General features: G+C 45.5%; 1 protein-coding gene across 1 annotated transcript; it reads left to right on the top strand.

The window, feature by feature from the left end:
• The first annotated feature begins 31,362 nt into the window (after positions 1–31,362).
• Positions 31,363–52,677, top strand: LOC144764030 (uncharacterized). The gene is given in 3 exon segments (XM_078650169.1): positions 31,363–32,190; positions 47,723–47,773; positions 47,776–52,677. Coding segments are annotated over 3 exon segments (1,962 nt in total). The 3' UTR covers positions 48,859–52,677.
• The last annotated feature ends 19,412 nt before the right edge of the window (positions 52,678–72,089 follow it).

Below are 72,089 nucleotides of genomic sequence, written 5' to 3'. Positions count from 1 at the left end.
CGGTACCTTCGTTTGTACCTGGGGGTGGCGCGTGCTGCGCCAAGGGTTGAGAAGGGGCATATGGAGGGGGGCATGTAGATGATAGGGGGACCTAACAGCAGGTCCTCATTGGCTTGTCGTTTCGAGGGTAAATCAGGGTAGAGCATGGAGGGGGTTCTAACCGGACACTGGCTTGGCGTTTCCCTTTCTAGTTTCTGTTTAGCTTTCTCTCTTTCCTCTATCTCCTTTTTTAGTTTCTGAGCAGCTAGGTGGGCTGCTTTTTGCAGCTCTTTTTCCAACCTACTCTCAGTTTTCTTTTTACGCTGTTCAGTTTCTTTTCGCCACATGCCGAAGCTATCAAGCATAGTAGGTGTTGTCTTGTTTTTACCTAGGGCAGTTTCTAGCGTTTTTATTTTATCATCATCGAAGGATCCTATCAGGGGCCATTGACTTTCTTGACCCTGTTTTGTATATTTATGCCATAGTTTACTATAGGCAATAGCGGTCAATCCATGCTTCATGAACATGTCCTTATTAGGGGTGCCTTCCAGTGGGGCTGGATGGTCCATCTCTAATAAGCGGTCCGGGCTAAACAGGCTACTAATCAGTGGGGAGAAGACAGACATGACGGCTCGTAACGAGGGACTAAAAAGTCAGCACTGCCTATCTTATCACTAGGTGCAAAGACTAGACAGAATATTTCTATTCTACGTTGTTTGCAGGCAGTGAATACCTCATGGATCACAATAACCAAAGACCAATAAATAACAATGGGGAGAATGAGTAGGTCCGCAAAGATCTGCGTTACCTACCTTTTTCACTATCTGCAAAAAGGGTGGTCTCTTCCCTGTTTGCAGACAGGGAATCTCCAGGAAACAATAATTTTGCGAACAACAGTTCAGTTTCAAGCAATTATAGGGTGGGGGAGAAAAAAATAAGCACGGCTGCTACCCTACCTATCCTCCACTGCTTGCAAAGAGAGAGACCTTTGTTTCTCCGTTTGCAGACAGTGAATCCCTCATAGATCAAGATAACAAAAGACCGATAAATAACAATGGGGAGAATGAGTAGGTCCGCAAAGATCTGCGTTACCTACCCTTTTCACTATCTGCAAAAAGGGTGGTCTCTTCCCTGTTTGCAGACAGGGAATCTCCAGGAAACAATAGTTTGTGAACAACAGCTCAGTTTCAGGTGATTATTGAGTGGGGGAGAAAAATAAGCACGGTTGTCTGCCCTACCTATCCTCCACTGCTTGCAAAGAGAGAGCCTGTTGTTTCTCCGTTTGCAGACAGTGAATCTCCAAATAAACAAAAAGAGCAATACTAGTATTTAACAAACAAGCAATCAAGCAATTTTTTCGCAATTTGTCGTGGTAACACGACCTTACCCGGACCGCATGGACAGTTTCCTGACTTCCGAATCCAGCGCCCGATCGTCCTCTCTTCTTCGTTATCCTCGCGGCACTCCTGATGGTTCCCAGTCAGGACCGTAGATCACTCGAGAGAGGTCTGTTCGGAACCAGTGAAGTTCGGATGATCGGCTGTCAGACGAGGGTCTATCGGACAGACGCGTTCCCGATCGTTGCAGTCGTTCACTTTGTCGTCAGGACCTCTCCCACTGGATCCATGGGTCGCTGATGGGCCCCACGCTTGGGACGCCAATTGTGGAAAAATACAAACTGGGGGGCACTACCAACCAGAATATAAGATCCTTAATTATTGCCCGGCGATGTCGCCTCTTGAACCCACAAAGAAGTTAAACTATTGAAGAGGCAGGCGCTGGAGACTGGAAGGCAGGAAACAAGGTTTTTATTCGCTCCGGAGGAGAACACAACGAAAACGGACAGAAGGTATCGTTCTGAGGTGCTCTAACTGCATCCCTGAGGCCTGGCCTCTTATACACAAGTTTATCTCTTTATTAAATGTAACACATTCTCGTTGATACTTTGATGTACGGAAAGACATCCTCAGAATCCCCCCTTCCCAGGCCGTTCCCATGCAAGGCTACAGTGGAAGTCCCCGCCCCGTTCACAACAGGTGATGATCATCGCGCAGCTGGGTATTCCGCCGATTCACGGAGTGTGCGGGTTTCGATCGGATCTCGTGGGATGGGGGGGCTTTGATCATCTCGGGGGTCCTTTGAGGAGGGAAGCTTCCTATTGTATGGGGAGGGGCAAGAGATTGGTATCGGCAGAGCTAGGTGTCGGCCTGGGAACGGGGAAGACAAACGGGCACACGGGGAAAAGGGGTTTGCATCAAAAGGGCCGGAGGTCATGACGGGGAAGCAGGGAGGTGTCGCGCTGGGAACAGGATGAGGGCCTGGGGCAGAGCAGCGCCGAAGAGGGGTTTATGACTCAAGGCAGGTGCAAGCGGGGGGGTTGCCAGCGAAGTTAGGAGAGAGAGAGAGAGACGCGCTGGCTCTCGGCGAGAGCAGAGAAGCCATGGTGTCCAAAATGGCGGCTGTTTTACGCGCACAAAAGGTTTAAGGAGAGCAAGAGGGCGCCGATAATGTTGACGGTTTTCAGCCTAACTTTTAACAACTCCAGTCCCTAACCCAGTATCCAACCAAACATTTTGATCTTCCAACCTCAAATGCAAGATCTGCCACCTTGGACCTACTGGCTACCTACTAACATGGGCTCAGTGTTTGTCAGATCACTCCATGTGCATTGATGTACTTATGGAATGTCACCTCGCTTCTCACCCGGCCCCCTCCCCCGCAGGTCACATCCCCTGTACACTCCCCCTTCCTCCCCTCCCACTGGAGGTCAATTCTAACTGCTCCTGAAAAACAGCTATTTCCCCAAGCCTCGCTATCACTACCTGAGGTTTAGGAATAACTTGTTGTGGGAGGCGGCACACATCATACTTTGCTTGCCCAGGCTGACCCATTGTCATTCTGTACATGACAATGAGACGGCTGGCTTGGCGAGCACAGTTAGACTGACTCTGTACATGTACACGTCAATCTTAAGGCTGCAGCAGCCTTTTCAGTTGTGCAGCCAAGCCAGCACATGCAAAGAGGCCAGTTTATCCACGGTAAGAAAAATAATCATCACCAAGTGGCCTGGCCATAGACCCATCGGTTAACTGTGGATTTTCCACCTTTCTTACCAGAGTCTACCCCTTTCCCTGGGCCGCGTGGCACTTAAGTCTTGCAGGGTGGACAACTGTCCGTTATCACTTTGCAGGACACTTTGCACACACAGAGTTATCTCTGTTGGATAATAGGGGGTATTAGTTATAGAACACATTTTTGGGTGTTTCATTCCATAATCCTCTGCTTTAAATCTGTCCATTTTAAAAGATATAGTTATGCTGGTTGGATAAGGTGCTAATTGGCTATGATTAATATGATATAGTTCCAGTACCTTTATCACCTCCTAGAGTAAGCTTTGACTGCTTGCTATTGCCGCCTTTGGAGAGACCAGTTTCTAAAAGGAATAACTCTTATCCCAATTAATTGCAACAGTAAGTTCTGAAAACGGCGGTCATAAACAACAGTTTCCTCCACAGATGCTGCCAATGAATCACCTGTTGCCCTGATCCAAATAAAAGGTCTCATGATATACTTCTACGGTTTTCCTTTTACAGAAAATTTTGGACATTTGAGAAAAAGTTGAAAAGAGATGTCAGAAGATGTGCAGAGGTTTTGTGCTTGCTGAAGGTTTTTTTGAGCAGAGAAACAAACAACCACAGCTTTTTTTGTTTTTACATTGGTAGGAACTTATGACGAGGCAAGCAAGATACTGCAAAGGCAGTTCAGGGCAGGAACTTTGATCTCTAACATCCGGTCAGGACAAGTGCAAGAAATGGTTCCAGTGGGAGTGAGATTTAACAGAAAGGCCAAGAGGAGTAACAGAGTACACAGCAGACACATTGAGGATGGTTCAGGATAATAGCCCTTTGCGAAGAATGGCACATGCCTCTCAAAACGAAGACCTTGTTTTTACATTTTGCCCATGAAAAAATAAAGAGCTAGACAATTGCAAACTTCAGGAGAAGGCTTAAAAGACATAGCAGCACACACTGGTTCAACAACGTTTTTACCTCCTCTCCTGCCTTTTATGTTTTTGCTGATTCTGCCCACGTACATCAACCTCCCCTTTCCATACTCTACATTTCCCATCATCTCTTGCCCAACCTATTACGTGCGCTTGCTGGGTCAGCCCCTTGTCATATCCACTTAACCCCTGAATTATCTCTTCACTTCTCATCTCTCCCCAACGATCTTACCTTCTCTTTCTGCCACTCTCACATCCATGTTGTTTTGTTGTGTGTATTTGTAAAGCACACTATCGCCCACAGGGGTGTCCTGTCACTAGGCTGGTGTGTGTGCAGAGCCCTTCCAATTTAAAGTTGGTTAATTGAAAAGCCAGATCTTCAGCTTCTAGAAGAAAAGAAGAAGAGAGGAGGAGGCTATAATGGGGTGTGAGAGGCCTTTCCACGCTTTAGGGGCGATATAAGAGCACACCTGTCCTCCTGATCTTTTTTCTGTGTACGCGTGGGATTTGTGCGAGAAGGTGTCATGCAGAAGGGAGGTGTCTGGGTGGTTGTCTGAAGGAGATGCAACTGTTCAGGTAGGTGGGGTCTCAGTTGTGGAGTGCCGTGAATGTGTGTGAGGTGTTTTCATTGAGAACATTTGTGTATCAGGAGCCAGTGGCGATCCCTGAGGTGTGATGTGTGTTCAGTGTGGAGGTTGACAATGAGTGTGGCTGCTGGGTTCCGGATGGTTTGTAGTCTTCTAGCGAGGTGCTTGGTGATCCCGCCATAGCGGGTATTCCCATATACCCACTTCTTGGTGACTAAGGCATGAGTGACAGTTTTTCTAGTGTTGCTTGTGAGTCATGTGAAGGTCTTCCTCAGCATCTTTGGGGTGTGAAAGCAGTGACAGCGTTGACTTGTGCAGACATGTCCAGTTTGCTGTCAATGGTTATTCTGAGGTTCCTGGCGTGGGTTCTTGGTATGAGTCAGTTCGGCCGGCCACCAGCTGAAGTCCCATAGTGAGGTGTTGTCATCTTTCCCCTCAATGCTCGACTGCTTTCCTCTCATCTTCAGACCCAACCTCTGAGGTTCTCTTGTCTCAACTTTGTATTGCTGGCTCTGCGCCTAGCCTCAACTTCTCCCTTTCGCTTCTCTGCTCTCCGGTCAGCTCAAGTTCCTCTTGAAGCCACAAGCACAAAATTAGCAGAGGTTTCACAGGAGGTGTTCTGTCACAGTGGTTACAGCTGCCCACAATGCACTATGGGGAGCCAGACTTGAATCCCGGACTCGGATCAGCACCCTGTGAATCAAGGCAAATCTCTGTGATGGAAAACAAAATAAACTAGTCTGTGTCTGTTGTGAAGCGCTGTTATGTCCATGGCCAAGATTTGTGCCTTGTAAAACTAACAGAAATACAATGTGGACCCTACCTGTCAGCCAGGAATTAGTCTCAGCCTCCAAGATTTAAAGACGAAACATAAAGCCTTAATGTCATAAACAAATACCGATGATAGGGCTAATTGTACAGTGCGTACTGGAAAATCTGGGATCAATCCCAGCTTCTTGATTAAATTGTGTGATCCTAGGCAATTCTATAGTATATATTTTACTCGTTATCACACACTTGAGAGCACTTTCAAATACCTGCATTCAGGGTGTGCACTATACAGAAACCTCTTGTGTTTGATGTAATAGGCTATAGTTTTGCTCGTTATTGACTAAGAATCTGGCCCTTATATTGGATACACTTAAACCCTAATGTGCCCCTCTCAGTCAAGGCCAATGGAATTATTCAGTTTTACTGTTGCTGCTCTTTTCGCATAATTATGGATTTATCGCATTTGCCACGTAACCCATCTTCTACATAATCTTCAGCTTTGAATAAAAGAAAGATTTTTCTAGCTCAGACGTTACTCAAACAGCAGCAACAAATGTTGCTGCACAGTGGAAAGCCCTTCGCAAAGGTTGACTGGTCATCCTTTTGTTGATTATTGTTGTATTTGGGAGTCAGAGCGGTACTTATGGGACGAAACCTTTGCTCAGATAGTAAAAACATGTGAAAATGACAAAATAATGAGGGGATACTATCACAAAATATGTTGCATTATGCCACAGAATTTGCTTTTTCTTTCTGCATAAATTAGTAAACCCTGCCACCTGACTTGTTTTTTTAGGCCACATAATTCCAGTGTCCCTGCCTGTTTTTATTTAGCTAATACAATTACCATGAGGACAATGGCAAGAATCTTTCTCGATTCATGCTTAGAAACTCCCTTTTGATAATACATTTCGATTGAGTGATATAATCCAATGTACTAAGGTAAAAAGCTTGTGTGTTAAAGAAATATGCATTCTTTAAAGTTTGACGACACGTCGCCCTTTGTTCCATCCTAAGTGAGTAATGCCCATTGGCGATGAGACATGATTCTTTCTTTTGTTGTGAGCCCTGCAGGGCACCCTGCTTTTCATTCATGTGTGGGCAGGGCGCACTACACACCTAAGGGCACTGCAGGCACCCATCTAATCGCCGTGATACTGATGCAGTAATTAGATGTCTGAAGCCCTTCCAGCCCATGGCTACGAGGCCCTGGGGAGGGGGCTCATTTCCTGCCTCGAAGCGCTGTATTTCTTCTGCTCCCTGGGTCTCGTAATATTGGAGACTTTATGAAGACGGTGTAATGGTGGGGCCCCGTGGTTGTGAGCAGGAGCGGTGCCATGGGCAGCTGCCCATGCCTAGCGCCGGCCCTGGGTCACAATTATTACTAACAGGTACTTGTTAGTCGTGGAATTTTGGGACTTGATAATGAACATCAACTTTATCACGTTACAAAAATATTTTGGTAATATACACTGCATTAAAACTCCTGGCAGGACTGCCAACACACTGGGAATTTACAAGGAGGAATGTCCCTCATCCACACCACCAGAATCACTGTCACCCCTATTGAGGTCCTATGGGCAAGCTGGAAGCTCCGGTACCAGGAGAAATGGTGATTAGTCCAGGTGTCCCTGTACAACATGTGTGCTCTTGGACGTGCACCTTTTTTTCTCTAAAGGTTGAAAGTGCTAGGGAATCATGCTAAATTCTGTCAGGAAGTGCCTGGCCAGAAATGTGGACTGGACTGCAAAACACACAGACTATAACCATGGCGATGCAGCACCCAGTCTCATAGTCTACATTTTAGGTCCCGCCTGAGCCAGCGCATGCGCTGATCCGCGAGATATTTAGTAGTGTGCATTTAAAAGTCCTACCACATGCTTTTTGCTGGCGTGGAGCATGCGGTTACGCGGACATGCACGAGCCGAGGCGCCATCGCGCGTGCACCACTCGCGTTCTTTTTTTCCCTTACACCACTCCCCCTCCCTCACCACATATCTTGTCTCGCGGCCGCTCGCCCCCGCTCGGCCAATGCTTGTTTTTATTAGTCTACCTGCATCCTGTTTGGATTGCCACAAATATATGCTTCTGTAGTGTAGTTCCTATATTCCCAATAGGCTCTGCGCATTGGAATAATATATTCAGCAGTGTAGACGTAGGACTGAGGTTATCTAGGTCTCTACTGACTATATTAGACTTAAGGTTTGCCAGCTAGCTCAGAGGTCACTAGAAACTTTCTCGAATAAACGAGGAGGAGTTTAACCTCCCTGGATAGACAAGAAGGGATTAGCTTCTGACAACCATACAACATGACAACTTTGCTCTCCCTGAATAAGAGTGTATCTCTAGAGTCGTGTGAAAACAATAGACAGCTATTTCACTTAGTCAAATGTACGTACTTAGTTTCACCAGAATGCAGAGAAAAGAGAGACGGGCGTTTTCAATAAAAGGTGGTATTTATTGAGCAGTCTTCTTTCTCATACAAGAGAAATGAATTGCCACGATTGTAATGCTCATGGTAAAGTAAAGTGCGTACAGTAAAAGGAGGATTATAAAATAATACTGTAAAAGCATTGATATGGTTTCTTAGCCATATGATACTTTAAAATAGATAAAATATATACATACATATATATATTGACTAATCGTACTCAACTGGTGCTTCCAAATACGCCTACCCCGGTGTACCTGACCTAAGCCTAATATGTGGGAAGAAGTAAGTAAGTAGCAGTTTAAGTTAAGTTTGTTTTGCCAAGAATCCGACTCAAGAGTTCTCTGTAAGGGTTTAGTGAGTTCCGTACCTGGGTAATAGAAAGCAGGAGGTCTTGTATCTCTTTCTCGGGACTCGATATCCCAGTAACCCGCGAAGGTATCTGGAAACACCGGAGCTGGATTTCTCGGCAGGAGAAAAGACAGCGTCTCTCTCAGTGCGTCAAGGAGGAGGGGCAGCTTCCGTGGGCTCTCTCATCAGCTGGGCTCTCGGGCAAGTAGATAGCTGCTCTGCTCCAGAATCACCACCGTGTGTTTGCTTAAGGCAACGTTGGTATATTTATACCTGAAAGGTGCCTGGGTTTGACTTAAGGTTGGACATAAGACGTCAATAAAGATGTCACTAAGAACTGGCCGTTCTTACAGTGTTTTACTGGAGTTCTAGGACGAAATCAAAACAAAAGCAAGGGGGATTTCCCAGGTTGCTGGAGGCTTGGTTTTGTTTAGAGAACTCGGTATGCTTACTAGGGGGCCGGAGAAGTAGCCTTGCTTAATGTGACAGCATGTGCTACGACTGAATTATGGATATGGTTATTATGCCGTTGTATGGATATTATTGATTATAGCCGGACAAGGGTATAAAATAGGAATATCGATTCGGGTTCCTAGATAAAACACTACACCCACTCCACGAATTAATGTCCATCATTACTAAAACTTAAGCAATAGTAAACATGAAAGGTGCATGTGTATACCAACCCACCCCAAAATACATTTTTGCAGTTGAAATGGTGTATGCGAAATACATGAAAATGATTATAGGTACTGTACGCTTTTCAAGCAGTGTAATCATTCATTAAAAAGGATGCATATGGGGGGCGTGGCCAAGATGGCGGCTTGAACAGACGTACCTCGAGAGGCTCCCCGGCCCTAAGCCCCATTACCACGTAATTTCCAGCTATCACCCCCCGTGACTCAGCCCAAATCCGAGCTCGACCCTCTCAACTGCCTTGGAGAGCTACCGTTCGGACTCCTCTGGGCGTTTGACCGCCGGTGGCCTCGCTTTCCCAGTCGCCGGGGAGGACGGCGTAATGGCGACGGGGGTCTGAGCTCCTCCACCGCGCGGCTGCACCGCGGAGACTACATACACCACGCCGGAGCGCCGTGGAATAGCACACTGGACTGCAGTGAGGCGTACCCAGAGGCCGCGGGAGTTCCCAGAGGGACGCGGTGTGCCCCGAACCCCTCGGACATAGAGCGCCTCGCAAGAGGACCCCTGGCAAATCTAGGCCCCGGCGTGGGCCTACCAGAAGACCGGACTGGTCCGACCCCGGCGGCCCCACGACGCCCACATACCGCGCACATCCACCCTGCTCCGCTGAGGCCGACGACCCGCAGCTTCTGCTGTGGCTGTGACCGGTGCACCGGCGAAGAAGGTTAGAGCCCTTCCGCCGCGCGCCTGCATCCCGGCGGCTGCGGGCGTAGACAGGCCTGCCAGCCCTGCGGCCGGCCACCCGAGCCACCCGAGCACGGGCGCCCAGAACACTTCACGGCGGAGTACCTGAGGGCCGGTGATCTCAGCCTTCCCGGGCGGCCCGCGCCTCATCAGCAGCCGACCACCGACTTTGGGCCCCGGCGTGGGCCTCCAGGCGCACACCCGCGCCCTCCCTTGGCGGGCCTACGGATCCTCGAATCGCGAGGAGCGCCGGCCTCCGGTCCTGCGCACTCTCGCCGGCCATCCCCCATCTCATCAGTGGCCCCTGGGGGAGGCGCGCCGAGATCGGTGGCTCTGCTCCGCGGGTGCCTCATACACCCCAGCGGGAGCCCTCTGGACATTCTGGGCCCACGCGTGGGCCTATAGGGTGGCGGCACGGACTCGACCCACAGCGCTATACGCCGGGCGGGGAGTCGTTCACCCGCCCCCACACCTCACCGGAGTCTCCCCCGCATCCCCGATCGCCAGCGGAGAGATACCGCCTGAGCTGAGGCCTGCTCATCCGGCCCCTCCGGGTACAGCGAACCCCGCCGGACGCCTCCTGCCACTTTACGCCCCGGCGTGGGCCTGCTTGAGGGTCGGAGGGATCTCCAACCGCCACCCCACCCACGGCGGACAGCTCACTGAGCGGCGTCGGCCCGCCACCGGAGGAGCCCCGGAGCCCCCCATCCCCTGATTTCCCGGCGGAGGGATACACTAACGACGTGAGGAGCCACACAGCAGTGCACCCCCGCATTGGAAACGACCCCTTGGACGAGGGGCATCAGGTGAGCGGCGCCCTGCGACCTGGACTACCGCCTGCTTCCCCTCCCCTGGATCCCTGCACTCTCTGCTGGGTGTCCCTCGACAGCTGAGGTCGGTGTCACAGCCCGGCTGGACATTGCCCTGGGCCCCCGATCGCCGGAGCCGTCGGTCCAGGCCTCCTCCCTGCTGCCTGCTGCCCGCTGTCCACCGGATCCCCCGCTTGGCCAATAAGGACGTCAGTGGACATCTCCGCGGCCTTCGGCTGCTCCCGAGGCACTGCTCTTCAGCCTGGCGCCTAAGCGCTCTCCCTAGATCCACGTTGCTCTTCCTCACTCAGGCATAACCTTGCTCGGCGAGGCACAGTGGCCCCAGCCTGACTGACCTGGTCGCCTCTACCCCCACCACCTCACCGGCCACAACGCACCCTGAGCGCCACCCTTGCGGCGCCACACGAGAGACTCTTCCTCCGGCCGCCCCAAGGCACCCTGCGGAGCTTCTTCTTGGGTCGCCGCTCCTCGCCTCTTCACGGGACCCGGCGCCAGCTCTGGTTCGTCCACTAACCTTCGCGGTTCATTTCATTGCTGGGCGATTACTCGGCGACCTCCGACGACGCCCGCCAGTTGGCCCACCACCCTGCTCTGGCCACAATGACGCACACTAGTCGCAAAGGGACCCGGAATGTGGTGGAACTTATGCATAAAGCAGCGTCGAAAGGTGACAAGACTCAACCACAGTCGACCCCGAAACCCCCCGCGAGCCCTCAGCCACAGGATGAAGACTCCGCTCCGATTACAAAAGCCTTCCTGGCCTCCCTCTTCAACACATTGCGTGAGGACTTCCAGACTCTAAAACAGGACATGGCCGGGGAACAGCGCGAACTCCGTCGCAACATTGACGGCCTGGGTGAGCGAGTTGCCTCTCTAGAGGAGGCTGATCGGTCCCGCAGTGAGGAGGTGGAGAGACTTCAGCAGGAAGTCCTGCGACTTCAGGATCAACAGGTGGACTTACAGTCGCACTCTGAGGATTTGGAAAACCGCTCCAGGCGGAATAACATAAGAGTCAGGGGTGTCCCGTTGAAAGCTGAAAAGGACAGTGTGACCAACTACCTGCAGGACCTATTCAGACACATCCTGGGGGAGACGAGCGACTTCGAAATCCGAATCGACAGGGCGCACAGGGTGGGCATGACACGCAGGGCGCCAGCACCACCTCCGGACATCCTGGCATTCCTGCCGGACTTCCCCCTGAAGGAACGCATCCTTAGAGAGGCCAGGAAAGCACAACCCATCAGATTTCGCGATGACCCAGTAGCCCTTTTTCAGGATCTCTCTAATATCACCCTGCTGAAGCGCAAATCCTTCAGGCCTGCGACGAACTTCCTGAGAGAAGCCGGGATACCCTACTCCTGGGGCCACCCGTTCCGTCTGATCTTCAAGTGGAACGGATCCCTTCACCAGCTTCGATCACTCCGCGACACCTGCTCCCTACTTGGGATCGACATGCCGGACAGTGCAACCTCCAGGGACGCCTCTCCGTCCCGGTCGCAGGGAGACCCACCTCGCCCTACAGCTGACGGCTGGCAGACGGTCCGCAGGAGGAGAACGCCGAGAACCATCCCGAAGCCAGACCCGATCACGGCCGCCCAGGAACGAGAAGCTGCAATACAGGAAGTGGCGGATAATACAGCACCCGACCTGTAGGATACCGCCCTCGTGAACCTTGACCAGCTTGGGGGTGTTCTCTCATTCGCACATGGCTTAACTGGGGTCTGGGCCGGGGAGCCGCCAATTGGGCTGCAACCACGGTACCCCTTTCTTTGACATTCTACGGACCTGTGCCCTGCACGACTAGGCCCGAGACTTTTACTGGTTTCTGTTGGGGGGGATGTTCTGGGAGGGGATGGGGAAGTTGGGGAGGGGGGGTTCTGCACTTGAGGGGGGTTGGGAAGGTCCACTCTGTTGGGGTTAGGGTGGCCACGGGGGGGAGGGAACTGTTGGGGGGGACCAGTACGCCATGGGGGATGGGGACCAATATGCCATGGGATCTTTACACACACCAGGGCTTGCCCACGTTCTCCACCGCTGCGCAGCGTCTTGCGAAACTGAGCCCGTTCACCCCTGTGTGCCCCAGTGATGGCTGACACGCTCAAAATCCTGTCCCTTAATGTCAAGGGACTCAATAACCCGATTAAGCGCAGGGCTATCATCTCTTACCTAGAGAACTCTGAGGCCGACTTCTGCCTGCTGCAAGAAACCCACCTCCTGGCTAAGGATTGGCACCGGCTGCGCTCCCGCGCTTTCCCACAGCAACTCTTCTCCTCTCTCACATCAAAGAAGGCTGGGGTGGCTATGCTCATATCATGGCGCTTCAAAGGCAAGGTAGGGGCCAAAATAGGGGAGATTAAGGGACGCCTTCTAGCCCACGCTTTCCAGATTGGCAACACCACCTACGCGATAGGCTCCATCTATTCCCCCAATACAGGTCAGGAACCCTTCTTGCTTTCCGCAATCTCAGAAACGCTTCAAGCACCTCACACCTACATGCTCCTAGGGGGGGACCTTAACCTCGTCATGGATACAGTCAACGATAGATCGGGGCACCGATACGGAGACACAGGGGCGATTTCACAGAAAGGCACTACTTGGCTGCATGATAGGGACATCTCGGACCTCTGGAGGCACGCACACCCACTTACAACGCAGTACACATTCTACTCACACGTACACCACACCTACGCACGCATAGACCACTTCATGGGCTCATCGACCCTCATTCCTCACATCGCCGCAGTGTCAATTGTCCCGGCTGCCCTCTCCGACCATCAAGCAGTGGAACTGACGCTTAACGTGCCCTGCACGCCACGCACTCCGGGGTCATGGAGGCTTAACGAAACCCTCTTACAAAAACCGGCGGTCACCCGCCAACTTCATAAATGCATCTCAGACTACTTGGCCACCAATGACACCCCTGATGTGTCGATGTCGTACTTATGGGGAGCTTTGAAAGCTGTCGTTAGGGGGGAGCTGATAGCGATATCAGCTGCAGACGCCAAACTTCGCAAAGAAAAGAGGAGCGACCTCTCCGACAAAGTCGCGGAGTTGGAGAGAGTTCACAGCCGCACTGGCGCCCCGAGAATTTGGCGCCAACTTAAGGCCGCCCGAGCTCAGTTGGCTAGCTTCGATACCGACAGGGCAGAATTTGCTGCTCTTCGCCTCCGCCACACGTACTACGTGGGGGGCAACCGCACTGGCCGGCTCCTGGCCAGCGCCTTGAAAGCCAAACTCCAACGCTCCAAAATCACGACGCTACTAGACGACACCGGCGATGCAGTTACTGAGGACGCACAGGTTGCCTCGGCCTTTCGCTCCTACTATGCCTCTCTGTATAGCGCAGACAAGGCGTCACCGACAGCCATCGACACCTACTTGCAATCGGCCAACATTACGCCGTTATGTTCAGCGAGCGTGGAAGCCCTTGATGCCCCCATTCGTCCCGACGAGATCCTCGCTGCCATTGCACGCCTCCGTCCGCTTAAATCCCCGGGCCCTGACGGCTTCTCATCGGGCTTTTATAAATCCTTCGGCCATGTCTTAGCGCCTATCCTCGCCAGGCTCTTTAATTCCTTTGAAGGACCAAGCTCCATCCCGCCCGATATGCTTGCGGCCGACATTGTGGTCCTGCCTAAACCGGGCAAACCCCCAACGCACTGTTCCGCATTCCGCCCCATCTCCTTACTCAATCTAGATCTGAAGCTGTTTATGGGGGTGCTGGCAGCCCGCCTGGGCCCCTGCCTCCCGGGCATCCTCGAACCGGACCAATCGGGCTTTGTCCCGAACCGCCAGTGCAGTGACAATACCAAAAGACTCCTGCACCTCGTGGACAAAGCTCATTTTCAGGTTTCCGACTCTGCCCTATTAGCCATCGATGCCGAGAAGGCTTTCGACCGTGTCGACTGGACCTACATGCAGGCTGTGCTGCAGCGCTACCGCCTGGGCGACCGGTTTCAGGCCTGGATCGCGAGCTGCTACCATCGTCCCTTGGCACGTGTCCGGCTGGGTGGCCTCAAATCTGACCCCTTCGAGATACAGAGGGGAACCCGCCAGGGTTGTCCCCTCTCACCACTCCTATTTGCTCTATACGTGGAGCCCCTGGCGCAGAAGATCCGCGATAATCCCCACATTCTAGGAATGTCTTTCGGCAACGAATCCCACGTGGTGGGACTGTACGCAGACGACATAATCGCCGCGTTGGACCGTCCATCAAGCTCCATACCAGCACTTATGGCGGAGCTGGAACAATTCGGCGCGGTGTCGGGTTTCAAGGTCAACCAGGGGAAATCCCTGATATTGCCCCTTGGCAGCCATGCTCTTTCCAATAGCCCACCGGCCACCTTCGGTTGCCAACTGCGGTCCACCACTCGACTGCCATATCTGGGGATTACCCTGACCTCCTCCACGGTCTCGACGGTTACTCACAACTACTCTACCTTATCATCCCAGATCCGGGCTGACCTCGCGCGTTGGTCAAAGCAACCCCTCTCCTTACTTGGGAGGATCGCGGCGGTAAAGATGTCGGTCCTGCCCAAAATTCTATACATCTTTCAGACCCTCCCGGTGTCGCCGCCAATGGGAATGCTAGCTGATCTCCAACATGATCTTCACCAATTTGTATGGGAGAGGAAACGCGCCAGGCTACATCGACGAGTAGCGCACAGGACTGTGGACGAGGGCGGCCTCGGGATCCCAAACTTGCTGCAGTACTTCCAGGCCTCGCAAATTCGATATCTAGTGGAGTGGTACCGGCCCGAATCAGAGAAGAGATGGCTCTTTCAGGACAGGGCTATGGCACAGACCTCCCTGTGGAAGATACCGTTTCTCGCTCGCCAGCACAGGCCACGCCATCTCCTCCGTTCCCCTATTACTCGGACCACTATGGCGACCTGGGACATGGTAGCGGTCAAACGGGGCCTCACGACCTTCCCGTCCCCACTTACTCCGCTCTTTGACAACCCCGCATTCCCACCCGGCACGGACACTCGAGCTTTCTTGCAATGGCGTGACACACCGTGCCGATCAGCTGGGCACCTCTTTGATACGGAGGGGTTCCTCTCTCTCGCCGACATCTCGCGAGACTATGGAGTGGATAACCCTCACATGTATCAATATTTCCAAATCCGCCACTGGCTCTTGAGCCCGGACGTTGCCCCCCTGGTGGGCCGGCAAATGACACCGTTCGAACGCTGGCTCGTGTCCAAAGACTCAGATAAACATCTTATCTCAGACCTCTATCGGATGCTCTCCCCTGCTACCGACCCTGCTAAAACCGCTGGGCAGCGGCGATGGGAAACGGAATTTGGAAGACCTCTTTCCACAATAGAATGGAACCACATATATTACAGGGCCGCCCACACTACCCGCAACACCAAAGCCAGGGAATCGGAGATAAAATTGGCTATCTATTGGCACCTTACCCCAGCGAGACTCAATCAAGGCAACCCGACCCGTAGTGCGCTGTGTTGGAGAGGATGTGGCAGCCGGGGAACACTGACTCACCTCCTGTGGGACTGTCCCGCCTTGCAGGAGTACTGGAAGGTCGTCCTGGACGATATTGACTCCACGTTCGACACTGAGATCCCACGTTTCCCAGCTTATACACACCTAGGACTTCCCAATGCACTTACATTCCCCCTAAGATCAGCTCGCGGCAAACAGATGGGCATCGCTATGCAGGCAGCATCGCAACACATCCTGTCGCTATGGGGTTCTACTATCCCACCCACCCACACTGGCTGGCTACACAAGCTGTGGTTCACGTTGGGCATGGAACGGATCCAGGCTACACTAACACATACCACTGACGCATTCCGCACCACTTGGCAGCCGCTCCTGACGTTGCTCTCCAGGGAATTCCACGAAATCACCTGCCCGAAGTACCTTCGTATCCTACGGCTTACAGACTGCATGATGGACCGAACGCAAATAGAGGCGCCTTGATACATTTAGACTAGCTATGACTCACAAGACTACTATGGAAGAATGGCGTACTGGTGGGGTGGGGGGGGCGTTGAATTGGGGTGTTGGGGGGGAGGCGGGTTCTTAAGGCTGGCTTGTTTACCTGTTGCCCGACTAGGGGCGTCTTTCGACCTCCGGGCACTACCTTTACATCTGAGCATGTTCATCCTGCTCACCTAACGCTTATTAAGAGAAGACGTGTCTGTCTGTCTCGCTTGCCTAACTTGCCTGTTGATTGTCCTTCGCTATGCCATGCCTTTTCTTTTTCTTCCTGTTCTAAAACTCAATAAACATACTTTGAAATTAAAAAGGATGCATATATATATCGGCATGAATAATTTGCGAAATTTACACATGAAATGGCTCTTAATACAGAAAAAAGGGTCGAGACCATTCCATCACATATAAATACAGTTGCTGTAAATGTGCTAGAGGCTGACGTGATATATTGTCTTTAGAGTTCCTAAAAAAGGAAGCTCTGTTCTCTAAGAATAATTCTACTTCAAGCAGAGTACATGTGCCAGAAAAAAGGGTAAATATTTTGGAATCGGGAAAGAAAAATAATTTCGCTTTCAGGGGAGAGAGAAAAATATAGTTCCAAATATGTTCAGTAGCTTTTGTTTATCAAAGCCGAATTCAGAGTTCAGGGAACGCTGTGTACTAGTTTGCTTTAAAAGTTATTCTTTTTGTTCGGGGGAAAACATCATTTCAGACAGATTTTCAAAAAAGTGGTTTACCGCTTCAGGTGAAAGTTCGACCAAGTTGAAAAATGCCGCAACTGTGCAGTCGTGAGAATGATTGCTATCATCGATGTCAGGATCAGCAATGCTCACAGAAGGTCGTACCTGGGTGATGTTGCTCTCATCTCGTACTTCACTACCCTTTAATCGCAGTGGTGAAGTCTCAACGAATGCCGTCATCAGGATTGGTAACCGCTGGGGACAACACGATGCATGAGCCGTTACAGGACTTAGCAAAGTATCTGTATCCAATGGTACTGCTGATTGTAGTGTAAGACAGACGTCCAACACGCATTCTTCTCCGCATAGCATACATTGAAGCACAGGTAAGATACAATTCTGCCAGATGGGTCTGAATGAAAGAAACCAGGTCATATTTAGATCTCTTAGCCGGGCTAATCCAAGGACTTTAGTTATGCGGTCCCGATAGCGTATAGCTAGGATCGTTTCTTCCATTGTTGCTGGAGTATTGTCTGCGTTTTGGCTTGCCATAACGAAGCAGAAGTATCAAAAATAAAATGCCTGCTACGAGTCCCAACAGGAGTGGTAGGCCGCCAAAGACAGAATGGACAAAATTAGGAAAAATGCCCAGAACGGTTGTGAAGGGTGTTAACAGTCCCGAAAAAATTGTCTTAAATACATGTGGGATACCGCTGGTATCAGACATATTTAGGATTTGGCTTAACATTTCTGCGAAATGTAGGGGGCAATTTGTTGATAAAAGGCTATGTATCTCTGCCGTTGTCCTTGCGACTTGCAGATCATACGTTTCTTTCGATGACGTCAAGGGCACAGTTGTCTGTAAAAGGACAGACTTCATTCTGCTTAAAGTATCAATTCGAATAGAAGAGATATTAAAAAATGGCCACATTTTTGCCTCCCTGTCTGGAGTGCTGTTTGGAAACAATACTTGCATACAGCAAGTGACCATGGAACTAACGCTAACTAGATAAGCTTTTCCTGGCACCATGCCACAACATCTGTGGTCCACTATTAGAATATAGCTCCCGTTAGAAAGCCGTCTAAAGAATGGCTCTATCCGAGTTGCAGGTGTGCCATGCTGGTGACATGAAAGGTTATTTGAAGTCCCCTCACAGGCCCCATGCAGGTTAATACCTTGACACAGAAGTATACCACTTAGTGACCTTTTACAATTATTACCACTAAGAAATACATTCTGTTCCTTTTCACTATAGCATGTGTGTGTGTGTAAGGTAGTTTCCATGATGACTTAATATACCCTTTACCCAACCTTTCATACTGGCCTGCTGGTATATATTCTTGACAGAATTTAAATTGGAAAGTTGTTATCGGAATAGTTATTATTCCGTGTATTATCCATTCAATGACAGGTCGTTCTGACATTGTTAATGGTAATCTCTCAAGTTTTTCAATGCTCAGAATTGTATATTCTGCTCCTTTCTGTGCAAAGCTGATTTGTGTATCAGTAAGGTTAAAGATAGAGAATAATGACGTTGTGTTGATTAAACGCCAAGGCACGTAGCCTGAACGCAGATTTTGTAACGTCCAGCCAAGCTGTACAATAGAACGTAATTGGGACTGACCGTGTTGTAACATAAGCAAGTCCTGCTCTATTATATCTATAGCAGATGATACAATACTGTCCAGTGAATATATTCTGGAGGACAGAGTCATTAACCCATTGTCCACAACAGAAAGTGATTTTTCCAAATTAATACGGTCAATTTCCCGTATTTTTTCTGCTGTTTCAATTTGCGTTTCTTTCCAAGCTTCGTTGTAAGCTGCATATATACCGGCCGCTATGAAACGTTTTTGACGCTGTTTGCGTGGTCCCATTATGAAATCACGCAAGTCAGCACCGTCTTTAAGTAAAGTCAAGTGTTGCTTAATTTCTGCCAGTGTGGATTTCTGTAGCCATTCGAGGCAGAGTTTTCCTACACTGTATGTTGTAACTATCCCTGGATGTTGTCTCTGGGAGTATCTAGGGTCTGGCCTGGTCAATTTGAGCCCCTGTATTTTGTTCAGGAATCTATCTTGACAGTTATTTGTGTCTGTGGGCCAGATCAACCATTTTTTCCAATCAGGATGTATTCTGTTTTGGTTAAAAATATGGGATACGTCTATCTCAACATCTGTAGTGCTATTATTGTCAGGTGTTGGCTTTGGAATAGACGGTTTGTTTAAGTCTTTAATTCTGGCTAGGCCAAGACAGGTTGTCTGTTGAATGGTATCATTCAAGAATATAATTTGTTCTGGGATCATGCAGGCTCTAAATAATGATTCTATACCTTGGACCTGCCAATCTTTGGTACCCCAGATGGTTTTTGTTTCAATATTGTTTTTCCAAAAATCAAAACCAAATGTAGTCATTTGTTCATAAAATGCTTCTGAATAGATTAATTTAGTGTTTGTCAGCATTGTTTTCATTCCTGTCTTATTTAACATTTTGAAATAAAAGGCTTCTGCTTCACTTGTGTTAAACCCTGAGAAGTATGGGAATTTCTCATAAAATGTTTTTGAACTGCCTTTAGGTGGAGTTGCACAATGTTCCCACTGATTATAATTTAAACCATTTCTAGGTTGAGCAGATTTATGCAAATAGTGATGTGCAAAATGGTTGTAGCAGTACAATTGTTCATAATTAGATGAACCCTGCAAGTAATCATGTTCTGTAAATTTTGCTGACATTACTAAGTCTGACATCATATCATTAAGTCCCAATCATCAGAGAATGTGCTCGGTTTTACAAAGTCACTCAATGAAATCTTAAACTGGTGTGGATACTTCAAGAGCTCGACCGGGCCATAGATTTCGTAATCTGTTTTGTCCCAAGCTACCCCACCGGGTATTGGATTGGCTGTGACATTCACGGATGATAGTTCTCTTTTCTCGATGTGAGATGACTTGTGTGGCTTTAGGACCAAGTTGAGGTTCTGACTTGCTGTGTCCATTGTACTATATTTTCCCTCAATGAATTTTCCCAAACAAAGAACCATGATGAGCCAAAGCAGGAGGAAAAGTACACCTAACACAATCCAAAATTCAATCCATGGAGAAATCAGATAGGTTTCTTTGAGTTGATGAAAGAGTTCTGTTACTTTGTCTTTAAAAGTTTTTGTTGTTGGCTGTTCTTCAGGCTCGCTTGGATTCTCAGAAAAGTCATCGAAATTGATGAAGTAGCCAGATGCAGTTCTGTCAATTGTTGGAATCGCTTCAGGATTTTTACTTGCTTTTGGAATTTTCTTTGTTTCATTAGCATAGTCTGTGGCTACATCGTTGTAGACAGGTGTTTCTTGATGAACTGTTTCAATTTGGGCTTCAAGAGGCACAAGTTCCATGGCATTATTGCATAGTCCCTTTTTAATCACTGCAGGTTTATCAAATGTGATTAGTCTCTCAGTTTGAACCTCTTGGATTGTAGCAAGATTTGGTCTTCTGCTATTTCTTGGGAGTCCACTGGGCCTACTACTTATTATCGGCCACATGATTGTGGTTTTACCAGGTCGATGGATACAACTCGGTTCTCCTTTTTACCAGCAAGGGGCGGTAGTACAACTGATCTTGTTCCGTTGACAGCTAAGACAGGTACTGCTTTTCTGTAAGAAGGCCCAAATTCCTTCTTCACCGTGATCTTCTCTCTGACCAGATCCCCAATCTTTGGAATCCAGACAGGCCTTGCTGGGACAGGTGGTTTCTCTTCAGTGGCTGTTGGCTGCTGTTTTAGCTTTACGTTGCTCAGGTCTTTTCTTGTTTCATTTAAGTCCTGTAAAATAGCCAAACGATCTTTGATATCAAAGCATTTTTCTTCTACCACTGAAGTCTGACTATCGAGGTCCTGAATGTGCATTCTAGTCCTGAACAATAGTTCATACGGACTGAAACCTTTTAGAGAATTTCTTGGCAGATTGTTAAGACTACGTTGGACACTTGTTAAATGTTGGACCCACCCATCACCCGTACCTAATACCCTCGCTGTTATAGATTGCTTTATGTCTCGTTTTTTTCTTTCCACAATCCCGTTTCCCTCAGGATGGAAGGGACAAGAGTACCGCAATGCAATGCAATGCCCATGCTGGTCATGGCCTCCTTATAAGCTCGAGAGCTAAAAGCAGGACCATGGTCAGAATGTAGCATGCCAATTGCGTATGTGCCGATATAGACTCGCAAATCTTTTATAACAGTTCTGGCGTCAGCCGAGCGCTGGTGTCTACATTTTAAGTGAATCTAGTCTTAAATAATATACATTGGGACGCATGTTTCCTGTTTAATCATGCGTATAGATCGCCTTATGCTTTCTATTTGGTGTTCTGGCACTACTTCGGCCGGTTCGCCACTGCGATCTCTGTTGCAGTTTTCACAATTTTTTGCAAATTTGTGATTATCCAAGCTCATTCCCGGCCACCAGTATTCCGATTGTAATTCTGTCAGAGATTCCTTGATCGTCTGATGCCTTTGACCTAAACCCATATGTGCTTCTTGTATTAAGAAGATTCTCCTGTTCGTGTTTGGAATTACTCTATCCCCCACTCCAGGGATTCGAGCAAAAGGAACGGAGTTTGCATCGATTATGTATGTATAATTGAGTGGATAGTTCACGGGTAATGCTGCACAGTCGCCTTTTGAAGACGTTCTTACCGCCAGCATGGTTTCCCCGTCAATGTATTTTTCTGAATGCTTTTTTGTGGCTACGGAAGCCGGATTAGTTGCTTCCGCTGTGGCTGTCTCAGCCAATGAATTCCCTACAGCGTGAACGCCATCACGCTGATGACTCAGTGTATGTATCACGTGAGTCTTTTGTAGTTCTTTCTTAAAAAGAACTACTTGTTCCCAAAGCTTTTTATGCTTTATTGTGGCACCTGTGTCATCTTTGTAACCGTTATAAATCCAGTTCTGCAAGTCAGTATTGTAAGACTTGACGCAGGAATGCGAATCGCACACTATTAGTGTCGGGAATTCGCGATCGGCATTTTCAAGCGCCATCTTTAAAGATCTTATTTCAGCTCGCTGAGTTGAACAGTTTCTGAGTGATTCAGTTTTGGTAATTAACGGTCTGAATTTACCCAAGCGCCAGCGACCTTTAACAATCGCGCACGCTGCGTTGTAGGATTTTTTCTCTACATTGTAGTGTTGTGTATTTCACTTTTTCGGTAGCAAGAGAATTTTCCCATTGTATCCATTTTGGATCTAATGCCACGGTAGTTAAATTACATGGGCTTGTTAATGCCTCGAAGGCTGATTCTGCTGTTAAAACAGTAATCCGTCTGCCTTGGGCCTGGGCTCTTTCTTTTGCTACAGCTGTTTGAACCGCATTTACAACATTTTTCGCAAGACTAAATGTTTTTTCAGCTTGTGAGTACAAGTGTGATTTGTATGCTATTGGTACCTTTTCTCCCTCATTAGAGGTCAGGTACGTGAATCCGCATCTTCCTGGGATGACTCTGATTACAAGGTTGCGTGTATTATCGCGAGTTTGAAATTTTGTTTTTGCTAACATGTCTGTTTACAATGATCTCAAAATTTCTGTGTGTTTTTGAGTCCAATTGATTGGTTTAAAATCAGGTTTTATTAATTCATAGAGAGGTTTAACCCTCTCTGCATAATTTAGAATGTATGTTCTTCCGAAATTCAGGAAACCTCGTATTGATTGTAAGTTCCTCAGCGTTTTTGGTGCTTGGAGTACAGCACACTTCTCTAAGAAATTGTCTGCTAGGCTTTTGCCTTCACTTGATAATTCATATCCTAAAAACAGGACAGTTAGATGGGCAATTCGTGACTTTTTAAAGTTGAATTTGTAACCCTCTGCTGCGAACCCAAGTATTATGGTGTTCACTCTTTTCAAGTGAGTATCCAAGTCATCATCTGTCAGATGGATGTCATTGACATAAGATAATGCCTCATCATCATACATTTGTAGTAACTCTGTTACTCTTGCTGAGAATAATCCTGGGCTATTCTTGAACCCCTGTGGGAGTCGACAGAAATTTTTCTGCGAGCCCATTATTGAGAAAGCGGTCAAATACCTGCTTTCAGGTGCAATGTTTTGACAAAAGAATCCATTAGAGATGTCTAATGTTGTTTTGTATTTTTTGCGCACGATGTTATTCATTAGTGCTGCACTGTGTGAGTTTTGTACTGCAAATGTCTTGCAACATGAGTTAAGGTGTCTGTAGTCCAAAACTAGACGATATGAATCGTCTGGCTTGGAGACAGGAAACAAAGGATTGTTCATTTGTGAGGTGCATGTTTCAATCACCCCCTGGTATTCAAGTTGATCTAAGATCTCCCTGACCTGTTTTTTAGCTTCTTGCTTAATTGGGTACTGCCTTTGTGTAGTTGGTTGACATTTTAATTGGATTTTGTGAGGAGGAGAGTCCTCATCCCATCCTACATGATTTATATATAATGCAGGGGCTTGGGCTACTGCCCACTTTCTTGCAAGTGTATATTTTTTATGAATTGGAATGTGATTTGAGAAGGCAGGCATAATAATTTCTTCGCCATGAGGGCACTCCCTGACAAACTCTGGTGGCCAGGCCTTTTCAGCTAAAAGGATGTCGTAGCCTTTGGAAAGGTTATCCCAAAATAGACCCCTTACTTTCCTAGTCTTATCTCCCTCTATACGTAATGTTATCTTGTATATTTTATGAGGTTTGCTAACTCTGCTGTCTGCAGTTTCCACTTGAATGTATTCATTCGTGTCCACCTTCTCCAGATGATTCATCAGGATCTTGCGAGCTATGGTCACTTCTGCTGCGCTGTCTAGCACTGTCTGGGCCCACTCTCCGTTTTTCAGCTGTGTCCTCAGTATCCTCGGCATGTTTAACTATTTTAATACTGGCTACCTTCTTTCTTGGAAATTGTAATTTTTTACTTTGATGAGCAGGTTCTTTGTCTTTGGACTTGACGTGCTCTTCCCTTTGTTCTGACCGTCCTCTTCTTTCCGATTTCTGCGAGGAAGTCTGAAAAGATCGAGAGGGACGTGTATCAATATCTTGATATCTATCAGGTTTCTTTAGATTATCCCTATTTCTAATTGTCCCGCTTGGGCCGGGACGTGGGGTTGTTCCCTCGGTACTGGGGACTTTACACTGGTAAGCGGTTCAAATAGAAAGACAGGTGCCTTCAATAAAGGGTTGAGAGAAGGCTTTATTGGTATGTACGTCTTCTTCATATAAACCAAAGTAAACGAGTAATCAAAACACAGAAGTCTTCTTCATGGGGTCCTCGGGGAGAACAGTTGTCCTGGGATGCGGTCTTGCTCCGGGCGTGGTCTTTCGGGTTCCGCTCCGGTACCGGCAATAAAAGGAAACGGGTGTCAGGACACATATACTGCGTAAACCAGTAAAAGGGGTCAGGGAGTGAGGGATGAACAGAACGTGCACTTTAGTCTACCCAGGGCTGTGGGGAAGTGCTCGTGCATCGACTTTACGGGGGGAGTCTATGCGGCTAGGTGAGACAGGGGATCGGTCACTGGTGTTTCCTCCTCCCGACCCAGCCCGCTACCCGGCCCCGTACCTCTTGTAGCCACGCTCCTCCCACGGGAACGTGGCAGGGCGGCTCGTGGGAACGTTGGCCTCCTGGCTTGTCGATATCAGGGATCTCGGCTCTCCTCTCCTGTTCTGCGGCTTCCTCCCGGTTCTCGGCTCTGCTCACCACGCCCTCCATCTCCGTTCCAGGTGTGCCTGTTTTTGACGCCCTGGCGTACTCAGTGGGCGGGGCCTCGGCCCCGGAGTCGAGGATCTTAAAGGAGCCGTCGTCCTGGCGTTCTGGAAACCAAACCGATGTATCCTCTTCTGTCCATACTGCCGCTGGCTGCTGTGGGGACAAGGAGCAAGGTAAAAGGGGTGTGGCCACCCACCAATCATCCGTAGTCAGAGGGTCTTGCTCCCCTGCCCCGTCACACACCTCCCCCCCTGGCTTCTCCCGTTCGGGGAGAGGGAAGGTCCTAGACAGAAAGTCCGCATTACCATTGTCCTTCCCCTTACGGTGATGCACGGTGAAGGCATAGGTCTGGAGAGACAGGAACCACCGCAGCACCCGGGGATTAGTACTACTGTTCTGATGTATCCACCTCAGGGGCGCATGATCCGTATGAAGGATGAATGGTTTACCCTCGAGATAATATCTCAACTTTTCTACAGCCCACTTTATCGCCAAAGCCTCTCTCTCTATAGTGGAATACTTGCACTCCCTAGGAAACAACTTCCTGCTCACATACAAGACAGGATGTTCCACCCCATCACTCCCGATTTGAGACAGAACGGCTCCTATTCCCACATTGGAGGCGTCCGTTGCTAAGAGAAAGGGTTTCGTATGCTCAGGGGAAGCCAGCAGAGGGGCTGTGGTCATGATGGTTTTCAGGGTCTGAAAAGCCTGCAGCGTCTCAGGCGGGGGCTGTCTAAAGTCGTGGGGCCTTGCATTGTTTTTCAGGAGGTCTGTTAGGGGGGCTGCTGTCATCGCAAATTGGGGTATAAATCTACGGTAATACCCTACCAGACCTAGAAACGCCCGCATCTCTTTTTTGTTGGACGGAAAGGGCACTGCTGTGATTGCACGTACCTTCTCGCTTTGGGGAGCGATGGCACCGTTACCCAGGACGTACCCTAGGTAGTTCACAGTCTTAAAGGCAGCGCGGGATTTCTTTGCATTGATATGCAGACCCGCTTGTTCCAAGGCCGTCAGAATGGTAGTCAGGTGTGTGAGATGTTCCTTCCAGTCCCTACTGTAAATCACTATATCGTCTAAATACGCCGAGCTGAAGGACGTATAGGGTTGCAGTACTAGATTCATTAATCGTTGAAAAGTGGCCGGCGCCCCATGTAACCCAAAGGGAAGAACCGTAAATTCGTAGGCCCCTTCGTCTGTTACAAAGGCCGTCTTTTTTCGGTCCTCTTCACGAAGAGGCACCTGCCAATACCCCTTCGTGAGGTCTATAGTGGTGATGTAATTGGCGTCCCCGATTTTTTCTATTAAGTCGTCCACCCTTGGGATGGGGTAAGTATCAAAGTGGGACACTGCGTTAAGCGCGCGGAAGTCCATACAGAAGCGTTTGGACCCATCGGGCTTAGGGATCATCACGATGGGGGACGACCAAGGACTTTGTGAAGGCCGTATAACCCCCAGTCGTAGCATGTCTTGCACCTCCTTGCGCACCATTTCTTTGCGAGCAGCGGGAATGCGGTAGGGTTTTTGTTTCACCACTTGACCCGGTAGGGTGTCTATGCGGTGTTCTGCTATATTAGTCCTTCCGGGTAGGTCAGAGAATAAGCGGGAAAAGGGTCTCAGTGTGTCCGCTAACTCTGCCTTTTCCCGTGGGCTGAGCTCTTGATTTACTACTAGCTGCTCCATAGTGGATGTAGGGTCCGGACCTGCCCTTGCCACTAAGGGTGCTTCCCCCGGTACGGGTCCTAGCCATTCCTTGAGCATGTTAATGTGGAAAATCTGGGTTTTCGTGGGAGACATTCGTAGTCGGTAAGTCGTAAGACCAAGGGTGTCGATTATCTGGAATGGTCCCTGCCAGCCCTGTTTCTGTTTGGTCATTCCCGAGGGAAAAAGCACCAAAGCCCAGCTCCCTCTGGTAAGGGTCCTCAACCTCTTCCCTTTGTCGTAGGATACCTTTTGTTTGTTCTGGCTCCTTTCTAGATTGGAGTACGCTAACTCTCTTAGTTTACCCAATTTGGAGCGTAAGTGACAGGTGTAGTCCAACAGGGACTTTTGTTCCTCGAGTTCCTCGTTTTCCCACATATCTCGGGTTATCTCCAACAAGGACCGTGGCACTCTTCCATACAGGAGTTCGAAGGAGGAGCACCCTAGGCTGCTTTGTTTTTGTGCCCGAATGACGTACAGGGCGAGGGGTAGTAGCCTGTCCCATGAAGGGCCCTCAGCTGATAACATTTTTTTCAGAGTGGTTTTTAGGGTTTGGTTATACCTCTCCACCAAACCGTCGGTCTGGGGATGGTACACCGACGTCTTCAGGTGTTTCATATCCAGGGAGGCGCATACCTCCTTCATTAACTTTGACGTGAATGGCGTTCCCTGGTCTGTTAGTACTTCCCGAGGAAACCCCACTCTAGAAAACAATTCAACGAACTTTTCAGCTATGTTGGCTGTGGTGGGGGTTTTGAGAGGAAAGGCCTCGATGAACCTGGTGGCATAGTCCACTATGACTAGGGCATATAGATGTCCTCGACTGGATTTCGGCAGAGGGCCTATAAGGTCCATACCGACCCTTTCGAAAGGGACACCGATGATCGGCATCTTTTGCAAAGGGGCCATGGTGGGTCGGCGAGAGTTTTGTCTTTGACATACTTCGCATTTGGCACAATAGTCCTGCACCTCTTTATGTATGCCTGGCCAGAAGAAATAGCGGACTATGGTGTCTGTGGTTTTTTCTTTGCCTGCATGTCCTGCCGTCAGGTGGGCATGAGCAAAAAAAAGGACCTGCTCTCTAAACGACTGGGGTACCAGTAATTGGTCTACTCCGTCCTCTCGACTTTGCCTGTACAGTAGGTGGTTTTTTATCACAAAGCGTGGATACGAAAAAGGGGGTTGGTCACTTGCCCCCTGGGCGGCTTCCCATGCGTTTGTTAAAGTCTTGTCTTCTGTCTGGGCAAAACGGAAACTACGATCAATAACCCAGGGTTCGGGGGTCAGATAGGCAGGAAGGGTGTTATCAGGGGGGGCACCAGAGAGGTGTTCTTTGAATAGGGATAGAAATTCAGGATTGTCTGTTCCCAGGATCATATCTTCAGGAAGGGAGTCCACCACCCCAACCCACACCCGGCAGGGTTCCCTATTAGGAAGCAGTATTTTGATAGAAGCAACAGGGTACGGTTTAACATCCCCATGGACACATCTAATATACACCGGCCCCATGGGATTCACCTGTTCGGGTTGCACAAATCTGGTTTGGATCACTGACTGCCTGCATCCCGAATCTAGTAGTGCCTTAACCGTATAACCATTCATCCTCATACTCACATAGAACGTGCTACCCATTTCGGCTGAATACAGCACAGTCCTTGGCATATAACCAACTTCCATTGGCTCCTCTGGTGGTTTTCGTTTGGGGCACATTCGGGCTATATGTCCCCAGTCCCCGCAATCAAAGCATTGGGGTCCTCTGGTGATGGGATGGGAAACCATGCTCGGTGGACGCAGAGGTCTTGGCGCTCCTCCTCCAATTTTGAACTTTCCATCAGGTTTAGGAGGAGGTATGTTTTTCTGCGTTTTGTCGGTTTCCCACGCGAGGGACTTGGGTTGCGCTCTCGCATACTGTGACGCCATTTCAATGGCGTGTTCCACGGTGAGCCCGACGTGCTGACGCAACCAGCGTTGGGTGGCATAAGGCAGGGCCTCCATAAACTGTTCTAGGTATATTTTCTTCAATATATCTTCTTTGTTACAAATGTCCGGGCGCAGCCACTTATCGGCGGACATTTGCAAACGGTAAAAGAGAGTTTTTGGGTTTTCTCCTGGTATACCCCGTTCCTTCCGGAACCGCACCCTATAGGCTTCCTGGTCCAACCCCAGGTGGTCTAGTATAACCATTTTAATGGTAGCGTACGGGGTGGTTCCAAGGGGATTAGCCGCCTGATAGGCCGACTGGGCTTCTCCTGTTAGGAGGGGGGCTAAGAAGAAGGGCCATTTTTCTTCGGGCCAACTCAAAGCACGTGCGGCTCGTTCAAAGTTTATCAGGAAGGCGTCTGGGTCATCCCCAGACACATACTTCTGGAGTGACACCCCAGGTGGATGGGGCGTGTGCGCTCTCGCCTCGCCATGAGCGACTATAGGTGCGGGAGTAATGTTTTTGAGGGTTTCCAGCTGAGCCGTTATCGTATGGGTGAACAAGTCCCTATCGGCTTGGGCGGTTGTGATTTGACTCTCCACAGCCTTTTCCAGTTTATCCTGTCCTTTGATCAGGTGGTCAATGAGGGCCTCCATCTTGTGCGTACAGACGGATGTGGATCCCACTTCTGACACCAGTTGTCCCGCTTGGGCCGGGACGTGGGGTTGTTCCCTCGGTACTGGGGACTTTACACTGGTAAGCGGTTCAAATAGAAAGACAGGTGCCTTCAATAAAGGGTTGAGAGAAGGCTTTATTGGTATGTACGTCTTCTTCATATAAACCAAAGTAAACGAGTAATCAAAACACAGAAGTCTTCTTCATGGGGTCCTCGGGGAGAACAGTTGTCCTGGGATGCGGTCTTGCTCCGGGCGTGGTCTTTCGGGTTCCGCTCCGGTACCGGCAATAAAAGGAAACGGGTGTCAGGACACATATACTGCGTAAACCAGTAAAAGGGGTCAGGGAGTGAGGGATGAACAGAACGTGCACTTTAGTCTACCCAGGGCTGTGGGGAAGTGCTCGTGCATCGACTTTACGGGGGGAGTCTATGCGGCTAGGTGAGACAGGGGATCGGTCACTGGTGTTTCCTCCTCCCGACCCAGCCCGCTACCCGGCCCCGTACCTCTTGTAGCCACGCTCCTCCCACGGGAACGTGGCAGGGCGGCTCGTGGGAACGTTGGCCTCCTGGCTTGTCGATATCAGGGATCTCGGCTCTCCTCTCCTGTTCTGCGGCTTCCTCCCGGTTCTCGGCTCTGCTCACCACGCCCTCCATCTCCGTTCCAGGTGTGCCTGTTTTTGACGCCCTGGCGTACTCAGTGGGCGGGGCCTCGGCCCCGGAGTCGAGGATCTTAAAGGAGCCGTCGTCCTGGCGTTCTGGAAACCAAACCGATGTATCCTCTTCTGTCCATACTGCCGCTGGCTGCTGTGGGGACAAGGAGCAAGGTAAAAGGGGTGTGGCCACCCACCAATCATCCGTAGTCAGAGGGTCTTGCTCCCCTGCCCCGTCACACTAAGGTTGTATCTTTTCTCAGAGGGCTCCCTCTGGGAGACTCGTGTCCTTGGTCCGGAGATCTTTCTCTCCGCCGAGGAGACCTTCCTCTGGACTGAAATCTTTTTTCTTTGGGAGTGGATTGTTTATTTCCATCCCAGCTCTTTTTTGGAGTGTTTAGATTATTTTTAATTAATATTTTTTCAGGATTTTCAGTTAGTTGGGGTTTTACTGGTTTCCCACCCAAACTATCTCTTCCTAGTTCTTCATAGGATTTTTCTACGATTCTGGCAAGTTCAAAAGGTTGTTCTGCTATATCTGTTTCTTTCAATTTCTGGCGGATCGCCACAGATGCTGCTTCTCCTTTTATGTTGGCTAATAATATAGCGGAGACCAGCTTGAAGTCTTTCAGTAATTTCATACCCAGAGTTAAAGCAGGTTCTGGACCGTATTCGTTTTGAATCTGTCTTAGCACATCTGGTATTACCACCATGGACGGAACACCATGCGGTAAGGGGGACGGTGGCAGCTTCTCCCCACCCCGCTTGGCGCCACTCTTTGAGCATTCTGCTCGCAATTGTTTTATCCTGCTATTAGTGTTAACAGCTATTTTTAATATCACTCGCTATACAGATATAGCATTTTAGAAGGGGTGTGAATTGTGAATTGTATTGCTCTGTGACTGATTTTCTAGTTGCACGCTGCTAAAAACGATCACTTACCCACACGCATTGAGGGACCAGCTTCCGTGTTGCCTTGTCTGTGCCTGCCCGCCCAGTCCGACCCTCCAGCCAATCACGGGCGCGGAAGGCGGGGCAGAGCAAGAAACATCCGGGGAGGCGAGCGCTTCGCGCTCTAGCTCTTCCAGGCTCAGGGGCTATAAAGTAACTCGTCAGCGTCAACGCGCAGTGTTGACGCGCAGTGTGGCGCCTCCTCCTGCGCCGAAGACGAGCCTAAGACCAGCCCGTCTGCGCCCGTCCGCGACAGGACGGGACTAGGGGCAGGGGGCTATGGCGGTCAGGACACTTCCTACAGAGAGGGGTAAGGGACCTGCTCTGTCATACTCACGTAGGAGTCTCATGGACATAGGCAAATCTGCTACTACCTTGTGCCCCCATAGGACCTGCTCCAGTGTGGGAGGACCATTTTCGTGTTTGAGGTGCCACACCCTATTCTCTAACACTGGGGTAATTACACCTAACCCAGGTAACTTTGCCATCTCAGCACACAACAACAACCCCGCTATACTTGCTTCCAACGCTCCTAATAACCTGCCCCTAACCTGTAAAAACCTGTTGTGTAATGTCCGCTCTCTAGTCTCTCATGCCACACAGGTTTGGGACCTCATTACAACAGAGAGGCCTGACCTGTGCTTCTTAACGGAGACCTGGCTTAAGCCCCACACAGTCCCAGCGATCACACTTGGGGTACCAACGGGGTATAAAATGGCTAGGTCGGACCGCCCGATTAAAACGGGAGGAGGGCTAGCCATTGTATTCAAACAGGAGATGGAGGTTGTAGTTATAGAAACTGTGTGCACCCCAGATATGGAGCTCATGATCTTTACGATCAACCCTACTGCTAGGGAAGTGAGGAAAGGTGCACTTTTGTACCGCCCTCCTGGCTCGTGCGGGCCCTTTTCCATTAAACTAATGGAACTCTTGGCACCCCACATACAAACCAACTCTGATTTTCTTCTGGTGGGGGACTTTAATATCCACAGTGAGATCACCACATGCATTGATGCACAGACGGTGTTGGCAGATCTGGCCACACTGGGACTTACTAAAAAGAACCAGGGTCCGACTCATTCTGCGGGCCATACCCTCGACTTAGTGCTCTATAACTCTACAGCTATTAACTGTCTTACCCCCAACCAAGTTGTTTGGACAGATCATTCAGTCATTGTGTTTTATACTCGTGACAACAACAAAGCCAAAACTATCTATAAGAAGTTGGCCAATGTCAGAAGGCCTTGGTATAGGTTAACCCCCGACAAATTTAGGGCGAACTACTCGGAACCTAAGTGGGAAGCATTCGGTGATGACGCCACCTTAGCTCTAAAGGCTTTCAGTGACGCTGTATTAACAACTATCAACCATGTGGCCCCACTGAGAACCTATAAACCACGACCAGCTCCCAAACAAGAAGTCTGGTTTACGGGAGATCTTAGGCAGCAAAAAAAGATCATGAGAGGGTTGGAGAAAAAATGGAGAGTCACACATAAGGCAGACGATAAGGAGAATTTTAGGAGGTCGTCCAAAAAATATCATAAGGCGATCCGAGCTGCCAGGAAACAACACATAGCAGCCCAATTATCAGATGCTGGCTCCAATGTAAAACTCCTGTACTCTATTCTGCAGACCTTTACCAAGCCCGCTGCCTGTGACACTGATGGGGTCGAATCCCAAGAAATCTGTGATAACATCTCACAGTTTTTCGTAAGGAAAATTGACGCCATTTATAATAAAATATTAACATCCAAATCCCCCTCTTATGACCCAGTGACAACAACTGACTGTCAAATCCCGTCATATACCATGACTCCAGACAATGAGGCTAAGACGCTTATTGCCTTCCCACCTATCTCTATGGAAGAGCTGACTGCCCTTGCCATGCAAACAAAGAGTGGGTGCCAGTCTGACATCATCCCAGCACGTATTATGCCAACTTTGCTGGAGATTCTGGGGGCTGGAATACGGCAGATAGTTAACATATCTCTGCTTACTGGGGAAGTACCGTTGGAATGGAAACAGGCACTTGTGAGGCCCCTTCGCAAAAACAACGCGATTCCGTGGTCTGAGTTGACGAATCTGAGACCGATCTCCCTTCTCCCTTTTTTAGGGAAGCTTGCGGAGAGGCACGTGAATCAGCATTTGTCGAAATTCATTGAACACGCGGGTGTACTGGACCCTTCCCAGTCGGGCTTTAGACCCAGACACAGCACTGAGACTGCCTTGCTGTCTGTCGCTGACAATCTCCAGAGGCTACAGGACAGGGGTTATTCCGCTGTTCTGGTGCTTCTGGACTTGTCAGCGGCGTTTGACACTGTGTCACATGACATCATGACCTCCAGACTAGTTGACATCGGTCTGGAAGGCAAGGCCCTGGCCTGGCTCAGGAGTTTTTTCAGCGGACGCACCCAGAGAGTCATCCTGGGACCATATCAATCAGAGGAGGTGGTGATCTCAAAGGGGGTGCCACAGGGCTCTTGTTTGAGCCCCACGTTATTTAACATCTATGTGGCCCCCCTAGCGAACATCATGAGATCCCACGGGTTCATTCCGGTTTCATACGCGGATGATACCCAACTCCTCTTCCCTTTTAAAACGATGACTCCTGAGGTGCGGGCCTCCTTCGCCCAAGGGATGAAGGAGGTGTCTCGCTGGATGGCAGCCAACTATTTGCAGTGTAACGTCTCCAAAACGGAGGTTATGCTTTTCGGAGAGGCAAAACGGTTGTGGACCCCGGACTGGTGGCCTCAAGACCTTGGCCCGGTCCCTGTGCCCAAAACCGTGGTAAAAGACCTGGGAGTCAAACTGGACCATGAGCTCACCTATACACAACAAACCAATCAAGTGGTGGGTGCATGCTTCCATGTCATAGGGCTTCTCAGGAGAGTATTCCCCCTGCTACCAGATACCACCAGGAGAACGTTGGTCCAGTCCTTAGTTTTAAGCAGGCTGGACTACTGCAACGGGTTAATGCTAGCTGCCAATGAGGGCATCTTTGCTAGATTGCAGGTTGTACAAAATACGGCTGCACGACTGGTACTGAATGTCCCGCCCGCACTCCCTCAAAACCACTGTTGGCCAAACTGCACTGGCTTCCAGTTAGGCAGAGGGTGATGTTTAAGATCTGTTGCATCATCCACAAATGCCTAACTGGAACTGGTCCCGGTTACCTCACTGAGAAATTTATCCCCTATGTGCCGTCCAGATTCCTGCGATCGGGAGATCAGGAACTATTATGTGTTCCAAGGGCCATGAAGGCAAGAAAGGGGGAAAGAGCCCTATCGGTAGCAGGGCCAAAGCTGTGGAACCTACTCCCTAAGGAAATCAGAGTATGTAGGGAACATTTCCCTTTTAGGAAAAAGCTGAAAACATTCCTCTTCAAATCCCTAACTGACTGATCTCCTGCCTAGTTTATTAAAATGTTGACGAGTCTTTTCTGTTCTTTGGTTGTGCCAAAGGCGCGGAGATATTCCTTCGGGAATCGATTCATAGCGCCATACAAACCTGGAAATAAATAAATAAATATAAAATGTGTTTTTGTGTAAATGGAAGCAAAAACTGTGCCCCAAGTGTCACAGTCCTCTACATGTGGAGGTCTTGTATCTCTTTCTCAGGACTCGATATCCCAGTAACCCGCGAAGGTATCTGGAAACACCGGAGCTGGATTTCTCGGCAGGAGAAAAGACAGCGTCTCTCTCAGTGCGTCAAGGAGAAGGGGCAGTTTCCGTGAGCTCTCGCATCAGCTGGGCTCTCGGGCAAGTAGATAGCTGCTCTGCTCCAGAATCACCACCGTGTGTTTGCTTAAGACAACGTTGGTATATTTATACCTGAAAGGTGCCTGGGTTTGACTTAAGGTTGGACATAAGACGTCAATAAATATGTCACTAAGAACTGGCCGTTCTTACAGTGCTTTACAGGAGTTCGAGGACGAAATCAAAACAAAAGCAAGGGGGATTTCCTAGGTTGCTGGAGGCTTGGTTTTGTTTAGAGAACTCGGTGTGCTTACTAGGGGGCCGGAGAAGTATGAAATGAAATGAAATGAAAAGAAACTTGATTAAGCGCTCTGTGGCCAAGCGGCTTCCTGGCGCTGGGAATCAAAAAAGTAGCCTTGTTTAATGTGACAGCATGTGCTACGACTGAATTATGGATATGGTTATTATGCAGTTGTATGGATATTATTGATTATAGCCGGACAAGGGCATAAAATAGGAATATCGATTCGGGTTCCTAGATAAAACACTACACTTCTTTGATGAAACACTGTCCACATCACCAGGGTGCTGCATATGAGTACGTTAAGACAATAATGCGAAACCTATACTTACCACGTTTCTGGCTGCCATTTAAGAGAGCGGCCGGCTAAAGGCATCCTTGGAATCTGCATTAAACCACTCTACTTTGGCTTGCCACCCCAAACTTTAAGAATGCATCCTTGATGAATTCCAATGGAGACTTCAGAGATGGGTTTCCCACAGTGCTTTGCTCGCTTGTGGAACAGGAGGTGCTATTGACAGTGCTCTTGGCTTCTCGCCAGACAGCAGCTGTGATCACCTGCTTCAGCTGCACAGAAGACATTCTGCAGCAGCGCGTGCCTCTTGCCAGCTGCAGTTTTATTCCAGTTTATGGCCTCCGATATATACATGGTGCGCTCAGCAAACACGGAGAACCTTTTATTGTTTGTTTCAAGGTGTGTACAATGAGGGCGATGCGCAGCTCGAGTGCATGTGCACAGCGCAGCTGCTTCCACAAACGTTTTTGAGATCTCCGCTTAACTGAATGTGTGACTGTTCTTCGGTTTGCAGGTGTATGGGGGAACAGACTTACAGGAAGGACCATCAAAATAAAGGAAATATGCTCGGTTGTGCATCCCAAACGATTTGTGCACTTGCTATTTATAATAGCTTTGAGTCTCCTCTCCTGTAATCACATTTCCACCCACCATGTGTGAGTTCTTACACTTTGTACCAGTTGTCGATGAGAAACAATGGCATTCGTTCTCTCTTACAGATAAAAGGGGCATACTTTAATCGAACAACAATTTTTTTTTAAAGCGCTAAAATCCCATGCGAGCGGATGAACGCCACAGCAAATGCAGTAAAAATTTAAGATAACGAGATATAATTTAGGTCAGACTTAAAATAATATGTGGGTTTAAAGCCTTTCTAAATGTAAGGCTCTGATTACAAATCCCGAGCGTCTTTAATAAAGTATTCCGACAAGAACCAGCAAACTGCAAGCAATGTCTTTGAATTCATGCAAACATTTCTGGAACATTTACATACCGAATAATGTGCCAGTGACGTGAGTATAGGTATCGAGGCAGTGAAAATGAACCATGGTTAATGCAGGGATCGTCAAGTCCAGCCTGATTGAGTAGTGAGTGAGGTTGAGAGTCCACTCATACGGAACTGTACATCACACTAAATAAAGTAAGGTCCCTCCCCGCTCCAGGCATCTTTACTATTGGAGAGGTGTTAAGACTGGGTTGACTCTATTAAGTGGCAAGTATTACACATTTTACACCACAGCACCTCCTCCAAGGCTCTATGGGTGACTTAGTACACAGTTATAATGTCTGTCTGGAATGCAGGGGATATTTCACAGAAAGAAATAAAAATTTCTTGGAGACAAAGAATTGTTAGCCTGGTACCTACAACTGATCACTGGAATCATATTTGGCACAGTTGGCGACAGAAATACCGGTTTGTATACCCTACCTGTGAAACTATCCCTCACGCTCTTTTCGCACTCCGCTCCGTGTTTAAGATGCTGCTACATGCTTACTCACTAAGTCTGGTGCTCATCTTTAGGCCTCGCACAAGACACCAAAATTCCTCACTTACTACAGGATACTGCAACCACACCTTCCCTGACTCATACACTGGGGATAGGTAACCATCAACAAGTGGCAGGAAAGTGCTGTAAGAATTATACAATACATTACTTTACAATACAATAGTATTTAGTGGTTGAGGCAGATGTGACCGGTCAGGGTGCTGCGATGGTCCATGAAAGAAGTACAAACAAATAACAAGCATTGGCATTGCCAATAGGTCTCGCTTTTGGGACCTTATAAGTATTTAGTTATGCAGCACAATATCCTTGGTGCAACAACATCAACTATTGCATGGCTAAACACTTATACTGTCCCAAAGGCGAGACCTATTGGCTATGCCAATGCTTGTTAAAATTAGGTGCAGTGAGAAAGATACTGGCCTTGAAACAGTAGTGTTGCATTTTGTTCTAGTCTCTTCTAGTTTAGCAAACTTCCATTTAACAGTTTTTTTGGGGGATTGACCCCCTGACAGCAAACAAGATGAAAAGGTTTTTTGTGTGCCTTGCCCTTCGACATCAAGGGAGAATCCTAGGCACAACTGCTTATGCATGCTGATTGAAGAGGGTCTGAACAAGGGGGAACATACTTTGTTGCAGTCTAGTCCAGCTCTGCACACAGTTATGGCGAAAAGATGAGCCAAACTGAAACAGCTGTTGTAAAGAAGGCGAAAACGATGAAGAGCCCTGGAGGCCGAGTACTGGGACAGGAATGAGCAGCTCAAGAAACAGAGGGCAGAGTGCACTCCCTTATCCTTAGTATCACCAGCCATAGCACAGGGGGTAAAGGAGTTGACTATCTTTAAACAGTGTGCCTCTCAAACCCACAGACGATTTCTCAAAACACGCTTCACTCTCATGCAACAACTGAACCGCATCAAATTGTTCGTACAGAGCTGATTCATTCACCAAAGGATAGTATTTTAACTCCCCTTTTATAACTCCATCAGAAAACCCTCTAGATCTGGATCAAAAAGAGGTTCTAGAGGAGTCAGTGTCTGGTCCCTCTTGCGCCCATTAAAAAATTAACAAAAAGAGAGCGCCTGCAAAAGGCACTTAATAACAAGTAGGAGAAACATACAACAAATGAGGAATCCACAAAAAAATCTATTCCCTAGATTTCAAACCTGTGGGGAAAAAAATTGACAGTGCATCCTGGAACAAACTGCACAGGAATTAATAGAGGTTTTAGCCTCTGCGAAAATAAAAGGTCATACACCTACAAAAGTAGAACCCTAAAATCAAATTTCTCCAGACCATATTCCAGACATAACAAATAAGGAAGTATTAAAACTTCAAAATAATAATTCAAAATTGAACATTAGACAGGATAGATCAATAATAACTCACTACAGCTAATTCAAGGAAGAATTGAAGGAAATTATACAAATGAAATAAATGGCAATCAGCAACAAATATGTACCTGTTTGAATGCAAAACATAAGCTAGCTAAATTAAACATATCTCATAAAGTAAGTTTCTTAAATGCAGAAGCTAATTCTCTATGGCCAAAGTGCAAATTCAGCAGCATGACCGTGATACTGTCTTTGGATTATCTCCCCCTCAAGGGATGAACACAAACGTGTAATAAATTAACTGTTGTTTCATTCAGAATACAAATCCAAAGGGAATTTTGATATATTAAATAGGGGTAACATTCTGAAGTTACTTGGATCAATAAAGCAGCTGTCAAATCTTAAATCAGATCACTTGACGTCCATTGCATTTCATCTCCCAGTGTTTCCACATCAAAATGAAGCAACCATAGTTGCTTGGTCCTCGGTAGAAATTGCTGATGAGGTATACAATATGAAAAACGTTTTTTAAAAGTTGGTGAATTGCAGTAGATGGATAATCCAAAACTTCCTATCCTAAAATTGTGATGAATCCCCCAAAAATTCAAACAAGATTATCTCTACAACACAACACTGACAAGGTCAACTTATCAGTTCCCATTATTCAAGTAAAGGTTCTAAAAGGTGCTTAGGGCCCAGAGGATCCTAATGTACTGAAAAAAACTAATTTGAAAATCTACTTGGGTGCAGGATGAGGGCAACAATGTACTTATAGGTGACTGGTCCTGGATACCCACAATACTGACGAAAATTAGGAAAAATTGAAATAATATTCAAAATATTATCATTAACTTGACCATATGTTCTTGGAACATGGCGGGCCTCTCACGTATTGCGGAAGATGAGGAAGTAACATTTTGGAAATCACTTGACATACTCGTGTCTCAAGAAACATAGTGTAATACATCTTTTTCATTAATTGGATATATTGAATATCAATCACAAAATTTGAAATAATATTAAAAAAAAGGTTGTGTAAAGGTAGAGCTCTCTGTATATGTTGCAGCAAATTTGGATTTGTGAATATCCTAGTTGGAAATATGAGAACATTGGCTTGAGAGCATAATGATACATGCTTGGGAAGGAAATCAGCCCCTTATATTGCTAAATGTGTATATTAATCTATGCAGAAATGAGTAAAAAATCATCCTGTAAAAATAGTAAAAGCTCTTGAAGCATCCCACATTCAATGTCCTGTGGCTCTTATCTGGGGACTTCAATTTAAAGTTGCTGAATGATATAGAGGGATGTAAGTACACTAATCTACAGAATTTTGTGTGGAAAATTTCTGTTCAAATAAAGAGAACCCTGTAATGGAACGTATAAAAGTTGTCAGACAATCAAAAGTCATTGGTGAAAGTCTTTGTGTATCATTATTTCAGGTACGCTTGGTTTGCATTCTTTGGAAACAGCCAACACGTTTTTCCCCAAACAAGGGCTTCTTCAGGGCGATTAGTGATGCCGTGTGTGTTTGGCCAAGGTGGCGGGCATCACAGGAAAAAGTTGGCGTAACAGGTACGTTGGGTTGGAAGTAAAAGAGGCCTCAAACCCTAAGGACCGCCTGTGTGTCTTTCTCACTGTGGTCCAGTAATATCCAGTCCGTAGAGTTGTATTCACTCAGTGGATAAGTTAATTTGTTTGACGATCAAAGTGTAGTATAGAAGGAGCCGTGTCCGGATGCCGTCCTATGGTCTGCGGGATGAGAGGCCTCTCATCCCGCAGAAGGCCATCTTGCAATGATTTTTGCTTACTTAAAAAAAAAATCCAAGATCGCTGCAATGCTCGAGCACACTCAGGCGCCATCTTGGAATTATTATTTGGAAGTATAACAAAAATCTTTCCAAGATATCCACTGTGCGTGACTATGTATATGCACCACAGCCGTGTTTAAATTTTTTGATACTATTTTTTAATTAACCATTCCAAGATGGCAGTCATAATTTTGGAAAAGTAAATGATGACAAAATATGTTTGGGGATGATGCATAAAAAGGCAGACACAAGCCGGCTGACTAGCAGTGTGAAATGTTTGGGAGAGCAGTGGATGTGTGGGAAAGCTAGGAGCTGCTGAGCCCTCATATAATAAGTGCTTGGGGGAGGGGTGTTGTGAGTAGGAGGAAAAGAGGAACTTGGAAGGAAGTGAGGAAAGTTACGCCCTCCCATGAAGTAATAAAACAAATACAAAAATAGCTACTCGGATGTCAGACTGGAAAGATCATCATTCACAGACTTGCCAACTCACACATTGCTTGTCACACAGTATTTGATCTCTTTACACAGACGAAGAGCTGATATCATGCAGTGAGTACAAGTTGAGCAGAAAACTCATCCACAGAGTGCGGGGTCTCAGCTTGTGTGTGAAGGCGCGGCAGAGACACGATCCATTATGGCTTCTGATGCTGCCACCCATGTACTGTCGATATTCAAGGCTGCTTCAGAAGCTTTTGATTGTATTTTAGGGCAGAATGTAGGATTAGGTACTGAGACAGTGACCGCACAAACCCCTCCCCCCTCTCCCTAGTTCCACCTGAATAAAGCTGCTTAGGCAGTGACTGACTTCAGCCTTTTAGTTGGGCCTGCTTCTGCATGGCAACTCATCCTCTCTCATACAGTGTCATGTTTTTTAAAGGTTGGCAGGTCTGCATCCAGTTGAAATAATGGTAAAGAAGCTGTGCTCCAGGTTTGGGTCAAAAACAAGAAAAGGGAAGATCATCAATTCAAGCGCACTGTTATGTTAGGTTATGTTATGTTATTTCCATTTTTAAAGCGCGCAGCTGCCCCAGCAAAGGGGCGTCCCGGCGCTGTATCAGGCGCTGCATCAAGAGAAGAGACACAACTCAGATAGGGCAAGAGAAGAAATCAAACGAAGAAACCCTAAGATCCAGTGGAAAAGATGAAAGTCTTAACAGCTCTCCGAAATGCCAGTAAGTCATCCATGGCGCGGATATGGGCAGGAAGAGAGTTTGGGTGCCAGTACTCTAAAAAGAGCGACCACCTGCTCTGCTTCTCTTAAAACGTGGAACAACGGCTAAATTTTGCCCAAAGGACCTCAACTGCCGATGAGGAACATAAGGAGAAATGATGTGCTCCAATATCTGAGGCGAAGATTGTTTCAAAATTTTAAAAGATAGACATAAAGTCTTGAATTCGATCCTCTGAATCAGGGGTAACCAGTGAAGCTTACGAATAGTTTCTTTGGCCGAGCAAAATCTAGGAAGGCCTATCAGAGCCCTGGCAGCCGCGTTCTGAACGCGCTGCAGTCTGGTAGTTTCCGCCAGGTTAGCTCCAAACAAAAGTGAGCTCGCATAATTGAGTCTAGATAGTATGGCAGCCTGAATTATCAGCTGTCGGGTGGGGGCGTCAAAAAATTTCAAAATCGGCCTTAGACCGCGTAAAATCCCAAAGCAGGTGGCTGCTACTTTTTTTGTATGGATGGAAAAACTAAGTGAGGGATCAAGCCACACCCCCAGATTTTTCACCTCAGCTGCCGGAGTGGGGGTAGGGCCTAGTTCTGACGGCCACCATTTGTCGCCCCAAAGATTGCTGTGCTTGCCCACAATCAAAACCTCGGTCTTTTTAGCGTTAAGCTGTAAACAATTGGCCGTCATCCAACCAGCCACTGCACTGAGACCCTCACGAAATCTGGTAGCCTCAGGGTCTGAGTCCCCACTAAGTGCGACCGCCAGCTGCCTGTCGTCAGCGTAAGAGACTGAACTGAAATAGACAAGATAGCCTCTCATGAGCAAGGTTTGACACGAATAACCCTATGTAGTGGAGTGTAGATAATACGTCTTTGACCGCAGACAGCAAAAGCATTGTGTAAGTGCGACCTAAAAAGGTGCTATGCGATTTAAAAAAAAAAAAAACATACAGCAAAGGGGCTAAATAGACATGGGAGTGTGCAGTGTCTTTTAAAGAGCAGGATCCAATGTTAAAAAAACATTTGTAATGCAATAGGTCTCGCATTGGAAGGTGGAAGGTCCAAGCTGCTGTACCTCACTAATGTGGTCAGTAGGGGCACCCTAAACTTGGGTGAGAAGAGCAGTAGAAAACCCTGAACTTGGCGGACCCAGGGTCTTGGGGGAGGGCGTTTCCGGCTTGTAGAATAAATCTGGCTCCTCGTTTGATAAGTCACAGCCAAGCTCTCCTCTTGGTCACAATAATATACATTTTTTTAACCAGAAGTCACAAATGAAGGATTCAGATGCAGACAATTCCCTTTGTACAGCCTCGAGAGCAATTTAAGGCAGGGACTTAGCCCGATCTGGAACTTTTAAGAACTACCAGCATCCAGATGTTATTCTTAGATTATGGAGAAGCTGCACTTCTAACAGTGATAGAAGCCTTTACCTGAGCCATATTACTGAATGTATATAATTCATTTCAGGACTCTTTGCTTCCTTCAGCTGTTGTTCCAAAATGCTTAAAAACAGTAATAAAGCAGTAGCAGATGAGGATATAGAAATTGAAGTAATATTAAGTGATTTAGGAATAGGATGACATCTGTCAAGGGACTTGGCTGTGTACAGCTGATTCTGTTTCAAGTATTCGTGACAAAAACTCGTTTTAGGATTCTGGAAACGATTGTGACTCTTTAGTTAGTACTTTTTACTATTTTATTATAAGTGACTTCTTTTAGCTTGGTGTGTAAGTCACCTGCGCCATTAATGGCGGACATACTGTATTCTGTACACACTTTGAGATGCTTTGGAACACCCTCATTCAGTCGTTGACTTCTGTTGCTCTGGAACCTTCCAATAGTGCCTGAGATATTTTCAGTGGCACCTTGGATTAGCCTGAATGAGTATTTTAGTTTCTTCATTTTATGCTGGCTAATTAGACGTGTTCTTCTGTGTACGAATAACACTTAGAAGCAGTATAGGTTAGTTAGTTTCCCAAAAGTATCTCGATGGATTGCAAGTTTAGGACACAATTCATTAGTATTAAGAAGACACCTCAAGTTGAAAAGGAATATATGATATTACCACGATTACAAGTTCCACGCATGGCATTACCACGCGAATTTTAGTTCGCAAGTGGCTTTACCACGCTGGAATTTGCAACGAAGGATTATACCACGCATTTTAACGTCCTTTAAGCACAAACGATAAAGATTAATTTCTTACCTGACACCTTCCTGTCTTTCACCAGCAGCCCGTACTTCAATTCACCATCGAAACAAGCGTCAAAACACGTCTACCAAAACTAAAAAAGGACTGCTATTTTCACGTACACAGCACGTCTTTGGGGGAGGCACTTTCCTTTTTCTTCGGTGGTACTGAAGTTCGTTTTTTTAATTTAAGTAATCCGCTCCTTTGTTTGTTTTTTGGGGGGGAGACCCCCCCAGCCCCCCTCCGAGCCCCCCCCCCTGCCCCCCAAGCCCACGCCCCCCCCTGCCCCCCCACCCCCTGCCCCCCCAAGCCCACGCAGAACGACTTGAAGGAATACCACGTCTCCCCCCCAGCCCGTGGTAAAGACGTCGTGGAAAGCACCCTCGTTGTAAAGACGTTTGCGTGGTAAGTGTCACGTGGTAAACGTTATTAGTGGTAATGCCTTCGTGGTAAATGATGTTTCCCGTTGAAAAGACAGTACAAAGCTGAGAGAGTGCATTGGAATTTTGTGAGGACATCTGCTTGTATTTTATGTCTTATGAAGCCCTCATGGAGTACGGGCTAGCGATATGGGAAATGAGGAATAGTGTACGGAGTCTAGGTAGTGGGCAGCTCCAACCACTCCGGCATTTGCCAAGCAGAGAGAAAGTCTGCTTCACAATGGCTGAAAACATCTGCAAGATTGCTTTGGGTTGGTACAGCCAGGGTTTGGCAGATCATATTATGCCTTCTTGTTTAAATAAATGAGTTCAAAGTAGCATTCTCCTTGAGTGTGCTGCTTACATAACATATAATCTTTTTAATTAACTTATTGTGGGGAATCAGTTAGACACCTTCTGCCTTCTTTGGAACGAATTAGTGACTATTTTACATCTGCAATCAGTTTTTATTAGCCAAATCTTTTTCCCTTGAAGAACTAGCACATGTTGAGCACTTTTCCAGCCTTATTTTTCTCTGTTTTCTCCGTTTTCTCCTCACTGGCCCCCACCCTTTCCCTGACCCATTTGGCAAAGAATTCATGCTGTGTAGTCAAGCTTCCTGTGAACTGCCTGGCATGTATGTTAGTTTGATAGTGTTGTGTACTGTTACTATTCAAACCAAATGCATATGGTGTTTTGACTTTTAGGTAAGTATTTTATTCCATTTCTTACTTCACACCAATAGTGATGGCTTAGCACTAGACTTAACCCACATTTTGAATGCGCAAGAGCAGAACAGATCCTACCCTTTGAATCAGCGCAACTTAGTTTTGGGGTGTATTTACAGCACTATGGGCCCTCATTATGATGGCAGTCGGTCGGACCGTGAACGGCCCTTGTATAGGGCAGGTTACTGTCCGAAAATGAGTCAGCGGTCCCACCTGCCCTATTAGGATAAGACTGCTGTGCAGGCGGTCATACGTGCCTTTTTCATCTGCGGCTTGTGCTGCGGCCCAGGAAAATGGCTGAAGCACAAGCTGCAGTGGGAAAAGGCACATATGGTGCCTGGCACATGGGACATGGTTGTGTGGGGAGGCACTGCATGTGTCCCCAGGGCCACTAACAGCATGAAAAGGCAGTTGTAAATGGATATCCTAATCCCTACTGCGGTGCCTGGGCAGGAACCGCCACCATTTTAGGGATAGGAGTCCAACCGCCACCCTGACGAGATCTTGGATGTGGGCGGTCCTACCCTCTTACCGCCGGTATTTTAATCCGGCTGTCAGACCGATATCGGGGGGGGACCACCACCGACGGCCTGTCAGTCGCAGTCTGCCCGCCATCGTAATGACCCCCTATATTTGTCTTTGTCTCGTTAATTGACTGTTTCATAGCAAGTGAATGGCTACCAGTGGTCTAGTGACACAGCACCAGTGCTCAAATAAAATACCAATGATGTCTGAAAGATGCTTTAGTGCATAGGTGCTCTGAGTGAGTTCAGAATACCTTACATAATGTAGATTCCATGGTGTCTACCACCTAAAAGGATGCCTTGCAAGCATACAGCTTTACACTTTGCAGTAGTGAACATACACTGTTATTTGAGGAGGCAGATGAAGAATATGAGCTTTATGAGTTGATGCTTTGGAGAATCTTTCATTGTTATACATTGTTGAAGCATTCTGGAAAGAGTCATATATTTAGCTCAGACAGAAGTCGTGCTTACAACTTACCTCTGAATCTCTCAGCCTCTCTTTAGGCCACTACCCTGTCACGAAGATAATGTTCTTGATTGCTCTTGGGCTCCTGTAAGAACAACATGGATAACGGAGAAAGCAGTGCACCATTGAGACATCTGGTGAGTGAGAAGGTGATCTGTGTTTCACAGCATTACTCCTGGTCACCTGCATTTCAAATGTGCATGCAATTGGCTGATGCCAGGGTCTTTCACAGCGTATTGCTCACATATGACATCTTGTTTTAAAAGAAAACAACAAAAAAACACTCCCTCCACCTTCAGTATTCCCTCTACATCTTCAGCTTTGAGCTCTCTAGTCATACTCAGAAACTGAAACTTGGTACCCATTTCTGCCAGATCCCACAATCCCTCTGTGTCTGAAAAATTACCCAGAGTTGAACTTGTGCAAGTGGTGGCAAGCTCTATGTCACACCCTTCTTCAATGATGATGATGTACATAGCACCTGCTATTACTATAGTATTTACTGGTACTCAAATTACTGGCTTCGGAGGGATGCAGGCCTGCCTCGGCTGAGCAGAATTAATATGAGCTAGAAACATTTTATTGTTAAAATATGCCACTTAAGCTCCAGATAGTGGATTATGTGGTGTGTGCAGCTAATTGACACTTGCATGGTGCCTTGCAACTCCTCTGCTGCATAGTTGCATTTTTCTAGTGGCCCTACCTATTTGTACTGGAGAGGTTTACAATACCACAATAACTTTATTTATTTAATTAGAGTGTTATATAGCGTGAACAAGAACCTTTCGGGTAACACAGATCTTTACAAGAATAACAAAGTAATGTATGATACAAAACGGTAGGCAGTATAGAAAAGCATATTATACGTTTTGCAGACAAAATTTACATAAGAAAATGGTGAGAAGATATAGGAGCATATTGACAATCGTAAGTACTTGCATGAGCAAAGGCCGATAGGTGTTAGAATGGTATGTAGATGGCTGGGAAATGCAGTAAAAACAACGTGGATCTCAGGGGTATGGGCAAAGGCGTGGCAAGAAGCAATGACAAACAAGCAGGAAAGAGCCACCCATGAGGAGAGGGAGGTATGTCCTCCATGTGAGTGGTATATGTGATAGTAGAGTTTTTACTTTTTTCCTGAACATGGGTGTGGCTGGGTTGCAACTGAGCTCAGAAGAGAGAGAGTTCCAGATGTTTGGGCCAACTCTGGACAAGGATAAGTTATAGATTTTGTTTGTTACATTTTTTGTGGCTTAAGTAGTAGGAAGCTTGTGGTTGTGGAAGCTCTGTTTCCACCCTGTAGGGTCAGTGTCTGGGCCAGGTTAAAGGGGGTACTCTAATTGCAATATTGAGATGAATCCTAGCCTCAAAGGCTAACCAATTCAGTGACTAGAGGTCAGGGGTGAAATGATTTTTTAGGTTGTTGATCTGGCTTTATATGTCTCTTGTTTACTGATGCCGTCAGCATAGTTGTATGTTGTGAAGAAGCCTAAAACCACTCGATTGTAACGAAGTTGTGGTTTAAAATTATTAAGCACAGAGGTTGAGCGTGAATATCAGCATATTCCCACAGTGAGATTTGACAGACTTGTAAAGTCTTCTCTCATATATATGTCTGTGCTAAGCTGTCAATAAAGCACCCTTATTTCAGATGCTAATCGAAGCAGTGGTCATAGATGGTATCTGCAAACTGCATATATCCTCAGGAATAGTTACCAAAACGTCATACTTGAGACAATTGGGATAAACATTTTTAGTGATCACTGAGTAGATCATCACAGTATCCACTACTTAGAGCGTTCATGTGATCCTATGAAGATAGATGGCTCCTCGATTCAGAAGAGAAGCACATGTCATCTCACAAGGCCATAAATGAGACATTACCCCTATATTATAAACCTGCTAATATGAGCAGATGCTACTTTTAAGGTTTGCATGCTATGTACACTAAACTAATGATGCAGATGCTTGACCTCGTGAATGTGCTGGCCAGCAAGTAGAGGCTTTGCTAAGGGACTAGCTTTGTGGAAGGGCAACATTGTTGTCTCCGTGTTAGGGCTGTGCATTGCTCACTATCTTTCTACATCACATTCATCCACAAATCCAGAGGTTTGCAACAGAGCTAATAATACACTTATTTAAGCAATGTTTTATAAATGTATAAGCCACTTACTTACTAATAAAGTTAAAAATACACCTACAATACCAATGGTCAGAGAAGCTTGAACAGGCATCAATATTTATTTCAATGCATAGAGGGAGAAGAAGTGAGGGAAAGAGATCGGGCGGGGGAAGAGAGAAGTGGAGAGATTTTAAGAGAGGGCTAAAGAGAAATCGGCTGCATCTTGTCCTCTATCTGCCCCCAACCCATAATTTAAATATGAGGATCACGTCTTCCAATCAAGGCAAAGCGTTTTAACCTTTTCTCCAGATTAAAGATGCAACTTTGTGACCCGTATCTGGAGAGCACTCTCACAATATATCCATTTCCTTGTACTAGCAACAGTAGGTATTCAAGCAAAATGGTTATGCCATCAGTATACTTTACAGGGCTCTATTTGTTGGCTCTAATCTGTATGTCTACTGCAATTACACTGTCTTCAATGAGGTGCTTATGTGTTACACGTTAATGATATAACTCTTGTTTTGAACCAGCAGAAAATGGAGCAGTGAGCAATAGAGAAGGGCGTATTGAAGAATTTGCTGAGAAAAGACAATTGTTCAAAGCTTAAACAAGAAAAGGAAAAGCGAACACTCTGCAGAACCCTGAGAGAGGAAACAACTCTACAAAGAAGATGCGTTCAAAATGTAAACGAGACACTGGTGGACAGAGTACTCTATTTGAGAAAGGGCTTAGAAAAGTGGTGCTTTCCAGCTTACATCAAGGAATAGCAAAAATGTCATACAGCAACAATTCAGATTCAGAACAGAATGTAAAGCTTGTTAAATTTAACCAGAACACACTACAAAAGAGGTCAGACTATACATGTCCTACGTGCAAGAAACAGTTCTCTGTCAAAGGGTACTTCACAAGACACCTCCAAATACATTCATGTGTGCACCAACATCAGTGTACCGAGTGCAATAAATGTTTCAGTAGAAAGAAAAATCTTGTCATCCACCTGAGAACACATTCAGGTGAAAGACCTTTTGAGTGCACCGAATGCGAGAAAGGCTTCAATGAGAAAAAAAGTCTCATTATCCACCTAAGAAGGCATTCAGGTGAGAGGCCGTTTCAGTGCACTAAGTGCACGAAAGGCTTCACTACAAGGGGTGGTCTTGTTGTACACTTGAGAACTCACTCTGGAGAGAGACCATATCAATGTATTGAATGTCAAAAAAGCTTCATTCAGAAGGGACATCTTAAAAAACACCAAAAAATACATTCAGGGGAGAGAACTTTTCTTTGTCCTAAATGTGGAATTTCTTTTGATCAGGAGACACAACTTATTAGTCATCAGAAAGTGCACTATTCAAAAGAGGAAGAGTCTCAGTCTACTAGACACGAGGAAGAGTACAGCATCCTAAGTGGTTTTCATGAACACAAGGCATCCCTGAATGCAGAAAGACAGAATCAATGTAATGAATGTAGAAAAAACCTGAGAGAACTCAATGATCATATCAGATTTCACAGAACATATAAAGGGGAAAACGTATGTAAATGTACGGAATGTGAAAAGATTTTTGCAGAAAACACACATCATATTATGCAACAGAGAATGCACTCGGGAGAGAGACCGGGGAAGAGACACACAGTTGTGGCTAGGTTGTTAGAAGTATCTGTCCCCAATGAATATTTCGTCTTCCACCATGAAGAATACAACAAAGTGTAAATTGCAGCACAAGCAACAATATGAAACAAACATGTAAACGTTAAAATGTTGCTAATACTCAGATTGCTGAACGTGCAGTGGTTCTGAAGTAGAAGGAAGATGACAGCAACCAGACAGTTCAGACAAGAAGAATCTGGTGGTGGTATTTGAGCAACAGTGAATCAGAGTTCAAAGAAGAGTTAAATTAAGGGGTACAGGTGGATAGAGGTGGTATCCAAAAGTTCAAATCCAGGCAAGGCACACCCCTCATCCCATTCTTTGGAGATCAGTAAATGGTGTACCAATGAATTGGATAATAGTAACAGTATTTACAGTGCTTGGGCATGGCAGACGTTGTATGAACTCCACATCAAAAAGTATAATTTTCTTTTCTATAAAAGATTCCTTTCCAAGGGCTATAAAAGGAAAGAAAGTATGCAAACAATGAACACAGCCTACACACTGTCAATAACATATTGTAGATGCTTTTTCAGGACCAGAAGATACATTTTCAAAGTTGCAGGTGATACTGTTGCCAATCATTTACCCATACACACGTGACAATCTATCTCTTAAAAGAAGCAAATCACACAAAAAAGTATTTACCAATGTATGAAGACCAATCCCTCAAGTAAATGAGACCGCACCCACCACTAACTAAGGCACTTGAAGGACATCACACTCTCTGGAATTTAAACAACCTTTCTCCACAAATAGTTAAAAGCTACACCTTTTTAAAAGGTAAAACACATTTTATATTTCTTCACCAAATTTAATTTGCATATGTTGAGATAAATATAACATTAGAATATTATACAAGTTGTGTAAAATGAATCCGAAGACAGCAGTCACTGGACATGGCCAGGACCCACATGATCTGGCTGCAGTCAGTGCTCAGCGAATATGGAGGGCAGAAATATAGATAAATGACTGGTCCCTATGCTAGATCATTGCAAAATCCAAAAACAACACTCAAAATGTTTCAATGGATGTTTTGGCTGCCTACGGACGTAATACATTTACCAAAATGGTTTAGAATAGGGAAAGCGACTTACATTTTTGAAGGTCATTCGATAAATAATCTTTCATCTAATGGCATTCTTTTGCTGGTGAGAATGGACACAGTTATTTTCTTTTTGCAATTTATTGTAGTCATTAAGCTTCTGGTAAAAGGTAAAAGTGTTATAGGGCAACTGAGCAATCATTTTTGACAGCAACAAGACCAAAAGTTAAATGTTCAACCCATATCTCTTACAGAGTAGCATTTGAGTGTGTGGACAAAAGTAGTTCACAGTCTAAGCCAGATCAACTGAAATCAGATCTCCACGTTACGTTCAAGATGTTAAGCAAATACACCAACATGAGTGTCACTAGGGGGTAAACCAAATACTATGAAATAGGGACTGACATAAGCTTAAAGTAGGGTTGTCCCCATTGTGCTTACATTTAACCATTCAATTTATTTGGCTCTCCTAAGCATTAATAGTGCTGAATTCCACGATCAGGGTTGCACCTAGTGCTGACCACAAAAAGCCGTACTGCAATGGAAGACAAATGGGATTTCAAAGATAGGTTTCTTCTCAAGAGTTGTGCACCAAGATAAATGAAATCTCAATTGCAACCAGTTAGACAAAAATATGACTTTCAGGTACAAATGAATCTAAGTTTAATTGGAAAATAGGCTTATTAAGTCCAGACGTGAAAAAGAAGTAAACATATATAGAATTACTATGTATATACAATTTATTTAGGGGGAAAAGTGAATAAACTTGTCAAAGGCCACAACGGTTTTCCAGGATTTAATCACAAATGTGATTGAGAATATCTTGCTTACATGCCAAAGCCTCATAATTAAAATATATTATCACAAAAAAATATACTGGCTCCAGTTTGGTAATGTGTCTTGGTAGGGTATGGGAAGTAGTCGAGTTAGTGAGGAGACAACCCCAGAAACAACCATGTTAATTAAATGCAAGTGTAACTTACATTCAAGCAATTAAGTAATGTATCCTTCCTGTGTGCAGATCATTGCATTCACATATGTGCTGATTCCTAGTTTACCCACAAAAGGGCTTGGTGCAGTTTTTCCCAAAACAAGAATACGTATTATTTAATAATTATGTATGCTCACAATCGCATTCAGCAACTCCTGGTTGCAAAAAATAAAACATACAAGCCTGCAGATGTCAATCCTTACCTCCGTGTGCAGTGGTCTATGCCCATTCGGGTGGTATTTCTAGTTGAGGTGAGCACTAATATGTATTTTTGAAAACCGTGCAAAGATTTTTTTTAAACAAATAATTCATAAAGGTGGCCACTTCAAGGCTTTTACCAGAACCGCACCTTCTCTGCACCATGTGATGGGAGCAGTGACAGGGTCATGCATAAAGCCACCCACACAATGGTGGGCACTGCTGCACGCTTCGTAAAAATGTGCAGGTTCAAGTACTGGATGTGAGTCATGCATATCTTTTAAGAATACAAGTTAAGTAGGCCACATTCCATATTGATAGTATTATCTAAAGTGAACCTTAATAGGTTAAGACTTGGGGGCCGAAGTTTGGTGGTCCCACTGCGGATGTTGCAACGCTATGTCCGCTGTAGGACCGCCAAGCTCGTTCTGCGCCCCCTGCCAGATTAGGACTTCAGACCTGGTCAGACGAGCGCCCTTGCTGCTTTATGACAGCTGCGGTCTGTTAGGCTCATAGAAGAGCCTAACATGCAGACTGCCGCTCTCAGAGCGCCAACTGCACCTTCCTGCACTGTGTAATATACATGCCACACCGTGCAGGAACTGAGGGTGCAAATCAAGGTGGGCACTACATTGCCCAACCCCGCATGGGCCCCTTAGTTGCCTCACTGCCATGAAAAGGGTGGTGGTGGGGCAATACGGAATATGCTGCTGCACCATTAGCATATTTCTGCTTCTGACTGCTGCGTCAACGCCGCTGAATCCAGGATCCCTGGCTGTCGCAGTGGCCCAGTGGTGGTCGGACCGTCGCAGTCATAATACTGCGGTCGGTCCCACAGTGCAGCAGTGGTCAGACTGCCACCACGAGTTTGACGGTCCTATGGATCGCCAAACTCGTAATCAGGACCTTGGATAAAACCCGTAGGTGCAGATATGAGAAGAATAGAGAGTATAATAACAGGGTTGACCGATCTTTCTCTGATATATTTGTTCTATGTTCACAAGAAGCAGGAATTCCCCCCCCCCCCAAAAAAAAAGTCTCCCAGCTAAGCATTGAATTAAAAAAGAATACTTTTAAATAAATATTGTTTGTATGTGTAAGTGGTTGATTAATGCACAAACTTACAGGAATAACCTAGTAACCCAAAGCATTGATTTTGTGATGATGTATTTTTGTTCATTTTAAGCGGTGTATAAAAAGCATATTTGTTTTATTGAGATGAAAACATTAATTAATTTAGATTGAAAAATCTGATATGTCAATTTCGGAGATGCTACAAAGGATGTTGCCCTCCAGAGAGGTTTCAGTACCTTCAACAGCATTTGCATTTCTTTTTGGATTCCATCATGTTATGCTGCAGAGAAAAATAAATCTGTTTTGAATTATCCTTCACTAAAGTGGAAAGGAACGCACATTTTGCTACACGTTACCATTTTAAAATCAGCATTCTTACGTTGCAGTAATAATTACTTTTACCGTGTATTGATTCCTAGCACACATGTTTAACTCTCTTCGCTTTTTTATGTGTGTTTTCCTTCACTGTTACTAGGTAGAAGTGCTTTAGCAACTGCAAAGAAGTGTTTCTTTAAAATGCTCACGCTATTTGAAGCAACTGCTGATCCCTTAATAAACCTGTGGTTGAAAATTATTTGTTGAATGGTTTCCTCCTGATTTTTACTGCAGTTTTAGATAACTGTGTCATCCTTAAGAAAAGATGACTGGAAACCTACATCCAAGACTCCATCTCTAGAGACTACAACAATATGGTTGCTAGAAAAATAAACTCAAGATGGCCAGCCACCCTGGTCCTGAACATGTCCTCTTGCAACTAATAGATCTGCTGTCACCATTTGACCTCCAAAGTCAACATCCATTTCCAGATGCGAGTAGTTCATTAGTAATTCTTTGAAATAGTTGTCGTTTGCACGTCAATATTTGTGCATGTCAATGCCTTTATGCAAATATACCAAAACCCACTCACCAGCATTGGTCTGCCTATGCTTCAAGGACATTCATATCACTCTGTAGCTGGAAGATTTGGGCCTCAGCACTAGCTGTGCATTACAAATTTGTCTGATGGTCTGCAGCTGTGATTCTTAACCTGTGGTCTGGGGACCCCTGGGTGTCCGCAGCTGCTTAGAAAATTAAGTAATATTAACAAATTAATTAGGTGTAAATAAAGAATCAAAATGGAAAATTGAAAATCCTAAAAACATTCTGTAAATGTTTAGGAATTTGAAATTGGAGGCTAAAAATGAAGTTGGTATCCTCAGAGTTGTTCATGAGACCATGCAAGTGCATCAGAGTATAGTATAGACAGTAGGCGGCCTCAGCTGAATTAAGATCAACACAAACCTTCCCAAAAAACTTAAGATTTTCATGTTTTTATATATTTGTCTGTGAATTAATTAATAGATTTAATCATTTGTGCGTATTTGATGAATGCTTGTTTCTGTGTTCCCTTGAGTATTATTTTTCAGGTCAAATCATTGAAATTGCTTAGGATGTGGTCCCCAGATTCCAATAATAGCTCTTTGGGAGGTCCCCAGATTCCAATAATGACTCCGTGAGATGATCCCTGATTCTAACAATAATTCAGTGGGGATCCCCGGTTTCTAGTAATGATTAAGTGATGGTCCACAGAAGTCAAAAGGTTAAGAACCAGTGGTCTACAGTGATTTGGGATCCTAATGCCCCCTTCAAAGTCAGCTCAAGCTTTTGTCAGATATTGCCATTTGTTAATCTCTCTCTACAGGTCAAACATATTATTCTGTCTCAAAATTGTCCTCCTTTTTTCACAGAGTAACACTTTTATCCTATCACAAATTTAGGGTGTTCTCTTAAGACAGGCTATGCATCACCACCGTTCTGAAAGCTTTAATTGTCCTAATCAATTGGAGACTGCTTCATGGACTTGTAGAGTACTTAGTGGACCACCGTCAGAACAATAACTCCATTCATGAATAAACCTACCCACTCTGCGGGTCATCTGCTTGACCCAGTCTTTTCCAATAGCTGTATCGATGTTGTGGAGGTTCTGATCAACACCTGGTCAGATCATTCCACAGTGTATTTCTGCAGGTCATAGGAGCATGGCCTCAGATGCAGCAGGCCTAACACTACACTTCCTTATCGTAACGGGCCAAGGTTAACACTGAGGAAACCATCTCTATCCTTAATAACACTGCTCCGTTGCTTTCCTGTTAATATCAAAGCAGATAAACTGGTAGTTAATACCTGGTTAAGTAATATGGTCGACCAGTTAGCACCCATTAGATCAGGTTTGGATGGCCAGCAGCAGCCATCAGCTCCTTGGTTCAACGAGGAACTTAAATTACTGCAGCAACATTGCAGAGAGCTCAGCGCAAGCGTAATTTGCCTGAGGATAAGAAGCGTTACAAACCGGAGCTATCTATTTATCACCGAGGCATTAATGCCCAAGCAAAGTACTTTACTGATGAAATCACCAGGTCTAATAATCTACATAAAGAGGTCTTAAAAACACTTAAAAGTTTACCAACCCCCACGCCCTTTCCCAGCCCTTGGAAGACTCACCGAAACTTTGTTTGAACTCTCCGACTTTTTTTAGACTAAGATTCTGGGCATTGTTGGGCCCTTGAAAGCTGCTAGTACTAACAACAGCATTGACTCTTATGGGTCAGATGGGCAAGGAGTATCTACTTCCACTAATAGGAGCAACCCAGTCTGGTCTCTAGATCCGCCCTTGACAGTTCCTCTTCCATTTTCCTTCTCCCTTAAAGAGTTTCCCCCTATTTTATTGGAGGATTCTGAACATGTAAGTCGGGGTCACCCGACAACCCCTGCACTCCACAAATCTTGGGTGCTAATGCAGAGGCCATAAACCCTGCCGTGAAGTGTTGATAAACAATTCGCTGTGCCAGGCCTTTGTTCCTAGTTGCTGGAAGAATGCCAAGTTTAGCCCACTGCTCAAAAACTCTTTGGCAGATAAGTCCATCCTGGCCAACTACGTGCCGATTTCCCTATTACCAGCCATTTCTAAGATCCTCTAAAAATTATTCAACATCCAACTTTCCAGCTATCTCAATGCTAACCAGTTGCTGCACCATTCACAATTGGGCTTTCGCTCTGGACACAGCTCTGAGTCTGCTTTGGTTGAAGTATCAGACACTATTAAAACGGCTGTGCACAACAGAAAGAAAGTGAGCTTGATGCTTTTAGACTTTTCAGCAGCCTTTCCTATCCTATCCTGATTAAACGCTTGTGGGACAACAGGTTGGGTGTGACTGCCCTGGCTTGGCTCTGTTGCTTTTTATCAAACAGAGGTCAAGCGGTGTGGATGCCACCATTTCCATCAGACTGTAAAGTTTATTGAGCTTGGGGTTCCCCAAGGCTCTGCCTTGAGACCACCCTTGTTTTATGTCTATATGTTCCCTTTGGCAACTCTGGTGGAATCCTTTGGAGTGCAGATCATCTCTTACGCTGATAACACACAGATTATTCTAACTTGTGACGGGAAGAACTCTGGTGCCCAATGCAGATTTGAAGCATGATTGTCAGCAGTATTTCAATGTGCCAGACTAACCTCCAGTGTAATAAGAACAAAACAGTGGTACTGTAAGTAAGTGAAATGTATTTGTTGATTACTTAAAATCATTACAAACAGCAAAGTACATATCCAAAACGAAATCAGATTAAAAATATACAGATACAATGTGCTTTTATATCCAAGACGAGATCCACAACTAAGCCCTAACCTGGTTTGATTAACCACAAATAAACGGTTTACTAATAAACGATTAGCAGCAGAAATTAAAGTGCCTTGTGCTAGCAGCTAGATTTGCAAGTAAACTTTTTAAGTTTGGTAAGGGTACATGGTATACAACACACCAAATAGAAGCAAAAATTAAAGTGCCTTGTGCTAGCAGCTTAGAATTATCAAGTAAACTTTTAGATTGAAAAAGTGTACATGAAATACCATCCACCATTATGGAGTTGCATTAAAAACAGTACGGTACATGGAATACAACCCACCAAATAGCAGCAGAAATTAAAGTGCCTTGAGCTAGCAGCTAGAATTGTCAAGTAAACTTTCAGATTAAAAAAGTGTACATGAAATACAATCCACCATTATGGAATAGCATTAAATACGGTACGGTACATTTATAATGATACATTTTAACCAAGCTTAAAAGAGCCCACACTCTCCCTAAAAACATTTAAAACCAATATATCATTGCGCTTTTTAGATAATTTTCATAGCAGAAATTTCTTCACTAGAAATGTCTGTGTTACAAAGTTTCTTTTCAGCTATAAAAATAAACTTAACAAATTGGTAAATGAGACGGATGGTAGCACCACTTAAACATACAATAATTGCAGTCCTGCAAGATCTTATTCCCAGTTCATTAAAAATGGGCTTTAAGATGGTCTTCCGCTCTTCTAACAATTTTGGGCATAAGGTTACTATATGCAGTAGGGTTTCCTCACACAACCTACATAGGTTGGAAGGCCACTTTTTCTCCCATTTTGGAATTCCATCTTTAGTTGGATATCTCCCAAACCTTAATAACATGAACTTATTCTTAATTAAAGGTTTTAAATGAAGCAACAAATACAGTTGGGGAGCAAGTTTACTAAAGGAGTTAGCTATTGACCTTAGATGTTTCTTTTCCTGACTTCATCTTTATCCATTATAGTAGACAATAAAGCAGCTGATTGATTAATTGATTTTTTGTAAACCATTTTACTCCACGCTTCATCCACTAAATTTGGACAATCAAAGTTACGTAAACAATCATTTAAATAAGTTTGCCAACTACTCGCATATTCACTTTTTGTTATCTCAAGCCAACACTGTTTCTTTAGACCAAATTCTAGTCTTATATTGGCACGACTAATATATCTGGGAATAACTGATTTATATGTCCTTAATTCAATATCATCAAGAATTTTCGCATCTTTGCCACGGAAGATAATGGAACCATAATCCAAAGATGGAATTAACTTTGCTTTCATAACCTTCAGCAAGTGATCATAATTTGGGCATAATAGCTTATCTCTCAGTTTTCTAAAAGCAAATGAGAGCGATGTACCCTTAGCTTCAAGGTTATTAAAATGCTGCCTAAATGACATACTATCATCAAATGTGATTCCCAAGTATTTCTACGATTTTACACATTCAATAACCAAACCATTAATATTCCATTCTTTTAATCCTAGTTTGTCTCTTCCCACGGTCATTATTTTCGTTTTTTAAAAATTTATTTTTAGACCATTTTGTGTAACATATAGGTTAAAAGAATGTATTAGTCTTTTTAGTCCTTTGACAGTTTGGCTTAATAAAATGGTATCGTCGGCATATTGTAAATATTTAATCTCTTTACCCGACATAGCAAGAGAGTGGGCATTAACATCATTAAAATGGGCTGGGAGATCAGACATAAAAAGGTTAAAAAGGAGCCAAGACACATCCTTGTTTCAAGCCAATATTGGTCTTAAGGCGACGAGTCGTGTATCTTCCGTCGCCTACTTTGATCTGTACCCATGTATCAGAGTATAATAATTTGATCATCTTTAAAAGGGTGTTAGATATACCCCAATTAATTAACTTCGACCATAGTACATTTCGAGGCACAGAATCAAAGGCGGCTCTTAGGTCAATGAAACAAATATACAACTTTTGTTTCCTATATTTGGCTATTTCACCTAATAATTTTAATAAAATCAAGTTAGTATAAGTCGATTCTCCCTTTCTAAAACCGGTTTGTAAATTTGGGATCAAATCCTCTCTCATGGCCCATGATTCCAGTTCTTCCAGCAGAAAACTAGCAAATATTTTCGCTTCTACATCTGTTAATGCGATTAAGCAATAATTTGCAGGGTTGTCCTGGGGACCACTTTTAAAAATTGGTTGGATAATGCTTGCCATGATTCCGAAATTAAGCCTGTTTTAAGCACATCATTAAATAGGAGTGTTAATACCTCTGGCCAATCTTTTAAATTTGCTTTAAAAATAGCTTTCGGAATTCCATTCGGACCAGGCGCGCCATTTGATCTAATCTTATTTATTACTTTTTTGACTTTATCTACCGACCATGGGTCTTTATCAAGGGAACTTAATGGTTCATAGACACTTAGGTCTGACCTGCCATTTTCTATTATCTCTAGTTGGCCATGATGAGTAGGATTAATTTTACTATCATCGTACTGTGGGCCCAGGGGAACAGATTTAAGATTATTAAAAAAGTTTACCCAGCTTAGTTCTTCAATATTGGCACTATTACTTCTATGATTACCAAATTCAAGATTGTTAATAATACTCCATAATAACCGTGAATCTTTAGATTTACACGCAAAATGTAATTTAGACCAAGTTTCTTCATAATGTGCTTGTTTAGCCTTCCATATTTCGTTCCTGTATCCCTTTTTCAATTGTCTAATTTGTTGGAATATCGCAAAATGAGATGTTCCTTTTGCTTTCCTATACAATGCTCTTATTGTTTATTGAGACTTCTTTTAAGGTAGTGTAAAAGACGGGAAAACCACTCTGGGTTCTTTGGATTCAAAGTTATACCGTGAGAAGGTTTCAAATCAGAAAAATTAGCCAAAAGAGCGGAACATAAACAAGGCCAAAGAGCAACCATACATTTCCCTTCAGCAGCAGCATCTTGGACATTCAAAATTAAACGGGAAAGGACTTCCAAAATATCTTTTTCAGTTCTCTCATTCCATATTAACCTTTTAAGGTTAAATGGAGTAGAAACAGTTTTGATTATTTTAGTTTCTGGTAAATAATCAAAAGAAAAAGCGAGAAGAATAACTTGTGGATTATGATCGCTCTCAATCCTAAGTACTACCTGATAACTTTGTAATAAGTTAAAAAGTTTCCCAGAAATTATGGATTAATCAATTATAGAAGGGCTACACGTTTTATTAAACGTCGGTGTATTATCTTCATCTTACATAATCTTAAGGTTACATTTTATAAACTCACAATTCATCCATTGGGATAACGTTTTTGAATGTGTATTCAGCTTTTTACACGAAAAAAGATGCATGTTAAAATCACCAGAGATGACTATCGTTGAATCTCAATGGTCGTAATATAACACTTTCACCATTTCCCATAGACATGAAAGTTGCTACAGTGGTACTGGGTTTTGATTATCCCGCCCTCTTTTTGGGGTGGTGAGATTTGGCTTAGCTCAGTTTCTTCTTTGATTCCCACTTTGGTGGTTAAGAACCTGGGAGTGAAGTTTAATAGTAACCTGTCCTTTAAACCACAAGTGGAGAGCAGTTGGGATCTGCCTTGACCGTCTCTGGTTTTTGAAGAAGTTTTTGTTCCTTCTTCCGGATTCTTGTCGGAAGATGGCAGTCCATGCTCTCATAACATCCCGGCTGGAGTACGCAAATGCATTATACTGGGACCTCTCCCATGCCAACTTAAGGGAATCCAGTTGGTGCAGAATGCTGCAGCCAGGCTCCTGCTCAACATTCCTAGGAACGTTTCTGTTCAGTGCCATCTTAAGGAGCTACATTGGCATCCCATACATGTGAAAGCAAAGTTTAAGGGACTGGTGCTTGCCCATAGAGCTGTCTACGGTATAGGCCCTAAATATCTATCCAAGCGACTCTCCCATTATCATCCTTTCAGAACCCTTCATTCAGCTGATGCATTGCTGGCTGTTGTGCCTCAGACAAAATGGAAGAGATGGGGATGCATTTCCTTATCAGCGCTAGTTGCTGGAAGCTGGAATGCTCCTCCCTACAATTGTCATTGTATTTACACAGCGCTTACTATCCCTGAGAAGGTGCTGAATGACAGTTATGTAAAAAGAAATGCATTACATAGGGTCTGGATATTCCTAAAATCTATGGGCTCCAATTACATTGAATTGGTGTAGGGCAGCACCGCAAGTATTTTGGCTGTGCTACCCTGCGCCAATACGAAAGGCCAGGCATGGACTGTATTTGTATGGTGCATTCCTGTCCTTTCTGCTAGTGGATAATTTGGTGCCTAGCACCAACGTAGGCACTCTTGCACCATGGTGCAAGGGTGTCTACATTGTTGGCAGGATTGTTTTTGTACAGGAAGACACACCTTCCTGCACAAAAACAATCTATGGAGGCTTTTTCCTCCTTCTATGTGTGCTGCACATAGAAAGAGGAACAATTGAGGAGAAATAAAGATATTTTTCCTCGTTATGCACCCCCTGGGGAAACGTACAGTTTTGACGCATCCTCAGGTTTACAGATCCTTGTACATCTGGGAATGTGTCAAAACACATGGGTGTTGGGTGGGAAAATGCACCACAACGTCCATGGAACGCCTCCCAGACGCAGTAAGGCGACGCTGCGGCTTGTGCTGAGTTGCCTTACACCATATCTAAAAGGCCATGAAAAGCCATGCAAAGTGACTTTGCTTGGCCTTGTAGATATGGGTCTGCACTTGGCACAACCAGAGTGTCAAAAAAAGTTACATCCCGACAGCGCAAGGAGCTTATAAATTAGCGCCTATATTTTGAAAGCACAATTTTACCGTAAAACATTTTGCACATTTTGTAGTGGTCGATCTTATACTGTGTGTAATGCAAGTATAAAATAAAGACCTACATATTCACAGTGCTTTCTGTCTCATGCCGACCCCATATCACTAAAATTACACAAGTCACTATTCTCCACTGCACCAAACATGATTTAATTCTGTGGCTCTCTGGTTTCACACAACCCTTTGCAGTGCATTAACCAATAGAGGTTTCATAATGTACCATAGTGCATTTCCCACTGAGAAACAACTTTTTAAATTGTATTTATTATTCATTGAAGCTGCCTTTTATTTTATATATAGCTACCTGATGGAGAAAGACCTAAAAAACATATTTTGTTTTTAGCCAAACCTTTGACCAATCCCTCATGTTCAGACTCGTAATGCCCTCCAGCCCCCTAAAACATGACTGAAGTCAACAAAAGAGGCAAAACAATATAACCAGAAGTCGGTTTTTGCTAAAAATAGAATCATTTATTTTCATTATGTTAAAAATAAAAACCTTTTTAGAAAAACAGTATAAAGGAAGATTAAGGGACCACCTCCTGCCCTGGAATTAAAGCACACTACTTGGACCTTACAGTTCATCATTAATGATTTTAAATGATATGTTTTAATTATGATGAACGATGTTTAGCTACCTCCAGTTACATGCAGCTGTAAATGCCAAACCGTCAGCATCCCATGAAATATAGAATGGTATTCCTCTGATGCTGTGCAATAAAGTTGCAGCCCATGCATTACAGCTATTAGACCAAGGCCCGCTAGGATTATGTGATTGGGAGGCCGATTTTAGCATAATTATAGATTTGCTGTATTTGCAACATAATCCACCATCTGCGACATCTACTGATTTTAACTATATATATATATATTTTTTTAAAGTTACTAAAAAGCAGATACAGGTGTTGCCTCTCAGTGGAAGGCCTTTTGTAAAGCTGCACTGGTCACTTTATTGTTGCTTATTGCTTTATTTGGGTGTGAAACTGGTACTAAGGAGTTGCAACCACGGAATGACCATTTCTCTAGAGAACATTTATGGTTGTAAATGATAAGGAATACCAGGTTCTAGAAATGTTTGTCTGGAGGGCGTCTTTATGCCTAAAACGTTTGACGGGGGGGTCTCTGCATGAAAAAGTTTGAAGACCACTGCTCCATAGAGTAGCCGCGCGCTTTACAATCACTATTTGATTAACAATCACTATTTGACTTGGAATTTTTCTTAACCTGAGGAGTAAAGGCTGAGGCCTGACCGTAAACCAACCGCTGGCCTCTACAGAATCTTGGTATGTAGTAGGTTGCGTAAAGAGAGATGGAAAGAAGATCCCTCATTATGAACTATTGGAACCTATGGGCAAGAAGAAACTCCAGTTGTGAAGAGCTGTAAGGACGTGGAGCATTGTAGCCTGGGTAGCCGTTATTGGGTGTAACCCAAAGACACAAGTGGCCTCCTCCTCTCTACTGGGATGTAGAATGGATGGATCTGCTCCTTGCCTATGTATAATAGCATAAGGGTGGTCTTGATTTGTGGGAACCCACTGATGGCCCCAGCCCCTGAAAGAAATTCCCCTTCATTCTTCCGGTGGGGATGTAACACCCAGTCAATTGTATGTGCATCCCAATAAAGGAGCTGGGCAAACACTACTTGTTTCTATGTTCATTGCAAGGGGGAAATGTGTTTCAGCTTTTTGACTTTGATAAACAAAGTGTTGAAATGCAGTGCGGTCTATTAGGACCTAATAAAGTTGTGTGTGTATGGCAGAGACTGTTGAAATTATATCACAGCAACCATATAGTTAGACATTCATATTTGTTAAGGAGAAAAGTATGAGAGTAGATGGAGGCGTGGCAAGGACAGCCAAGATGACGGACGCAGGTTAGTGTGGCTTCTGCTTCTAAGCTTTGGATGGTAAAATATCTGGCAGTTAAGATACTCGATTCATAGTTTGATAGACTGCTGGGCTAGTTAGATGGGGCACTGCCTTGGGTGGCAGCATCACACTGGTCTGGATGTTGAGATCTACGGAATACACAGAAGTGCACAGCAGAGGGACCACATGGCCTGCTGAAGAGGCGGAAGCCTGGCAGAGGAGCCTGATGCAAAGAAGGGTAAGTAAGTAATAGTTTATTAGCATAGTTAATTAAAACCATTGCAATTCATCCTTAAAAACACTAAGATGCACACAATACATTTTTCATCAGTTGAATAAAATTACTTTCACATAAAATATGTAGTCTAAATTAAAAAATCCTAACAAAAGTTTGTGAAAATTTAATATCTGTAGTAAGAGTAAAAATAGCATTCATGTTGTTCTAAATATCCTCTGTAGGTTGGGCAAAGAAGGGTTGTGTAAACCCTGCTTCTTTCACCCTCTGGGAATGAGGGCACCATGCTGCCGCGTGGGCCCACAGTTGCAAACACACGGAGAATAAAATATAGCTCAAGCAGGGTGGGTGGGACGAGGACCTCGTCTGTGCAACTGAAGAGAGCGGCAAGCACGGCCAGGGAAGCACTCCTATGCTTCCTGCCTCGGCAGGTTCAAGAGGCAAGGCAGCTAGCCCTTGTGACAGCGGCGACTCTTCCTTCGACAACAGCAGATGCTGCAATAGATTCAGGGGAGATAAGTGGGGATGACATTGATGAAGCCATCCACGATATCTGGTCTGATTGAGCTCTCTGGTAGCAAGTTGGGCGTCCATGTGATACCCCCTACGTTTGTTTAATGGTTCAACATTGTTTGGGCAGGAGGCAGTTCATGGCCCAGCCCAGGAGGGGGAGTTAAGAGTTGGGAAGATTACTGGTAGTTTAACTGGAATGGGCACACAAAGATCCGTGTATAATTTATTTATTTATTTACTGACATTTATAGAGCGCGAACGAATACCTGTAGGCGTCTAATAATACACAATCATTGCTGCAGTGACCTGCATGTCGAGAGAGCACTTATTAGGGGCACTGGGCAGAAAACACGTGACAAGCTAGGGCCTTACAAAAATAAGTGAGGGCCACATACCCATAAAGCAGAGCGTATTCTTACTATTCTACTATCCATGCCCTGAACGCAAGGATAGACTTTATCCACTGCACACCTACTAGGAATAATACTTCGGACTGAGGTTCTGGCTAGGACTCTCTCAGATTATAATATTCTGCAATTATTGCTGCAATCGGGAGGTACACCCGCTTCAATTTCCACATGGTGTTTGCAATGAGGTCTGTTGAAGATGCAGTCTGTAGGAGTATGATAGCTGATGCTTTTTTAATGTCTTTTCCACTGGAGATGTAATGAAGAAATGGGAGAAATTCAAAGGTATTTAGATTAACACATTGGTGGTGCTGTGTTGCTTATGCAGCTTGAGAAGCTCGAGGGTAAGATGCCAAATCTAGAGAATCAGGGCCGAGTGCCAGAGGCCGATAATGGAGATCACATGAGCAAGAGTCAGTGGCATGCTAAACTGCATCAGGCTGGGTTCACACGACTGCAGGTAATACACAGCTCCCATACATTTGGAATTGGCCAAACCAGGCCATGTACTGGCCATGTTGATTTGTGTAGAAAGTTTGCATTAACCCCTTCCGTGCGGCCGCGATTCCCCCCGTGTGCGGCAGCCGCACGAACAGGGCGGGGCCGTGACGAACCCCAGCCGTCATCAGTACACGAGCACCGTGGAGCGTGACGGCTGGGGTTCGTCACCAGCATGGAAGGGGTTAAAATATTGCAGCCATAAGTCACTTGGATGGCCATCTCCTCCATTCGTCATTGGGTATAAATGAAGCATTTACCTTGGATTAAAAACAGCTTAATATATGACTCAGAGTCTAACCCATCTGTGAAGAAAGCCTACATACAAGCGTCTGGATTACCCCACTTTACGCCTGACCATGTAGATGGCATAAAGGCTCCACTCTCGTTGGCTAAAATCAATTTAGCCATAGAACAGATGGTAATGGGGAAGTTCTAAGGCATTAATCGCCTCCCCCTCCAATTCCATTAGACTTTTTAGGGCTAGTCAGCACATCAGCTTCTGGACATGTTCCAAGCATCTTTGGGGAGAGGCAACTTGCCACCCACAATTGACAATCCAGTCCTTACCATCTTGTCGGAACTTGGTTCAGACGTATTAGATTGAACAATTTATCACCCTTTATCGATCATTAATTTAGATTTCAAGATTATGGGAAAGGTTCCCTCAAACAGGATTTGTACAATTATTCCCTATTTGGTAAACACAGACTAGAGGGGCTTTGTGCAAGGCAGGAGCACATCTCTTGCCTGCTTTCAAGTCATGGCAGTGTCATTTCCTGGATGGAATGCCGATGACGGCGGTCATGTGGCTCTGGTTTCCAATGACAAGGAAAAAGGGGTTTGATCAGTTCAACTGCAATTTCCTGTTGTCATGGGTCTGTTTACTGTATGCAGATCTCACACCAGGAGTGGAGATGGGAAGGGTGGTGTCATCCATATGGGCAGTGGCAGGGATGCCATCTTTCTCAGGTTTTATTTACACTAGTCATGGAGTTATTTGCCAGACACGTGTGCAGGCTGGAGCGGGGCCATGGAATGGAACTGGTATATACAATGTATTGCAGTATGCAGAGGTGGTGCTGTACGATTGTACATTTTGAGCGGCTACCAGATTGTAGAGTCTGGCTCAGTCTCTAGGCTTAAGCTAAACGAAACAAAAATCTGTATCTTCCCATTGACACACAGTGGCAGTCAGAAGATTCCTATTCAATACACACATAGGCTCAACTTAGCACTCCACCCATTTAAGGATTTAGGAGTGTATATTTGAAGGTGACAAGAAGATGCAGTAGCAGAGAACTTAACTAGAGCCCTAACATCGGCGAGGTGATCCTTGTTTTTTGGGGGAATGGCCTTTCTCTCCAATAGGACGGGTGCCTCTAGCTAAGATTATACTTTTTCCACATTTTGTATCTCTTCTCTACCACCAGCAACTCTTACTGGGGGCGTCTTTAAGGAGCTGAATACGGTTCCAAGTAATTTGATTTACGCAGAGTAGCTTTTTACAAGCGATACTCCAACTCTGTAACATACTATTTGGAACCACAGTTCCAGTGGATGGCCCTGTGGTTAGATCCTTCGGCTTCTCTGGAGGCTCAGCTGGTGCAGTCGGTTTTGGGCAATGTACTTATTGATAAGTTCTTCCTTGGAGCACAATAGCGTCTTCGCATGTCGGCTTTCCTCCTAGACATTTCTAGATACTGTTGGCGTAGGTATTTGAACTACACAAAAGAGAGCGTGTGCACTGGAGAGACCCTTATGGTTCTACCGCTAATAAGGTGAGTGAGGTCATGGATAATGAACACTGGAGTGAGGCAGGAGGCCATGCAGGTACTACACCTTTCCAGCTCCGATTCCTTTGCGAACGCTACAGATTTTGTTAACATGGGGCTGGGATGTCACATATCTAAATAGGTTTCTAGAAAAACCTGTTTTAAACTACTCTAATTCAATTACGTACTCTGCATGTATCTCACCCAGGCCAGGTTACATACCATGCTCCCAATGGTGGCGGCCGTGTGTCCCAGGTGTGCGAGGGAAAGGGCAACATTTTACCACATGATGTGGTCCTTCTTTTATTTACAGCACGGTTTTGGTAAGGCAGTCAAATTGATTGTGGAATGGATGGGCACATGAATTTTGGACAAACCAAAGACTTACCTGCTGGGCCTCATGCTCGGACTCAAGGTAGATTGGGACATCTGTCATTTTATTGATTTACCACTGGCAATGTCTGGGGGAGCCATTGCAACTCACTGGAAGGCAGCTTACATTCTCACTATTAATAAGTGGCAACAAGAATTGAATAATTGGGTAGAGGCTGAAAACGCTATTGGCTGGAGCTTAAATTACAGAATAGAACCGGTGGTAGGAATGTCAGGGTGGGGTGACATTCTCTTGAAATTAGCCCAGAAAAATGACAGCAAATCTCTGTCAGCAGTTTAAATGTGTATTACACCTGTTGATTGATGCATGTGTGCTTACTGAGTCCTTCACACTTTTGTTTATCTCTCGTATTTTATATTGATGGAGACATCTGTGTGTAAGTTGCTGTACTGTGTTGTATTCCATGGACTTCTTACAATTTCATTTGAATGAAAAATCACAAATATTTTTTTAAGTGTGAGAATAGATGTGGTTACGCATGCAGAGATCCACCATCTTTGGAGGGATCTATATCATGCAATGTAAACTATACTGAGTATGATGCAAAGGAAATGCCTGGGGGTGAAAGGTCCTATCATTTGGATATACCTATTTCGTACATTAAATTATATGCTTTGGAGCCCACAGAGGAGCAGCAGAAGAGCAACCAACTGAAATGGGCATTATGCAATCAGCTATGGTTTGTTTATTTTGTTTATTATATGGGTTACTCCCTGCTGCAAGGGGCTGCAGGGAGTAACCATAGGAATGGGCATTATACATCAGGAATAGTATAGGCTTTAAAGGGTCGCTGGTGGAGTAGCAAAGGAGTATCCCACAGGAAAAGGTATTAGAGATCAAGCCATAGTGTATACCAGAGCATCCATCCAAAGAAAACCAACAGAGCAGTCTACTGGAATACTAACTGTACAATGAACCTTCAGATATGCGCTGAGGATTTCCACCAGTAACGACGGAACAGTCCATATGAATGGGTATTATAACGCTAGCCAAATTGTGTGGTTGAGGAGCCCAACAAATGTAGCAGAGAAGCAACCCATAAGAGTAAACCTATGGAGCAACTACTAACCAAAAAGATTAATGTACGCTTGAGGAGTTGGCCTAGGAGTGGTAGAGGAGCAGCCAGTAGAAATTGGCATTATACAATTCACCATGGTATATGCTCCGAGGGGTTCACCAAAGAGCAGTCGACTCATTCATCTAATCATGGTGTGGCTGAGGAGTCCACCCAGGACAGGGTGCCAAATAATACTGAAAAGTTTAGTTAGATAAGGAACATGAAAGGGAGTGACAAGAGGAGACATTGAGGAAAGGGTTATGGGAGACCAGGGTAGGGGTTCTGGTCCTGCCATTCCATGCACAAACAGGAAAGATGCTGCAGAAAGGCACCCTTAACATATATATATAATTTTTTTTTCTGCAATAAAATATTTGAACCGGAGACCAGCGTGCTTGCCGTTTTTCCGATTTCATTTTCGGATTGTGTAACTATATATATATATATATATATATATATATATATATCACTCCAACCTTTGCCCCGATCTTCAAAGACGCTACTCCACATGGAATGATTCACTGAATCTTTTTATTCGAAACTGCACCAGTGCCTCCAATTACTGACTGTCCCAACACGTTTCAGAGCGCCTGCTCCTTCTTCATGGGGGGACTTTGACCAACACGGAGGTGCTGCAGTTTCGTTTCCGCTTTTAAACATGCACTCCCAGGTGAGTAGCATGTCGGGAATTGTAGTGTACTTTTACCCCTCCAGTGGGGTCCGTGATATTTGGTCAAAAGTATTGCATCCATTATTAAAACAATGTTTGTGACCCTCCAGTGGGCCTCAGAGATCCCAGTGCGGCTTGGCTTGAAGAAATTCCCCCAGTTACAAATACTTGGGCATCTTTTTGGAACCAAGATGTACTTTAACCAAGCTCAAAAACATTGAAAAGCAAAGACTTGTCGTTAGAAGTGGCTGCTGCAAAATTAGCAAAACAGTTACTAGGTCCCAGCCTAACCCCCATGCTGCAAGTGATGAAGGCTAAGGTAATTAACTCCTTGACGTATGGGCACGAGGTCACTAAGGGCACAACCAATGTATTCATTAACAAACTAATAATCAACATTTTTAAAAGAGCTTTATGGTTATCAAGATCTGCCTCGCCAGCCCAAGTGAGACTTGGGCTGGCGAGGTAGATCTACAAGACCACCACGGAGTGGAGGCAGGCGCATTTATTAAACTATGTCATAGACTGCGCCGTGCCCTGTAGGGTTCCTTGGAGGCCAGTCTATGGCAGGAAATACAGAAAAACCAGACCAGCCATAAGCATCGGCAATGCTTGGACCGCAGTTTACAATTACTAGGAGCAAAAGACCTCTGGGAAACAAACCCCTCCCACCCGGTGCTAAAGACTGCCATTAAAAAACCGTTAGATTGTGGTCCTTTCACTCGGACAGGGCAACACTGTCAAAGAGGAAACACGCTTGGGCAGTAATCTCCGATTTCAAAGTGGTTGCTCAGCCACTCTACCTATCAAGCACATACGAACTTTAGTGGAAAAACAAGTTTTTAGCCCAGAGGATGGGCGACTGGCCCTTTCTGAAGAACCTCGCTGAATGGCGCCGGCTAAGTAGCAGTATTGAATGCAGACTGTGTGGTTACCATTCTGAAACAATGGAACACATCATCTGTGCATGCCCTGCATTGCTCATAGCGACTGTCATTGCTGCGAGGACAATGTATCATGTTGGGAGTTCGATCTTTCCGCCAAGCAATAATGGCAACTCTTAACCCTGACAACAACCGGAAGCCATATCCACATCTAAACCCTCCCCATCTTAGTATGGCAGTCGAGTTAACAGACTTAATAATCAAATCGGAGTCCAGACCATCGGAAAGCTAGAGCGATGTCTTCCTGCAGAATATTATTAGCCCATAATGGTTCACCGAATTTTTTGTAATTTTAAGTCCACAGTTTTTAACATTTACTACTGTCATTTTATCGTTCGAATTAGCCATGTTTCAAATTGTAAATGGTATGCTAAACCAATCAATAAAGAGTTAATAGTTAACGGAGCCTGACATTTGACCTCTGTCTTTGAATGCAGAGCAAATGTGACAAGATTTGAACAGGATATAAAGGCCTGTTAACAGAAATCCAGTCCTGGTGGAAGAATACAGTAAGTGGGATTCGGGTAAGGGAAGGAGGGCCGAACTCAAGCTGGACAGCCTAAAATAAATTAAGATAGTAACTAGAAAGCAAGCAAATGTAAGTTATAAACTAAAAACCCAATGGTAAGCAATGGGGGGATGAACTACCAGTGAAGATTTCCAAGTCAATTGAAATGTGAAGATATCGAGCGCTACCAGAAACAATTGTGGTCTCATTCGGATATTTTAATATACTGTTGAATTTTTTTGTAAGCTATATTTTCAAACGTTAGCTATGGAGTAGAGAAAAACAATTTATATGTTAAGTAATTCTTGAAAGGGAGGATGCAAATGTATTGGGGGACATTACATTATGTACGTGTTTATTGTTATTTTCAGTTGCCCCTGACGAAAGGCCCTAGAGGCCCGAAATGCATTGGGATTCAATAAGCTGCATTTAAGAACTCAGAGCTTGTACGTGTTCTCAATAGAGGTTTGGATGGCCCACTTTAAACATGAGAAACCTGGGAAAATTGCTTTCCTCTCATGTAGATGTGAACAGTGTCAAGAAAAGAAAGAGTGGATAACTAATGCAGTACATGGGAGTATCATGGAAAATAACGAAAAAGAAAATAATTGCAAAGGCAGAATTGGCTGTGCCACTGGATTTGGGGTGAGATGTCGTCCCAATTAGATGTTGGTTTAGTATTAAACGTGCAGTTTGGGCAAGGCTCTTCACCAGTGTTAAGCACGCAAAGATGAACTTCGAAGTCAAATTAAATGAAAAAAAGTGAAAACTAAGGAGTGCAACCTGCACATGTTTGCTGTTTTGAATATAAAATAATTTGAGTATAGTGTAGTAATCGATTTCAATGAGGAAGTACGTAAAGTCATTAGGGTATTATGTGAGGCAGGCAGGGAGGACCTCCTTAAACTGGGCATAATGGGCGAGGCATGGGGGGGCCTAGAACGCCCTAAGAGGAGGGCGGCTGGAGGGATTGCGACAGTAGTTGCTGCGTGTTTGTTGGTGTTGAGTAAAACGAAAGTGAAGTTCGAGCTTCTAAGATGCGAGTGGCGCTCGCCCCTTTTGTACCACTTTGTTCGCCATAAGTTGGCAGGGTATGCTCAGACGTGAGTCCCTTGCTCACTTTGCCACTGGATTCAAGCAAGCCGGGCTGAAGACGGCTGAATTGCCAGAAACCGGTCCTCGGAAGTTTGTTTCTGGTCCAGGGAAGGCATGGCTTGGCAGTTCGGACTGGACTGTTCCCATGAGGCACAGGGTCAGACTGATTTGCATATGGCCATGTCTGAACTGGGGTGGCAGAGTGGGCTAAAGAACGGTGATGGATTAAACCCAGATCTGTTGACTGGGTGTGAGTGTTTGATTGGTTCAGATGCTCTGTCCATCACCACCCCCTTTCGCGCCCCTTGAGGTCAGCATTTTGTTGCAGAGGTTGATGGTAACCAAGTTTTTAAATCTGAGCCCGCACCGCAGTAAAAAGTTGTGCTGTGCTATGCCCGAATGCGAAGCAAGCTTTTGGAGGAACAGGAAGGCACAGGGGTGGAGCTCACAGGTTGGAGCTTTGTCGTCGGCCATACGTGAAACAAGGAAGTGTGCAATGGGCGTAGCTCTCAGAGATTTGAACGTGCGTCAGTTCGAGCGGGTGGGCCCCCTTTCACATGGACGCGTCGAGGCTTTTGTTTTGGTCAGCCTCGGTGAAGACGTTGAACTGATTGTCCCTGACCAACGACCCCGCCGCCGCCAGAGCCAACCTTCACGAAGGGATGAAAGACGTAGCCGAGTGGATGACGACCAGCCGCCTGAAACTGAACTCAGACAAGACGGAAGTCCTCATCCTGGGCTCCTCGCCCTCCGCCTGGGACGACTCCTGGTCGCCCCCCGCCCTGGGCACCGCACCCAAACCGACAGACCACGCACGCAACCTGGGCTTCATACTGGACTCCTCCCTCTCCATGACCAGACAAGTCAACGCCGTCTCCTCGTCATGCTTCAACATCCTGCGCATGCTACGGAAGATCTTCCGGTGGATCCCCACCGAGACCAGGAAGACGGTCACCCAGGCCCTCGTCACCAGCCGACTGGATTACGGCAACGCCCTCTACGCCGGAACCACCGCCAAGCTCCAGAAGAGACTCCAGCGGATCCAGAACACCTCAGCCAGACTCATCCTCGACATCCCACGACACAGCCACATCTCCGGACATCTGAGAGACCTGCATTGGCTCCCCGTCAACAAAAGAATCACCTTCCATCTCCTCACCCACGCACACAAAGCCCTACACGATCAAGGCCCGAGCTACCTCTACAACCGCATCAACTTCTACGCTCCCAAACGCCATCTCCGATCAGCCAGACACGCCCTCGCCGCCGTCCCCCGCATCCGAAGAACGACAACAGGAGGAAGGTCCTTCTCCTACCTGGCCGCCAAGACCTGTAACTCCCTCCCTCCCGACCTGCGCCTGACCCAAGACCACCTCTCCTTCAGGAAGAAGCTCAAGACCTGGCTGTTCAAGCAGTAGCAGCACCCCCCCCCCCCAAGCGCCTTGAGACCCTCCGGGTAAGTAGTGCGCTCTATAAATGTCATTGATTGATTGACTTGTCTGGAGCCCCCGACCCGGAGATAAAGGTCAGGCGTGTGCAAATTCTCTAGTCGCTCCATTGAGGGGGG

Source organism: Lissotriton helveticus, chromosome 1_1 (assembly GCF_964261635.1).
Source record: "Lissotriton helveticus chromosome 1_1, aLisHel1.1, whole genome shotgun sequence".
NCBI classification, from domain to species: domain Eukaryota; kingdom Metazoa; phylum Chordata; class Amphibia; order Caudata; family Salamandridae; genus Lissotriton; species Lissotriton helveticus.
The sequence above is the reverse complement of the archived record's forward strand: the minus strand, read 5'-3'. Positions and strand labels throughout refer to the sequence as shown.